This window comes from Capsicum annuum, chromosome 3 (assembly GCF_002878395.1).
Source record: "Capsicum annuum cultivar UCD-10X-F1 chromosome 3, UCD10Xv1.1, whole genome shotgun sequence".
Classification (NCBI taxonomy): domain Eukaryota; kingdom Viridiplantae; phylum Streptophyta; class Magnoliopsida; order Solanales; family Solanaceae; genus Capsicum; species Capsicum annuum.
In genome coordinates, this window is record NC_061113.1 from 202,894,684 (window position 1) to 202,966,772 (window position 72,089).

The following is a 72,089-nucleotide window of genomic DNA, read 5'->3' on the forward strand; positions in this document are numbered from 1 at the left end:
ATATTTTCTTAAAAAAGCAAGTGACGTCTTTATAATTTCTTAAGTTGTTTCAAACTTTTCTTTAAGGTTTCGAAATAGTTTAAAAAGTTCAAAATGAATGTTTTCAAATCCTACGAACCCAAAAGAGAGAAAACAACAAGTTATGCCCATGGACAAGAGTTAACACTTCCACATTGTGCCTAGATTTATGAGATATTTTATAACTCTTGCCGTATAGGCAAGACTCGGTTCAAAAACTTTTAAATAAACGGTTATGACCTATGGGAAAGATCTCTAAGACAAGACTTAGCCCAAAAACCTTCCAAAAAAATAAGTTACATCCCATGGACAAGAGTTAACACTACTTCATTAAGTATTAATTTATGAGATACTCTATAACTCTTCCCTTAGAGGCAAGACATAGCTCAAGAATTTGCAAACAATGAGTTATGCCCCACGAGCAAGACTTGACGCTACCACATTGTATCTTGATTTATTAGATGTGTTATAACTCTTGCCTTAGAGCAATTCTCACCCCGTAGGACTTCCAAACAACGACTCACACTCTTAAATTTACTTCAATGACAAAGAAAGAAGATCCTCTTTGTGGATTATCCAACTTTTTGTTTATTAGCAAAATATAATAAATGTTGAGAAAAAAGATAAAAGAGAAGAAGAAAAATAAAGATGAGACAAAAAAAATAAAAAAAATAAACGTTAAGAAAAAATTAAAAAATAAAGATTGAGAAACAAAAATGAGAAGAAAAAACAAAAGTAAAGTTATAAAAAATTGAAAAAAATGAAAAAGATAAAAAAAAGAAAAAAGAAAAATAAAGCTTGAGACCAATGAATTAAAAAAAAAAAGAAATAAAAAATAAAGAATGTTTGGGGAAAAAAATAAAAGAAAAAAAGGTTGCGAAAAATGAATTAAAATAAGAAAAAAATAAAATTCAAGGAAAATAAAAAAGAGGAAAAAAAGAAGAAGAAATAAAAATAGAACTTGGGAGACAAATGATCATGGAAAGTGTAAAAATATTTGAGGTATAGACTGACAAAAATGTACTTGTTTTATAAATAAAAAAGAATGAAGACTAATCTTTAAAGACTTTTCTTATGGGGGATAAAATGCAAAACCACCTATTATAAAGGCATTTCACGTAATTTCTCGTAATTTACCTAAATTAGTGAAATTACATAATGTATGTAACCAACTAATTACCCTATATATCAAACTGGTCATAAGAAAATCCACCAAATATAATTGACCGGCCCATAAATTTAAGAAAACTATTGCTAAATAAAGCATGAAATATGAGAACATATATTAAACTAGAAGGTTTTTGCTATAAATGTATTACCATATATAGTGAATGTCTATTTATGAAAAATTTAGAAACCCCAACTTTTGGAACAAAGTTAGTTTTCCCTATAAATAAAGAGGTTTTCTTTCATTGTAATTGATCCTTCAAGAATTCCTCATGAGAAATAAAGAAGTCTCCTCTCTTCTCTCTCCATTCTTGTTGCTCTTACTTTATATTTCATAACATGTTATCAGAGTCTCTACTACTCAACAAATAAATCTAAAGAATACTCTTGAGAGACAACATTACTCTCAATTGTAATAGTTTTGCTTGGTGGCTGTTTTTGTTCCGTAAGAATTTAATCTTTCAATATTCTATTTGCATCAATTTTTTATTAACTTGAAAGTGACAAGATCAAGCCTTCACCCGAGAGTTGCAACAACCTTTTCGAATTAAAGGAGAAACATTACGTTCTTTTATCCAAGCAAGTAAGTAACCATTACATGACTTCTAATGATCTTAGTATGAGTACTATTTTTAATATATATTTGAATGAGATGAGTTAAAGCTTCCTTTGCGTAGTTTCTACTAAATTCAAGTACAAATTTATATTCAATTTATACATTTTGTAATGATTAAATTTATAGATGATTGTATTCATCCAAAATAGTAAAAGAGTGAATTCAAATCTCATCGCACTAAAAGGATAAGACATCGGATTAGAGTTTGATGCACCATGATGAAGATGTTGGGTTTAAGTTCCATCGATTTATAGTCTAAGCCGTCTTTATATGAATGAGAATTTGAGTTTGAATGTCAATGTACCATATTGATGTATTATAATGGCTAAGCCAAAATAATGTGTATTTGATTAACAATCATGAAACCTCCTGTCCCATTTAATATGTTCCATTCCTTTAAATGAATGTGGTAGCAAGATATCATATGTATGCCTCAATTTGCTCTTTTAATAGCTATCATAATTTGATACGATTAAGGCACGATTATATTTCATTCCTAAAAATGAGAATTTTAATTATTATAAATACATATCAATGCCATGGGGATAAACGTGACTGTATATAAATTTGAACAAGTTTTAAATTGTGTGATGGTATCACAACTCACCTCCAGAAGAGGTACAATAGAAAATGCAAAATAATTGAGAAGATTTATTTTGAAATCTACTTCTAAAGTAGTAAATCTAAAATCTATTCATGTCGTAGTAAATCTGTAATTTACTAAAGCAAAAACACATATCATGGTAAACTTAAAGTTTACTATTATAAATAAGTTTCTAAGTTGACATGAACAATTATAACATCTCGAAGATGTGCATATTGAGGATATATTGAAAACTAGAAGATTCTTCAAGAATTCTCTATGTTGTTTGTTCTCATGAAAAGTTGGTTGGACCAACTAATGTTGCGATTGAATTCCTTAAATCTTGAAAGTGTAAAAAGACATGAATAAGGGCCTATTCACCTATCATATGATTTGTCGAAAAGATGCATCAATAAAATTATCACATGTACATTTATTGTCAATCTACAGTTGAGATTCATAAATTTGCTTGCTCAATAAAATTGATTTAAGAGCATAATTTTTAGATTGTATAACCAAGACAATTCATTTTGATAATGTCGGTTTGGCATTGAATGTCTTAGATAAATAGTTGAACCATTACTTATGAGAACAAAACTTCATGTGTTAGTCTAAAGTATGATATACTGCATACAATAGCATTTGTTTATACTAGATCAAAAATTATGATTAATTCCTCCCTCTCAATTGGTTCAAGGTCAGGAACTAATTATTTCATCTAGTAGTTTTGATGTGTAATATTTGATCAATGGATATACTATGATACATAAAGATGATGTAACGCTCCAAAAATCTATTCTGAGACGTCACACGGTGCTTAGGACCACTAGTGATCCCAAGCTAACCCATGAACTGGCATACTGTTAAGCAACTGATAAAATATGTATAAAATGACTGATCTTGCTGTGCGAAAACATAAAAATGATGGAATCTGAGAAAAACAATACTGATTCCATTTTATATTCTGACACAATCTAAAAGGGGGGACTAAAATTTACATATCTGACTCTAACTAACATCCGTGAAGCCTCTACTATGCTGACTATAGATAGTTATGATGCGACCCCAACTATCACTAATCAATACATAAGAGTAAGAAAGTAAAGTATATAAATAACATCAAACTAAAGTCCCCGAAGTAGGAGGACTCATCATCTGCTGACTGGAATCTGCAAGATGTCTGAATATGATATGCATTCTACAACTCGTACCTACATTACAATCTAATGTAGCACATAGACATATATGTCGATTAGTACTTTGAGGATGTACTGAGTATATGGGGTGAAATGCATAAGTAAAACATTATCTCATTATCATAATTTATAAAACAATGCATGCTAAATGTAAATAACTCACATAAGCTGGAATATCTGAAATACTGAAATATGCATCAATAAGAAGAAAAACATACTTTATAAATCTTGTGAGCCATAACATTTAGTTCTAAAAATTGTACTTGTATTCTCCCTTTAAATCATTCTAAGTGTAGAAGGACTCACTACTGAATCTGAAATCTGAAAGCTAAAATCTATAGCTATTATCTTTTCTGTAAGGTATGGTCTGAGTAAAACTTGTGAGCCTTTACACTTAATTTTCTAAAAGCTTTTCTGTTCTTTTTTAACTATTAAAAAGAATATTTTATCTCTTATCTGGAAGGAAATACTTTAAAATATTCTAAAAACTGTTACTTTTATTATTAGCAAGGAGGTTCTCTTAACCGACATAAACCAATGAGCTAACATGGAGTCTAACATCTCATCCTCCTAAGGAAGAAACCTCACATTGGGGAGAGGTGTCATACTCTTTCCAGGGAGTATAACCAACCCATGTGATCAATCACAAGCTAAATCTATCATTCATATAAAAATGGGAATAATCTGATAATCTGAACCTACGTTGGCTACATAGTTCTGTGGAAGTAGGATGCACTAAACCCACACTTCCCGCTCGGTGCTAAATACTACTCCCTTATTATTTGCTATGCTCATTTTATTGAAAATCCACTTTAAAACGAGCATAAGGGTTTATCAAAAATCAATTACACAATCTTCTCAGTAAATATGTAAAAAAAACTGTTCTGAGTTCTGTAATTTATAAAAATCTATAAAGTGGATTACATAGCTAATCTGATGATCGAAAGATCAATGCTTTACTGAAAATCTGTGAAATAATCTGATAATAGGATGCTTAAAGCATCATCTTTTCTCAAAATCTCAACATATAAACTTGGGGCTTAAAGCCCACATATCAAACTCATGTTGAAATATCACAGTAATCATGCTCGATAATAAAGTCAATGATAATTCATCTCAAATCTAGAAATTTCTGAATTAAGCATGAAGATATGAACATAAACGTATAATTCACTTGAAATCTCATAATCTTGTAAATGGCAACATTGGGTATACACCCTAATTTCAATTCCATAGAAAATCATATAAAATCAAATAACTTTGTAATTTAAAATAAATTTTGGGCACAAGGATGAAAGAAGATCCTTGTTCATAAATTCCACAGACCTTAGTAGATGATTAGATGAAGAATCTTGAGTTATTGATTCCTAATTGAGTTCTTGAAGATGAGGTCTTGACTATTTTGTCTTGGAAATCTTCAATCTAAAGCTTTCTAGGAGAATCTATGGTGGAATTTGATTTCTTGGAGAAGGGGCTTTTGGTTTCTAGGTTTTTTCTTTTGAAGAGAATGATGAATAATGAGCAAAATTGCTTGGAAATATGATTATTCTTATGTTTAAGAAGGATTAAGGCCTTGGGAATTGACCAAAATGCCCTTTTAAAAAGTCGGAACTGAAAAATACAACTTTTTTTTTTATTTAGTTAGCCACCGCAACGCGCCACAATCGCGGTGGCTCACTGAAAAAAGACGAACAGGAACTGGGCACTCACCGTGATGTGCCACAACAGTGGTGCCCCTTGGATTGTCATTTTGGCCCTTGGCGCGACACGCCAGAATGGCGGAGTCTCACTGGAAATCGACAATTGAGAATTTGGATCTCTCTGTGATGCGCCAACATCGCGAAGGTCCATTGAAATTGACAATTATGAAATTGTCCTTCATCGCGACACGGTGGTTGCTCAGGTGGGACACTGTCAACTAAAAAAATGACATAACTCCTTCATCGAGTGTTGTAATTGGGAAAATTTGATATCGATGGAAATCTTATTCAATTTCCCACAGAATAAAAAGTCAAAATCTTGAAAATACTACATGAAATAAATGGTATTCATCTTTGAAGCAAATTCTTGACATTCTAGGGACAAATTTAAGCTAGAAAAAGTACGGGGTATTACAATATCTCCCCTTTGGGAACATTCATTCTCGAATGTGGCTAATAAAACTGAAATTACTGAGGATTGTGAGGCTATAAGCTATCATGCACAACTGAAATAAACTGTATGACTGAATCCCAACGTAGTGGGCTACTGAATTGATCTGTAAGTGCATGAAATTTCTTGAGAATAGCTATATGGATGAGATCGAAACAAGAGAGTGAATTCAGGGGTAACAATTTCCTTAGGCTGGATCTGATTTTGTGAGGAAAAAGATAAGAGGTTTATGACATGAAAACTTGGGGTGTTACAATACCTCCCCCTTGGGATCGTTCTATCCCAAATAATACTGATTTGGTTGAAATACTAAAAAAAGACTGAGATGATACGCAGAATACTTATGAACTGAATCATGACTTAATATCTGAATTTGAAACTGATGCATGATGCATATATTTAAATGGTCATACTCACAAAATTCTAGTAGTAAGACTAGTCTAAATCGAAAGATGAAAAAACTATAGAGATTCGTCTGTCTGACTGTTAAACTGGATTTTTGGCTATACTGACTGAATCATCCTAAATGTTCATTCCCCGATAGAGTATTTCTCCAACGCTTTTCTAAGAAACTTTAACAATATTAGGGAGTAAAGAACTTTGGGCATGATCTGAACAAGACCTCAGAATAAGGAATCACAATATTGCTACATCTCCATAACATGGAACATAGCCCCATAAATCATAAGCTAGGATAGAATTTCTAGGCCTTAGGCAATGAAACTTCTAACTCTCAAACTTAGAAACACTTCCTAAACACTTTCTCTGGTATACTATTGCTCTCAAATACCATACACGCTTGATTCAACTTATAATTCTCACATGGCATTGATAAATCCGTCTACCAAAGGTTAAACTATACTAAATTCTCTCATTATGGTCAAGCCTAACTCAAAATTACAAGGTACTAAACATAACCTAATAATACTAGCCTGAACCATGAACTCAATACCCCAAGCATTGTCACACAACTACCTAATCTAGGATAAATCTTTTTATTACTTTAACAACTAAATTCAACCACTTACTAGAAGTCCATTAATGCACCACACACCTATCCTCTTATACACCAATATGACGTTCAAGAATATTTTCATATCCAAACATGCACTTCTAAATAAATACCCATAAGAGCATCTCTCCCTTATTCTCTAATACCTCTATCAATAACTGTAACACCCCGAAAATCTATACCGAGATGTCACTCGGTGCTTAGGACCACAAGTAATCCCAAGCTAACCTTTTTAATGGCATACTACTAAGCAATTGATTAAATATGAATGAGTGATGGAGTTTATTGTGCGGAAACATAGAGAAATGTTGAAATCTATAAAACACAATACTGATACAACTTTTACATTCTAATAAATCCTAAAGAGAGCGACTAAAATTATAATACTAACTCTAACTGACATCTGTGAAGCCTCTACTATACTGACTATAAATAGTTTGGAAGCTACTCTAACTATCGATAATCAATACATATGAGTAAGAAAATGCACAGCATAAAAAAATTCAACTGAAGTCCCCGAAGTAGGAGGACTCATCACTTTGCTGGCTGGAATCTGCAACTGTCTGAGTCTGAATGTGCCTACTAGATCTTGTACCTACATTATGAGAAAATATAGCATATAGACATAAATGTGGATCAGTACTTTGAGGATGTACTGAGTATATGGGGGCGTATGCATTAAGTCAACAATATTATTACTCTTTATAAAACCATGCATGCTGATATAAATGACTCTGATAGCTTGAATAAATCTGAATCTAAATCTCATAAATCATAAATAATGAAACATGTAGCATAAATCTCGTGAGTCATTATACTTAGTTCTAAAATCTATATTCTCCTCTTATTCTAAAAGCTTGTAAGTAAAAAGAAATCTTAAAATAATAACTTTCAAAACTTATGCTTTTATCTTGAGGAGGATAAGACTTTGGGAACTTTAGGAATATAAAACTTTGGAGACTTGGAGACTCTGGGAACTTGGGAAATCTTAAAACAATAGCTTTCAAAACATATACATTCATCTTAAGGAGAATAGGGGACTTCTTTTGAAACTTAGGGATTGTATAACTTTAGGAGTTACTTCTAACGGGCATAAACCATATGAGCTGACATGGAGTCCAACGTCTTGCCTACGTTGGGGAGAACTGCTCTACCCTTGCCATCGGAATAGAACCTTAACTTTAGTAATCACTATCCTAGCCCACTATGGGAAAATCAGAAACCTACGGTGGCACGTAGTTCTGGGTCATGAGACCTTGAAATTATACCCAACTCGGTGCTAAATACTACTCCCATACTTAGGCTCAGAACTTTTAGGAAATCCATCTTAAAACAGCACAAGGGTTTATAAAGAAAACCAATTATACTTATCTTTGCTTTAAATCATAAACTGTATGAATAATGTGGATTCCTATCTTAGCTTGGTTCAAAGGATCAACTTTCTTTATCAAAATCTGAAAATAACTAATCATGGAATGCTTAAATCATGATCATTCTTGAAGTTTCAACATACTAACTAGAGCTTAATAACCCATGCTTCAATTTTATATCAAACACCATAAGGCTCATGCTTTATAACACAATTATTCGTAATTCAACATAAAAGCTAGAAAAATATGATCATGTGCATAAATATTCAAAAGTAGACATGTAACTCAATATTCAAACCACTTAGAATCTCAAAATCATACAATTAGCAACATGGGGTATAAACTCTAACTTTAATTTCATGGAAATCATATCAAAATTCAGAAATTTGTAACTTAAAGTAAGCTTTTGGGCACAAGAACGAAAGAATTGCTCTTGTTCAAACCCCACATAAATTAGATTATGACTTGTAGATGAACAAGCTTGCTTGAGACTCTTTTTCGTACTCTTGAGAGAGGGTTCTTGAAGCTTTTGAATTAGGGACCTTGATTCTTAAATCAATTTACAAGAACTATGGTGAAATCTTAGAAAAGGAATTAGGTCTTGCTCTTGAGGGAGAACCTTAGTTTTTGATGCTATGAACGAATCTGAAGTTCTATGCTTCGTTTTGATATATCTAGGTGTTAAAAAGGATGGAAAAAGACCAAAAATCCCTTTTAAAATGGCTTTAAAATGCTGAATGGGATCAGCGACGGCTTGTGCGACGGTCCGTCGCTGGCTCAATAGTCCATCGGTCTGACCGTCGCACTTGGACCAGAATAAGGGCTCACTGCCTTAGTAGCAATGGCTTGGGAGATATTCCATCACTAGATCGACGGTCCATCAGCCCGACCGTCATACTTGGCAAGTGAATGGGTCTACTGCCCTGGTTGCGATGGTTTGGGCGATGGTCCGTCGGCCTTCCCGTCGCACTCACTGTAAAATGTCCATAACTTTTTACCCCGATAACGGATTTTGGTAAAATTGGTATCATTGGAAAGATAATTCAATTATCTATCTGTTGGTGTATCATGAGCTCAGAAATTCATAGTATAAAAAAATATATTCTCATTTGAATTTGATTGTACCAATATCCTTCTCAAGAATTCAATCGGTAAGAGATATTTGATTCGCCTAATAGCTAGGACATATTTGAGGCCTTAATACACATAAAACTTGATCATAAAACTACCAAATCACTAAAATTTATTTCTAATTAGTTTGAAGCATGGTTATACTATCGGTTGGAGTTCTCGGGGTATTATAATATCTCCCCCTTGGGAGCATTCGTCCTCAAATAAGGTTGGCTAGCTGAGAAAACTGAGGATGCACAACTGAAATAAATTGCTAAACTGATTCCACATCATTCTAATCCTTTGAGTACTTCTAAAAATGCATGAACTTATAATAAGAATAGCTATATAGCTGAATCTTTGATTAGAAAAGAATTGAATTAAGGAAAACTATCACCTTCGGCTAGATCTAGTTCGCAGAGAAGAGATGAGAGGTTTATGACATTAAAACTCGGGGTATTATAACACCCCCTCCTTGGGATCATTCATCCTCGAATGATACTAATTTTGTTGAAATACTAGAAAAGACTAAGATGATATACAAGATACTTACAGACTGAACCATGACTTAATATCTGAATCTAAAACTGATGCATGATGCATGTACTGAACTGAATTTTGCAATCTACTTGGATGCAAACAAACTATCTCTTGAAATGGTCATACTCACAAAATTTTATGTAGTGAGACTAGACTAAATCAAAAGATGTAAACTGGATTTTTGGCTGCACGGACAGAATCATGTTGAATGCTCTCCCCCAAATAGGGTATTTATTCAACACCTTTCTAAGAAATTTCTAAGGCCATTAGGGAGTAAGGGACTCTGGGCATGATCTGAACAAAACCTCAGAATAAGAAATTACAACACTGCTCCAAATATAGCATGGAACATAGACATGTGAATCATAAGTTGGGATAGAAGTACTAGGCCTCAAGTAATTCAAATTCTCACTTTAAAGATTAGCCACACTTCTAAAATACTCTCTCAACTAAAATTTCCCCTTAAACACCATTCTCATTGACTCAACTTATAATTCTCACATGGCCATTGAAAAATCCATCTACCAAAGTCTAACTGAACCCAACTCTCTCGTTATGGTCAAGCCTAACTCGAAATCACAAGGTATCACACATAACACCATAACATAACACCAATCAGAATCATGAATTCACATACATCTGCACTTTTCACAACTTTTTATCTCTAGAATAATCCTCATTACGACTCCAACAACTACAATCCACCTAGTACTAGACATTCACTAACACTCAATGCATCCCTCTATATGTATACAATTATGATATTCAAGCCTATCTGCATAACCCCATATGCACTTCTAAATAAATGCTTCAAAAATATCTTTTCCATATCCTACAAACCTCTATCAAGAACAACTTCCATGCACTATTATTAAGAAGACATACATAAAATTTCAACTACTCAAACATAGCATATAAAACTTTAACTAACCATGACGTGTATAAATGACTTGGCCTTAATCTTACTTCACACTTATAGCCTTAGCTAAAATAAGCATAAAACAATCTTTCATTAATAAGAAATGTTTACTCTCTCCTATTCATAAAATTGTTCATCATCACTATCTATAAAAGGTTAGAACATGAGGACCTAAAATATAAAGGGATACTGTGTATAAATTGACACTCAATTGAGGCTTGAGAAATAGAATATTTAACATCATGAACTCATCAAAGAGGTCTGATCTGAGGTCATGCATGATATAAATCCAAATTTTGCTGATTAATAAGAGTATTACTTGAGTACTTGAACTGAACATACAGTAAAGCTTGAGTACATGAGTCATGAGCTGCATGACCTAAATTTGGAGTTCATCACTTATGGAATGTGATTCCAACTGCTGAAAAAACTGGAGCTCCTCGTTTTGGGAACTAGGAGGGTACATGATTCTCTATCATATGCATGAACATGAACTATGATCATGGAACTGAAACATAAGGCATGAGTAGGTATTAGGATAACTGGAAATACTTAAATAAAAATAGGTCGGGCATCATCCTCTCTTACGGGTTTTCTACACTACACAGGCATTTTAACACGAATCTAGAAGTCTGACTTGGTTACTCCTTCTGTTATCTCCCCCTTAGACTTAAGCCATCACTCTCAGTCTGTGAAACACTATATAAACTTTAATCTAAACCGCAATCACTTTATTCTAGAGTCTGGGATAAAATCAATACACATAAAACTAAACTTACCCTAAAGGACTGTATCTTCACGTATAATACCCAATGCAAACACCTTCTTCTAAGATTCAACTCTTATATTTATATAGCCCCATAAGCCATCATATAACAACTTAAACACTCATCAACTAAGATTCTAACACTAAACATGGATATCTCTAAACCTTTGTTGAACTTCCCTCATACTGTACTAATACCACATCACCAACCAGTAACCCAAAAGTTAACTGACAAGAACACCATATACTACACAACCTCATTCATACTTACCAAGGGGTACTACTAACCACACAACACATAATAAGTTTTGAAAATAATGAAGCCCCATATCACCTTGGGCACTCCTCTACATCATACCTACAATATCATACTTCATTGCAAACAAATAAACTTAAGCTCTTGCATATACTGTTCAAACCTACTAGATCACTTCCATACAATTAGCCACACTAACCAAGAAATTATTACATCCATCTTGCTAATCATCTACTATTCAAACTTAGTGTCTGGTGCTAGGCATGATTAACCTCACATACTAATCTCACTTAGACTCTATAGAATAAAATATCAAGAAACACTAGTCCACTATAACTTCACAGCAACAATATTCGATCATAATCATATGGCCTATCTTATCATAATCCATTAATACATCTTCCTTATACATATCATTGCTATTTACCCTTCTATACATCTAAATTACTATCATAGCTCTATAAATTTCAGCTAAACTCCTTTTTGTAACCTCTAGGGAAGCCTAAATTAATGATACTAAACCACTAAATACTTCATTAATATCCTATACTTTCAATCACAATAAATACCATCAATAACTCCTTCTGTACTTCAAGCAAACAACAATTCACCTTAACTAATAACTCCTCCTCTATCCTCCACCAAACTAACTCACAGGAATATATCAGCATAATGCAAAATCTATAGTATGCATAAATTTATCTCTATACTTTTTATCAATCATCATGCTCACTCTTCTTTCCACTACTCTTCTATACCCATACTTCAAACTATAATAAGGTTCTACTATTCATAAATCATAACACTGAAGTTTATAATATCCCTCAAATGCACACTATACTTAATAGTCTAGGTTCATACTATCTCCTCTCATGAGCATTATCTGTGTTAAAAGGGTCAACGAGCAATCTGAATACATATCTAATTTTGTATCAACTGAATAACTCATAAGAATGAGACATAACTTTCAGCTTAAGGGACTTATGACACACTAAAGAGCTACTCTTAAACCCTTTGGGTGCATTTTGAAACTTCTTGCTAGCAAATCTAAGAGAATTATCAGGGAAAGAAATTGAAACTTACTAATTGTGTTATCTCAGGGACAATGTATAGATAAGGAATTATATATTAACATTACGAATTCTGAGAAGGGATCTAAAAGCACATCTGACTTGGGCTTAGCACACTATTTCCAAGGACATTAATGAAGTTCTTCAAAACTTGAAACTTAAAAGCATTAATGAGATACTTTTGAGACTGCGTACAATCCCATAACTATCTGTGAGGACTGTCTGAGAAAGCTCTATCTGTAAAGATTTAAGCTTGACTATTTTATTACCTTGAAAATAAGGCAGAGATAGTCTGAATAGAGCAAGATAAGAATCTGTATAAGTTTCTTAGAGAACCTTTCTATAGCATAATCTGAGACTTAAAAAAGGGAAATATTTCCTAAATGCCCTGTAGCCTTTCGAAGAAAAGTACAGATGTCTTCGTACCATTCCGCAAGACTATACAAGAGAAAGCTTTACAGAAACCCTAGGACACTTGAAAACTGGCTCTGATACCAAGTTTGTAATGCCTCGAGAATCTATCTCGAGATGTTGGACTGTGCTTAGGGCCACAAGTGATCCCAAGCTAACCCTTCTAATGGCATACTACTAAGCAACTAATTAAATATGAATGAGTGACGGAGTTTACTGTGCGGAAACATAGAGAAATGTTGAAATCTATAAAACACAATACTGATACCACTTTTACATTCTAATAAATCCTAAAGAGAGCGACTAAAATTACAATACTAACTCTAACTGACATCTGTGAAGCCTCTACTATACTGACTATAAATAGTTGGGAAGCTACTCCAACTATCGGTAATTAATACATATGAGTAAGAAAATGCATAGCATAAAAAAATTCAACTGAAGTCCCTGAAGTAGGAGGACTCATCACTCTGCTGGCTGGAATCTGCAACTGTCTGAGTCTAAATGTGCTTACTAGATCTTGTAACTACATTATGAGAAAATGTAGCACATAGACATAAATGTGGATCAGTACTTTGAGGATATACTGAGTATATGGGGGTGTATACATTAAGTCAACAATATCATTACACTTTATAAAACCATGTATGCTGATATAAATGACTCAGATAGCTTGAATAAATCTGAAATCTAAACCTCATCAATCATAAGTAATGAAACATGTAGCATAAATCTCGTGAGTCATTATACTTAATCTTAAAATTTGTATTCTCCTCTTATTCTCAAAGCTTGTAAGTAAAAAAGGAATCTAAAAACAATAACTTTCAAAACTTATACCTTTATCTTGAAGAGGATAGGACTTTAGGAACACAAGGACTTGGGAACTTTAGGACTATAAAACTTTGGAGACTCTGGGAACTTAGGAAATCTTAAAATAATAACTTACAAAACATATTCATTCATCTTAAGGAGAATAGGGGACTTCTTTTAAAACTTAGGGATTGTATAATTTTGGAGTTTCTTCTAACCGACATAAACCATGCGAGCTGACATGGAGTCCAACGTCTTGCCCAAGTTGGGGAGAGCTGTTCTACCCTTGCCATCAGAATAGAACCTTAACTTTAGTAATCACAATCTTAGCCCACTATGGGAAAATCAGAAATCTATGGTGGCACGTAGTTCTGGGGCATGAGACCTTGAAATCATACCCAACTCAGTACTAAATACTACTCCCATACTTAGGCTCAGAACTTTTAGGAAATCCACCTTAAAACAGCACAATGGTTTATAAAGAAAACCAATTATGTTTATCTTTGCTTTAAATCATAAACGGTATGAATAATGTGGATTTCTATCTTAGCTTGGTCGAAAGGATCAACTTTCTTTATCAAAATCTAAAAATAGCTAATCATGGGATGCTTAAATCTTGATCATTCTTGAAGTTTCAACATACTAACTAGAGCTTAATGACCCATGTTTCAATTTCATATCAAACACCATAAGGCTCATGCTTTATAACACAGTTATTCATAATTCAACTTAAAATTTGGAAAAATATGATCATGTGTATAAATATTTGAAAGTAGATATGTAACTCAATATTCAAACCACTTAAAATCTCAAAATCATGCAATTAGTAATATGGGGTATAAACCCTAACTTTAATTTCATGGAAATCACATCAAAATTCAGAAATTTGTAACTTAAAGTAAGCTTTTGGGCACAAGAATGAAAGAATTGTTCTTGTTCAAACCCCACATACCTTAGATTATGACTTGTAGATGAACAAGCTTGCTTGAGACTCTTTTTCGTACTTTTGAGTGAGAGTTCTTAAAGCTTTTAACTTGGGAACCTTGATTCTTAAATCAATTTGCAAGAACGATGGTGAAATCTTGGAGAAGGAATTAGGTCTTACTCTTAAGGGAGAAATCCTAGTTATTGATGCTATGAAAGACTCTCAAGTTCTATGCTTTGTTTTGATATATCTAAGTGTTAAAAGGGATGGAGAAAAACCAACAAACCCTTTTAAAAATGGCTTTAAAATTTTGAATGGGATCAGCGATGGCACGTGCCACAGTCCGTCACTGGCTCGATTGTCCGTCGGTCTGACCATCGCACTTGGACCAGAATAGGGGCTCACTGCCTTAGTAGTGATGGCTTGGGCAATAGTCTATCGCTAGCTCGACGGTCTGTCGGCTCGACCATCACACTTGGACAATGAATGGGTTTACTGCCTTGGTTGCGATAGTTTGGGCGACGGTCCGTCAGCCTTCCCATCGTACTTTGGTAGTTCGGATAGCTCACTATAAAATGGCCATAACTTTTTCCCCAGATAATGGATTTTGGGAAAATTGGTATCGTTGGAATGCTAATTCAATTATCTATCTGTTGGTGTGTTATACGCTAAGAAATTTGTTGTATAACGAAAGATATTCTCATTTGAAGTTGACTGTACCAATATCCTTTTCAAGAATTCAATCGGTAAGGGATGTTTTGATTCGCCTAATAGCTAGGACATATTTGAGGCCTTAATACACATCAAACTTGATCATAAAACTACCAAATCACTAAAATTTATTTCTCATGAGTTTGAAGCATGGTTCTACTATCGGTTGGAGTTCTCGGGATATTACAATAACAACCTCCATGCACCATTCAATTCTTAGGATGAGACATATAAAATATTCTCAACTCACCAAGTCATACACAAAAAGGTTTACCTCAATATTTTCCACCTATAGAATTACTTAAAACAAGCATACAACCATTTTCTTCTCCAACATAACACATTCACTCTGTCCCATCTACATAATTATTCATCATCACTTTCTTGACCTGGGGGTGGTCACTGAAAGGCTGGAATGCCAGGGTCTGAAACATGAAGGGATACTAAGCACAACTTGACACCTTACTGAGGCCTGAGGTATAGAGTATTCATAACATAGATTTATTAAGGAGATCTAATCTGAGGACGTACATGATATAAATCTGAATTTCAATAATCGTTAAGAGTATTACAGGAGTACTGGAACTGAACATACTGTAAATCATGATAACATGAGTCATGAATTTGGAGTTCATAACTCATGGAATGTGACTCCTACTGTTGGGTGAACTGGAACTCCTTTTACTAGGAACTGGGAGAGTATATGACTCTCTATTATATACATAAACGTGAGCTATGATCATGGAACTAATGCGTAAGGCATGAGTAGATATTGGGATAACTGAAAAACAAATACTAAAATAAGAATGGGTTGAGCCACATCTTCACTTCCTGATGTTCTACATTATACTGGTATCACTACTACTACCTGTGAACCACTAAATAAACTTCAATATAAACCGCAATCACTTTACTCTTGACTCTGGGTATATTCAATACACATAAAACTAAACTTACCCTGAAGGATTGTATCTTAGCGTGAACACCCAATGCTAATACCTCTGTCAGAGATACTACTCTATATTTCTATAGATCAATAGTCATCATATAAAATCTTAAGCACTCACTAACTTAGAATCTTCATGAGTATCACCATATCCTGAGTTCGCACCATCTAGAGCTTTCAACTCTTATTTCTATTTTCTCAATAATTAAGGATTCAAGGTTAAATCCTAACACTTAACACGGATATAATCAACCTTTAATAAACCAAACTACTCTTGTCATAGCTTACTAATATCACATCTCTAAACTTGTATTTCTAAACCATGAGAATCAAGATCATACCAAAAAGGATCAACATTATCTATCCATAACTCAGCTCCTTAATCTAGCTATTTAGAACATCATATACCATCTAACTCGTCTTCTTCCACTTAGAAACTCAACGGTACTAACAACCCCATAAAATATGTAATAACCTTAGAAAATAATGCAACCCTATATCACCTTGGGCATACTTCTTCATCATACATACTGCATCATACTTAATTACAGATAACTGAACACAAACTCTTGTATACACTATTCAAACCTACTAGATTACTTCCATACTACTAGCACCACTAACTAAGCAATCATTATTTCCACCATTATGATCATCCGCTGTTCAAACTTACTGTCTAGTGCTAACGTAATTCAAAAACCTAACCTTGCATACAATTCTCTCTTGAAAACTATGAAATAAATCATCAAGAAACACTAGTCTATTAGGACTTCATAATAATAGTAATTGGTCAAAATCATATGACCTATCTCCTTATAATCCATTAGCACATACCACTTCTACACAAATTAATTACTATCATACCTCTATAAGTTTCAGCTAAACTCTTTTTTCTGACCTCAAGGGAAGCCCTAAGTTGATGATACTAAACCACCAAATAGTTCATTAATATCCTATACTTTTCAAACACAATAGATACTATCAATAATTTCTTCCGTACTTTAAGAAACCAACAATTCATCTTAACTAATAACTCCTTCTCTTCCCTCTGCTAAACCAACACTCAAAAATATGTCACCTTAACCCAACTCACTAATATGCACAAGTTTATCTCTATACTTTCTATCAATCGTCATTCCCACTTTTCTTTTCACTACTCTTCTATACCTATACTTCCAACTATAATAGGGTTCTACTACTCATAAATCATGACATTAAATTTCATACTATTCCTCGAATGCATACTACATTTAACAGTCTAGTTTTACCCTATCTTCACTCACGCGCACTATCTGTACCAAAAGAATAATGAGGAACCTGAATGCATATCTAATTCGGTCTCAACTGAACAACTCATAAGGATGAGAATATAAACTTTCAACTCAAGGAACTTAACACACTAAGGAGCTCCTCTCAAGCCCTTTGTGTGACTTCTGAAACTTCTGCTAGCAAATCTGAGAGCATTATCTGGGTAGGAACTGGAACTTGCTGATCATGTTATCTTAAGAATAATACATAGATAAGGAATTTTAGGGTAACAAAGGAATAAATAGAAGATTCTGAGAAAATAACTTTACTGCATGATCTAGAGTAGGAAAGAAAGGAAACTTTTCTTAAATGCCTTGTAGCCTCTCGAAGAAAAGTATAGATGTCTCCGTACCTAGAAGACTATACTAGACATAGCTTCACCGACACCCTAGGACACTTGAACCTTGTTCTTTGATACCAAGTTTGTAATGCCCCAAAAATCTATCTCGAGACGTTACACGGTGCTTAAGACCACAAGTGATCCCAAGCTTACCCATGAACTGGCATACTCTTAAGCAACTGATAAAATATGTATAAAATGACTAATCTTGCTGTGCGGAAACATAAAACTGATAGAATCTGAGAAAATACAATACTGATACCATTTTACATTCTAATACAATCTGAAATTTACATAACTGACTTTAACTGACATTTGTGAAATTTACTATACTGTCTATAGATAGCTAGGACGCGACCCCAACTATCACTAATCAATACATAAGTGTAAGAAAGTAAAGTGCATAAATAACATCTAACTAAAGTCCCCAAAGTAGGAGAACTTATCATCTACTAGCTCGAATTTGCAAGCTGTCTAAATATGGTATGCGTGCTACAACTCGTATCTACATTATGAGACAATGTAGCACATATACATATATATCGATCAGTACTTTGAGGATGTACTGAGTATATGGGTGTGAAATGCATACGTAAAATATTATCTCATCATCACAATTTATAAAACAATGCATGCTAAATATAAATGACTCACGTAAGATGGAATATCTGAATACTGAAATATGCATCAGTAAGAAGCAAAACATAATTTATAAATCTTGTGAGCCATAACATTTAGTTCTAAAAATTATACATGTATTCTCCCTTTAAATCATTCTAAATGTAGAAGGACTCACTACTGAATCTTAAAGCTGAAAGCTGAAATCAGTAGCTATTATCTTTTCTGTAAGGTATGGTCTGAGTAAAACTTGTGAGCCTTTACACTTAGTTTTCTAAAAGTTTTTCTATTCTTCTTTTACTATTAAAGAGAATACTTTATCTCTTATCTGAAAGAAAATACTTTAAAACTGTTCTGAAAACTATTACTTTTATTATTAGCATAGAGGTTATCTTAACCGACATAAACCATGTAAGCTAACATGGAGTCCAACATTCTGTCCTCCTAAGAAAAAAACCTCACATTGGGGAGAGGTGTCATACTTTTTCCAGGGAGTATAACCTACCCATGTGATCGATCACAAGCTAAATCTATCATTCATATAGAAATGGGAATAATCTGATAATCTGAACCTACGTTGGCTATGTAGTTCTGTGGAAGTAGGATGCGCTAAACCCACATTTCCCACTGGTGATAAATACTACTCTCTTATTATTCTCTACGTTCATTCTGTTAGAAATCCACTTTAAAACTAGCATAAGGTTTTATCTAAAACCAATTATGCAATCTTCTAAGTAAATTTGTAAAGAAAGTTGTTCTAAGTTTTGTAATCTGTAAAAATCTGTAAAATGGATTTCATAGCTAATCTAATAATTGAAGATCAAAGATTTACTGAAAATCTGTGTAATAATCTGATAATAGGATGCTTAAAGTATCATCTTTTCTCAAAATCTCAACATATAAACTTGGGGCTTAAAGCCCACATTTCAAACTCTTGTCAAAATATCATAGTAATCATGCTTGATAATAAAGTCAATGATAATTATCGCAAATCTGAAAATTTCTGAATTAAGCATGAAAATATGAACATAAACATGTAGTTCAACTTATAATTCACTTGAAATCTCATAATCTTGTAAATGACAACATTAGGTATGAACCTTAATTTCAATTCCATAGAATTTCATCTAAAATCAAATAAATTTGTAATTTAAAATAAGTTTTGGGCACAAGGATGAAAGAAGATCCTTGTTCATAAACCCTGCATACCTTGGTAGATGATTAGATGAAGAATCTTGAGTTATTGATTCCTAATTGAGTTCTTGAAGATGAGTTTGTGGCTATCTTGTCTTGGGAATTTTCAATCTAAAGCTTTCTTAGAGAATCTATGGTGGAATTTGATTTCTTGGAGAAGGGGATTTTGGTTTCTAGGGTTTTGCTTTTGAAGAAAATGATGAATAATGAGCAAAATTGCTTGAAAATATGATTAATCTTATGTGTAAGATGGATTGGGGCCTTGATAATTGACCTAAATGCCCTTTTAAAACTTCAAGTCAAAACTGAAAAATATAATATTTTCTCCGATTTTGTTGGCCACCGTGATGCGCCACAACCACGGTGGCTCACTGGAAAAGGACAAATGGGAACTGGGTTCTCACTGCGATGCACCACAATCGTGGTGCCCCTTGGATTGCCATTTTGGCCCATTGTGCGACATGCCAGAATCGCGAAGCCTCGCTGAAAATTGACAATTGGGAATTTGGACCTCTCCGCGATGTGTCAACATTGCGGAGGTCCACTGTAATTCACAATTATGAAATTGGCCTTCATCGTGACACGGTGGTTGGTCAGGTGGGACACTGTCAACTAAAAAAATGACACAATTCCTTCACCGAGTGTCTAAATTAGGCGAATTTGATATCGATGAAAAGCTTATTCAATTTTCCACATAATAAAAAGTCAAAATCTTAAAAATACCACATGAAATAAATGGTTTTCATCTTTGAAGAAAATTTTTGACATTCTAGGGACAAATTTAAGCTAGGAAAAGTACGGGGTATTACAGATGAATTCTCTAAAGTAAATTAAGGTGTATAGTAGTTTTCCTAACATGAGGTGGAGATAATAAGCTGCTAAGAAATATGTTGTCAATTCTCATCAATATGATCCTTATTCAAACGTTAATTCAAGTTAAATGCTGGAAGTATTTACTTACCCCAAATTGAGTTCATACTTAGTTGTGGATGCTCCTATTGTGCGATCCTAAATGATAAATTTTATACATGCATGAAGCATGGTATATCAATCGATTCTAAAAGCAATAATTCTTGAAAAAGAAAAGGAGTAAATGATCATAATAAAAAGGTAATATGCTCTTGAAGATCCTACGATATTACACTTCATGAAACCTTATGGAAGTTTTAAGTACCTAAAAATAATAAAGTGATATCAAATTTTATGTCATATTGTGGAATGATACAAAATGATATATCATCGATAATATCTTTGATATAATATTGATGCAATATTATAAAAAATTATGGGGATCTGAATTCTACGTTTATTTAAGTATGCTGACGTAGAAATATTTATCAAGTGACATGAAAAGATGCATCTTGGTAAACATAAAATTTATTTGATATGCAGTCCAGACACTTAAAGATGTCACACATAAAATATTGAATATTGTCACTTGACAAAATTTATATGAAATTTTTTTGAGGATTCAAAATGTTTGAAGCATATAAAAGTTTCTGGAAAAATTATTTATAAATCCCATATTTCATAAATTTATAACTTAAAAATTATTGGAACTCTTGGAGAGTTTTCAAAAGCAATAGATTATTTGCTGAAATGAGAAATATATCGAATTGGATTGGTTTTATATATAATAGTGCAATTGGTGCAGTAATGTATGTTGCAAATACTACAAGGCTTGGTATAGAATTTTAGGTTAATTTGTTAGTAAGGTATAGTCTGCTCCTACTAAGAGATATTAAAATAGGATCAAACACATATTGTGGTACATAAAAAGGACTACCGATATGGGCTTATTTTATTCTCAAGATTGTTGTAGCGATCTTATTGGTTTTGTTGATGCTGGGTATTTATCTGACCCACATAAAGCATGATATCAAACATGCTATGTGTTTATATATGGGGGTACTGTTATATCTTGGAGATCTACAAAGCAGTCTGGCATAGACACCTCATCGAACCATGCTAAGATTATAGCTATTCATAAAGCAAGTCAATAGTGTGTGTGGTTAAGGTCCATGATTGTAACACCCTGAAAAACGGGTCTCGGAGCGTCACACGGTGCTTGAGGCTACGAGTAGCCCCAAGCTAACCCTTTGAGCCATTTTCATTCAGTTCAACACAAATCAATGGGGTTTCCATAAATAAACCTCAAATATCAACATAGTAATCATTATCCAAGAATAAAATAATTTCAGAAAGATAACAAAATATGACTTATTAGTCAACTCCCGACATCTATACTAGTCTGACAAGCCTCTAAGAAAATTAATAAAACCAACGAGCCATTGAGACATGCCCCAACTAAATCATACTCAGTTATCAAATGTAAATAATTCCGTGAAACCAACATCAGACATCACATCCTCGAAACATGAGGACTCACCACAACAGAAGATGTAGAACAGCGTGCCCGAAGAATCATTGTCGAACCTGAAACTGAGCACCTGAACCTACATTCTGAGAAAATACAGCCCACATCCGAAGATGTGGGTCTGTACCATGGAAAGGAACCGAGTATATGGGGGTGTATGCAGTTGTATAAACATCATCATCATAAATATTTATAAGAAATATGCAGGATGTATGAAAGACTCACATAGCCCGAAGAAAATCATCATAATCATGAGAGGATGAAATAAGTACAATAACACATGTGAGTCATCATATAATTTGTCAATCACTTTCAGTTCATCAAGAATATCAATTCTCATAATGTAAATATCATTTAAATTTTTTGAAAGAATAACTTTCACAATCCCACTTTCAAATTCCTTCACCATTCACCATAGACACAAGGAAACACACACACACTGGGAGATCCTATAACCGACATAAACCATGTGAGCTATATGGAGTCCAACGTACAACCCACATTGGGGAGAGCCATCCTATCCTTTCCATCGGAGTAGGACTAACGATATCAAATCCACACAAACTAGTGATCACTATACAAATCAGCCTCAGGCTCACTCCTACGGGGGCACATAGTTCTAGGAAAGTAAGGTCGTTTTATACCTCCCACTCGGAGCTAAAGATTTCTTCCGGACTTAGCTCAGATCATTTCAAAGACTATCCACAACAAAACAATTTCAGTAATATATATAAATACACATCGGGAGCCATCATGCTTCCCATCTATCAAAATCAACCACGTTGTGGATTTCTTTTACACTCGAGTTCAAAACAACTCCATTAAGACCAAAAGGTCAAATCATTCAAAATATCTCAAATATTCAACATCAACGTGCTTATAACACACATTTTCTCAAAAAAAACACAATTTTCAATGGGGATTCATGACCCAAATATCAAAATCATGATAAATATCATTCAAGATTCATGCTTTATATCTCCACACATGTAAATTCATCTTTCAAAATCATAAACATCAAGATTTCATAATAATCATCATAAGATATGGGTTCATGCTTCAAATTCATAAAAATCATGCCTTTGTAAAGAAAATTACTTTTGGCACAAGAATGAAAGAGAGTTCTTGTTGAAAAATCCCACATACCTTGAATGATGAATTTTAGATCGATACTCATTTTTGAGATGTTAATCGTGCCTTTGAGTGATGGTTTGTGGAGTTCTTGAACTAGGAACTTGGAATCTTGAATAAATTTACAGAATTAATGGTGAACTTTGGAGGTTCTTGAAGTTGGATGTAGGAGCTTAGGGTTTTCTTTTTGAGGGAATTTGGTGAAATATAACATATAATGCTTCTAATAGGCTTTAATATATAATTTGGATGGATTTTGGGTGAGGGGGAATGACCAAAATGCCCCTAAAAATTAAATAATTCTCGAATTTGTCCTTAGGTGGACTGTTTTGATAGTCTGAAGTAGATCAACCATAACGTTTTACTCCAATATCCAAATTGGATGAAACCAATTTCATTAGAAAGAGGACTCTCATATATTTTCATTGATATATAGTATCTCATCCAGATCATTGTGTACAAGGATTTATGATCGTTTGCAGTTGACCAAAAAATTTACTTTTGATAGGCTGAAGTAGATCGACCATAACTTTTTGCTCTAATAGATAAATTGGATGAAACCAATTTTATTGGAAAGAGGACTCGCAGATCTTTCCGTTGATATATAGTAGATCACCCAGATCATTATGTACAAGAATTTATGATCATTTAAACTTGGACAAAAAATACGTCAGGCCTCAGTACTTTTTCCTGCACGTTTTACTGTTCACTACTATTCACGGTTCGATCGGAATGTTCATAACTCATCGCTTGGGTGTCTGTTTTGGATGATCCACATATCGTTGGAAATCTTATTTGATACTCTACGCAATGGTGGGTCATAATCTAATACATTCTGCACGAAAAATTTATAATTCATTCTAGAAGATAGAATCCAACACGTTTACTCACAGGATTTCAATGAAAAATTTCCCGGGGTATTACATAATCCCCCCTTGGAAACATTCGTCCTCGAATGATGCTAGACATGCCAAGATTAGATAGGGAATAGAGAATACAGCTGAAACCATTCCTTAGACTTATCACCACATTATTTCTCACTCCGAATGCAACATAGAATGCATAAATTCAAGAAACTACAGCTGAACACATAATAAATGACAGCTGAACTGCAGCAACTTTTATCAAAAAAGCATGATTTAGAAAAGAACGGTACCTTCGGCTTGATCGGAATTTGCGGAAAATAGGTGAACTCGGAAGGCAACTCGACTTCATAAGCTACCTTACCAACACGGCTAAGAATTTTGTAAGGACCAACATAACGGGGACTAAGCTTCCCCTTCTTTCCGAATCTCTTCACCCCCCTCATGGGTGAAATTTTCAGATACGCTAGGTCACCAACTTCAAACTCAAGGTCTCTCCTCCTAACATCCGCATATGACTTCTGATGACTCTGTGCAGTTTTCAACCTTTCCCTAATCAACTTAAATTTTTCCATAGCCTCAAATACCAAATCAGGACCACTTACAGCCACTTCACCTACCTCGAACCAACCTGTGGGTGATCTACACTTCCTCCCATATAAGGATTCAAATAGAGCCATGCCAATACTAGAGTGAAAATTGTTATTGTAAGCAAACTCTATCAATGGTAAGTGATCATCCCAACTTCCCTTAAAGTCAAGTGCACAAGCTCTCAACATATCCTCTAAGGTCTGGATGGTCCGCTCAGCCTGACCATCAGTCTGCAGATGAAAAGTAGAACTCAACAACACTTGGGTACCAAGACCTTTCTGAAAAGCTTTTCAAAATTGCGAAGTAAACTGAGTACCCCTATCCAAAATGATAGACAAGGGAACTCCATACAGTCTGACTAGCTCTCGAATATATAATCTAGCGTAATCCTCAGCAGTATATAAAGTATGAACAGGCAAGAAATGAGCAGACTTAGTCAACCTATCAACCACAACCCAAATGGAATCATGATGGTGTCGGGAAGGAGGTAAACCAATCACGAAGTCCATATTTATCTCTTCCCACTTCTAGGTGGGAATACTAAACTCTTGCATCATACCACCAGATATTTGGTGTTCAACCTTAACCTGTTGGCATGTTGCACACTTAGCTACAAACGCTGCTATATGTTTCTTCATGCCACTCCACCAATAGATTTTCCACAAGTCTCGGTACATCTTGGTGGCACCAGGATGAATAGAATATCGCGCCCTGTGCACTTCATCCATAATTCTCTATTTCAGATCATCAATATTCGGGACATATAATCTACCCTGCAATCTCAACACACCATCTCCCCCTTGGGAGAAAATCTCTACTTTTTGGTCCTTGACTGACTCCTTCAGTCTGACTAAACCAGCATCTAAGTATTGCTTTTCCTTCACTTCCAAAATCAAGAAGGATTCGGAACTACTCTGAACCCCTATACTACCTTCAGCAGAGTCAAACAACCTAACCCCCAATCTAGCCAAACGATGTACATCACGAGCTAACTCTTTCTTACCTTCTACCACATGCAAAACACTACCCATGGACACTCTACTTAGGGCATCCGCCACAATATTGGCCTTGCTCGGATGGTACAGCACACTCATATCATAGTCCTATAACAATTTTAACCATCGTCTCTACCTAAGATTCAATTCTCTCTGGGTAAACACATACTACAGACTCTTATGATTAGTGAAAACATCAACATGGACACCATACAAATAATGTCTCCAGATTTTCAAAGAAAACACAACAGCAGCCAACTCAAGGTCATGGGTGGGGTAATTTTTTTCATGGGGTTTAAACTGTCTAGAAGCATAAGCTATCAGCTGAGTAATCTTCCGCACCTCCTCTAAAACCAACCGTGGATCTTTATCAGACTTGGACCCATAGAATTTCGGTGAATTCATCCGTATGAAGTCACAGATCCTGGCAGCAGCTAAATCACCTCCCTGTTGCTGTGGAGCCAGGGCCGGGTTGGCCTGAATATTTGCAGTAATAGCTTGGGCCAGTACTTGAAAGGCTTCCCGAAATTCAGCATGAGACATGTTTTCATTCAATGGGTCAGCGGGTTGAGGTTGCTGACCATTATTATTTCTTCTCGCTCGACGTGGAGGCATATTTTTGAAATAGAAGAGCACGAATCAATAGTAGAGAGACACACTTTAGGCACGATAGACTTCTGAAAGAAAGAACCACACTTTTTCCTAAAACTTCTTGTAGCCTCTTGCTCATAGATGTGGCGCGCTACACACCGATGATCAAGACTCCACTTAACGCTGCTTGTCAGACTCTCTAGGACACCTTAAAACCTTAGGCTCTGATACAAAGTTTGTAACGCCCCAAAAAATGAGTCTCAGAGCGTCACACCGTGCTTGAGGCTACGATTAGCCCCAAGCTAACCCTTTAAGCCATTTTCATTTAGTTCAACACAAATCAACGGGGTTTCCATAAATAACTCTCAAATATCAACATAGTAATCATTATCCAAGAATAAAAGAATTTCAGAAAGATAACAAAATACGACTTATTAGTCAACTCCCAACATCTATACTAGTCTGACAAGCCTCTAAGAAAATCAATAAAACTAGAGAACCATTGAGACATGCCCCAACTGACTCATACTCAGTTATCAAATGTAAACCATTCCATGAAACCAACATCAGTCCTCAAAACATGAGGACTCACAACAATAGAGGATGTAGAATAGCGTGCCGAAGAATCAGTGTCGAACTAGAACTGAGCACCTGAACCTACATTCTGAGAAAATGCAGCCCACATCCGAAGATGTGGGTCAATACCATAGAAAGGGACCGAGTATATAGGGGTGTATGCAGTTGTATAAACATCATCATCATAAATATTTATAAGAAATATGCAGGATGTATGAAAGACTTACATAGCCCGAAGAAAATCATCATAATCATGAGAGGATGAAATAAGTACAATAACACATGTGAGTCATCATATAATTTGTCAATCACTTTCAGTTCATCAAGAATATCAATTTTCATAATGTAAATATCATTTAAATCTTTCAAAAGAATAACTTTCACAATTCCACTTTCAAATCACTTCACCATTCACCATAGACACAAGGAAACACACACACACTGGGAGATCCTATAACCAACATAAACCATGTGAGCTACATGGTGTCCAACGTACAACCCACGTTGGGGAGAGCCATCCTATCCTTGCCATCAGAGTAGGACTATTGATATCAAATCCACACAAACTAGTGATCACTATATAAATCAGCCTCAGGCTCACTCCTATGAAGGCACATAGTTCTAGGGAAGTAAGGTCACTTTATACCTCCCACTCGGTGCTAAAGACTTCTTCCGGACTTAGCTCAGATCATTTCAAAGATAATCCACAACAAAACAATTTCAGTAATATGTATAAATATACATCGGGAGCCATCAGGCTTCCCATCTATCAAAATCAACCACGTTGTGGATTTCTTTCACACTCGAGTTCAAAACAACTCCATTAAGACCAAAAGGTCAAATCATTCAAAATATCTCAAATATTCAACATCAACGTGCTTATAACACATACTTTCTCAAAAAAACACAATTTCTAATGGGGATTCACGACCCAAATATCAAAATTATGATAAATATCATTCAAGATTCATGCTTTATATCTCCACACATGTAAATTCATCTTTCAAAATCATAAACATCAAGATTTCATAATAATCATCATAAGATATGGGTTCATGCTTCAAATTCATAAAAATCAAATAAAAATCATGCCTTTGTAAAGAAAATTACTTTTATGCACAAGAATGAAAGACAGCTCTTATTGAAAAACCCCACATACCTTGAATAATGAATTTTAGATCAATACTAATTTTTGAGATGTTAATCGTGCCTTTGAGTGATGGTTCTTGGAGTTCTTTAACTAGGAACTTGGAATCTTGAATAAATTTACAGAATTAATGGTGAACTTTGGAGGTTCTTGAAGTTGGATGTAGGAGCTTGGGGTTTTCTTTTTGAGGGAATTTGATGAAATATAACATATAATACTTCTAATAGGCTTTAATATAGGGTTTGGATGGATTTTGGGTGAGGGAGAATGACCAAAACGTCCCTAAAAATTAAATAATTCTCGAATCTGTCCTTTGGTGGACTGTTTTGATAGTCTAAAGTAGATCAACCATAATGTTTTATTCTAATATCCAAATTGGATAAAACCAATTTTATTAGAAAGAGGACTCTCATATCTTTCCGCTGATATATATTATCTCACCCAGATTATTGTGTACAAGGAGTTATGATCGTTTGAAGTTGACCCAAAAATTTGCTTTTGATAGGCTGAAGTAGATCGACCATAACTTTTTTCTCCGATAGAAAAATTGGATGAAACCAATTTCATTGGAAAGAGAACTTGCAGAGCTTTCCGTTGATATATAGTAGATCACCCAGATCATTATGTACAAGGATTTATGATCGTTTAAAGTTGGAGAAAAAATACGTTAGGCCTCAGTACTTTTTCCTGCACGTTTTACTGTTCACTACTATTCACGGTTCGATCGGAATGTTCATAACTCATTGCTCGGGTGTCCGTTTTGGATGATCCACATATCATTGGAAATCTTATTCGATACTCTACGCAATGGTGGGTCATAATCTAAGATATTCTGAATGAAAAATTTATAATTCATTCTAGAAGATAGAACCCAACACGTTTATGCACAAGATTTCAACGAAAAATTTCCCGAGGTATTACAATGATACATCTCATTTGAGAAAAATGTGATTTGAAATGTGACAAAGTGTCCATATTTTTATATGAAGATAATGCAGTATGCATAGCACAACTTAAGGAGGGATTCATAAAAGAAGATAGAAGAAAGTATATCTTGCCAAAGCATTTCCATATGCACGAGCTACAAAAGAATGGTGATATTAACGTACAACAGATTCATTCAAGTGACAATGTGACTGATTTATTCACCAAGTCTCTTACAACTATAACTTTCAAGAAGATGGTGCATAAGATCGGGATGCAAAGGTTCAAGGATATTCTCACTAGGAGTTAATAAACTCTGTATTATTTTTCCCTTATAAGGCTTTGTCCCACTAGGTTTTTCTTGTTAGGTTTTTAATGAGGAAACCTACATGCATATTATTAAAGATGTATATTCTTTTTCCTTCATTAAATTTTTTCACTAAATTTTCTCTAGTAAGGTTTTTAATGAGATACATTATATATCAATTAGACATTTAAGGGGGAGTATTATAGATATATTACCATATATAGTGAAGGTATATTTATGAAAAAACTAGAAACCTCAACTTATGGAACAAAATTAATTTTTTCCTATAAATAAAGAGGTTTTCCTTCATTGTAATTGACCCCTCAATAACTCTTCAAGAAAAATAAAGAAGTGTCCTCTCTTCTCTCTCCATTATTATTGTTCTTATTTTATATTCCATAACAGTTTTTTACTTTTTCCAATTGGTATCTTCTTCCTTGAAAAAATGTCTTTCAACAAGAAAGAAATATTAGGTATTTTCTAGTTAGAATTTTTCTTTTATATTAGGTATTTTCCAGTTAGAATTTTTCTTTTAATTTGATATAAAAATGGTCAAGTTCATATACAATTTGACTCTCAAAAGTAAAATATGACAACTAAGGATGTGTTTGGTATAGAGGAAAATATTTTTTCAAAAAATGTGTTACAATTTTTTCATGTTTGGTAGGTCAAAATATTAGAAAAATATTTTCTTTAGAAAAAGAAGTTCTTTAAAAATGAGGAAAATGACTTCCTCATGGAAGTGGAAAAACAAGTTGCATAAGCAATATTTCAAGTTTATTGTCTCCTTCCCACCCACCCAAACCCCCCAATCATTAACGATGAAGCTTTTATGTCTTCTAATCATTAATCGAATGATCTTTAACCTGTGATAAAGTTTTTATATCTTCAAATCACTTGTTAGGTTCAAACAGTGTAGAAAGCATCAAGCATTAATCTCCAGAAACTAAACAATACAGATCAGATTTAATTTTTTAAGATTATTGCTTCAGGTACCCAATCTGTATGTTTACACTATACACTTCAATCTAAGTTCAAGACTATTTCAAGAACAACAATGAAGTTAGACACCTTCGACCAAAGTTCAAAATGACTAATCAAAATGAACTATCAAACAAGTATGTTTATCTAAAAGAAATAAGATAAAGTAGAATTAGAAATAAATCCTTCGATTTAACCGAGTGTCCTTAAGGAATTAATTCCTCTCAAGTACCCGAGGTTGCAAAATTTTTCCTCCCATGATAAAATGACTTGCAATCTGAAAGTAGCAGTACCTCAAACTTTCAGATTCCTCAAACACACGTAATAGTTGATGATCACAAAGAGCTTTTTGAATAAAAAGAATGTTTTTTTGCACTTAAAAAATATATCTATACGTGAGGAAAAGTTGAGGTATTTATAGCCATCAAGTGTCCCTTCGGAAAGAAAGCAATGGTTTATGGAAAGGTGAATCATTTTGAAACAGTCGTGTTTGTGCCTTCCAAAATAATGTGTCTTTTTTGAACATTTATTTTCGACCGACTAATCACCCCTTACCCGAAATAGTGTGTTATTTCCTTGAAGGAATGCATCCCTTTTGAGATGTGTTTCTGCATGCAATTGCATGGTGTACATGGAGAAAATATTTTCATTGGATTTTTAGATTAAAAACTTCACTTATTTTTTTAAGTTTCAAATAAACTTTGTAGTCATCTTTCCTGTCACAACAAAGACAATCAACTTTAGTATATCAAAATAATATTTTCACCTGTATATCAAAAATTCTCCTCAAGTATTCGAGGTTGTAAAATTTTTCCTCCGAGGATAAAATGACTCACAATCTGGAGGTAGCGGTACCTCAACCTTTTAGATTCCTCGAACACACTCAACAACTGATGATCACAAAGATTTTTTTGAAGAAGAAGAATGTTTTTCAGTACTTAAAGTTTTTATCTATACCTAAGGAAAAGTTCAGGTATTTATAGACATCAAGTGTCCCTTCGGAAAGAAAGCAATGGTTCATGGAAAGGTGTATTATTTCGAAAGAGTCATGTCTGTGTCTTCCGAAGTAGAGTGCCTTTTCTGAAAAGTCATTTTTGACTGAACAATCACCCCTTTTTTCGAAACAGTGTGTCATTTCCTCGAAGGGTTGCATCTCTTTCGAGGTGCGTTTCTGCATGCATTTACATGGTGTACATGGAGAAAATATTTTCTTTGGATTTTTGGATTAAAAATTTCACTTGTTTTTCCAAGTTTCAAATAAACTTTGTAGCCATTTTTTTGTCACAAAAAGACAGTCAACTTTAGTATTTCAAAATACTAAGTATAAGGTTGTAGGAACTTTAAATACTACGTGTTTCTAGTTTAACGATGAAGTTTTTATGTCTTCTAATCATTAACTGAATGACCTTTAACTTGTGATGAAGTTTTTATGTCTTCAAATCACTTATTAAGTTCAAACAGAGTAGAAAGCATCAAGCATTAATCTCCAGAAACCAAACAATACAGATTACGTTTAATTTCTTAAGATTGTTGTTTCGAGTACGCAATCTGTATGTTTGCAAAATACACTTCAATCCATGTTCAAGACTGTTTCAAGAATAACAATGAAGTTTAACACCTTCAACACAAGTTCAAAATGAACTATCAAAGAAGTATGTTTATCTAAACGAAATAAGATGAAGTAGAAGTAGAACCAAGTCCTCCGATTTCACGGAGTGTCCTTAAGAATTAATTTCGCTCAAGCACCCGATGTTGCAGAATTTTTCATTCCAGGATAAAATGGCTCACAATCTGAAGGTAGCGGTACCTCAAACTTTTAGATTCCTCGAACACACTCAATAACTGATGATCACAATGAGTTTTTTAAAGAAGAAGAATGTTTTTCACACTACTAAAAAAATATAAAAATCGACTACAGCTTGTGGTCGGAAAAAGCCGACCACATGTGGTTGGATTTTAATTTTAAAAAAAAATGAAAAAGCGACCACATGTGGTTGCTTTTATATTTTAAAATTTCAAAATAATTATTTGAATAATTTTTATATTAATTATTATTTTTTAAAAAAATTAAAAATAAAAAAATGACCACTTGTGGTTGGTTTTTAATTTTTTTAAAAAAAGAAAATATTTTTAAAAAACTGACCAATTTTGGGTGGTTTTATTTATAAAATATAATTAAATTTTAAAAAAAAACGACCACATGTGGTCAGTTTTGGAATTAAAAGAAATAAAAAAATAAATAATTTAATAAAATTTGTAATTAAAAAAATAAAAATAAATTATTGAGGAAACCAATTGTGGTCGGTTTTTATTAAAAAGTAATTATATATTTAATCTAATTTATCATTTTTTGAACTTATATTAATCACACGTAGTCGATAACCAATATAATAATAATAATAAAAATCAATCAATCTTAGATTTTGTAAAAATATTATACTAAAAAATATATCAAATAAAATAAATAAATTACGTTAAACATAATCTTTATCTTTTATTTATGTTTCAATATATAAAATAAATATCTTCCTTTGTATATACATTAAATGACGTTAAACATGCATAATCTTAATTTGTATAATGAGTATGTGTATATATCTATCAACCGTTTGTGATAACAATATTATGCTACTATTGCAGTTATAATAATGTAATGTACATATATAACTGATAATTCATCAGAACATTATGATTGTGTTCTATTATGAGGTAATATACTTGTGGATGTGATGTATATATAGTACGCATTCAAGAATTCATAAATATAAATATCTTTATATATATATATATGATGTAGTGATCGATCGATGAACGATTTAGTCAAAAACTAGTACAATATATCCAAACATATTGAATACGTTGATTTGAAATGATTGAAGTAATACTATACTATACGTTGAATTTATATTGATGTAAGCTAATCAAATTAATCGATAACTTATCAAAGTTGTATATGAAATACGTTGCATTATATTATTGGATAATATACTAGTGTATGTATGTGATGTATATAGTACGTATTTAGAACTTGATATAGTCGATAGTGTGTATATGTGTGTTTATGTATAGGTATATATATAGTATATACATATTATATAGTGAAGGTATATTAATGACATAAGATAAACTAATCGATAATTCATCTGAGTATATGTGAAATATATTGTACATTATTATGGGGTAGTAAAATCGTGTATGTGATGTATATAATACATATTTGAAAGATGATAGTCAATTGAATATATTTATATATACATGTATATCTCATGTAGTGACGTATGCATTAATCGAAAGCTCGATAACAGAATCTATATATCAAAATATTTTGAATAATATGTTGATATCATACTATTGAGGAAATAGATATTCTATTTTGTGTCAATATAGACATGCGTATATTGTTGAAGTTGTAATAACGTAAGACAAGTAATCAATAGTTTATCTGATTAACACGTATTACGAGAGGTGTGTGTGTGTGTGTGTGTGTGTGTGTGTATACAATATCATATTTAAAAGCTAATTAACCAAAAATTTTTCATAATTTGAAAAATTCATTGATATTATTATACGATTGAGGAAATATACTACTCGTGTTAATGTGATAATAAAATAACTACTTATCTGATTTATATATATACGAATTGCATTAAATTATTTGGATGTTGTTATAAATATTATAGAATTTATTAAAATTTTAATTTGCTAAAAATTAATTTTAATTTATTAATTTATTTTGTAATTTATTTTAATTTATTAATTCATTAATTGTAATTTATTAATCTTTAATTTCAAAAATAATTTTGTAAAAATTGACCACATGTGGCCGGTCGGTTTCGTAATAATAAAAAAATTATTAAATTGATTAACCCACCAAACACATAATTTTATGGATAAACACACACAACACACATATCGCGATCCAGCGACAGCAGCTCGGCCAGCTTCTCCGGCGACTCCAACTTGTGAGTTGTTCTCTTCTTCTCTAACTTTTCCTTTTCCTCTCATTTACTAAATAACACACAAAAAACCCTAGTTGCGATTTTAAGTCTTAGAAATGTGAGTTGTATTACTCGGGATTTATTTGATTCAGCTGCAGGAGCAAGACCTTAGCTCAATTTTTGATAATTCATAATCGTTTTTACTATTCCTTTTTTATTTTATTTTTTTTGGGGGGGGATCATATTCCTATTCCTTAGCTCAAGTTTTTGCTTGTGGTAATTTGAGTTTTGTTATGAGTTTTGCGGCATTTTTGACAAAATAAGAAAAAATGTTAATTTTATCTATTACTTTCAAATTACCAACAATCAGTTTTAAAGTCGGAATGGTAGCAATGCACTGTCTGATCCTTCGAGTTTTGTTATTGTTGTTGTTAGTCGGAATGAAAGTCATAAATGTGATATCTTTTACTAAATTGTTGCAATTATTTTAGCAAAAAATTATTCTTTCTAATAATTTTACTATTTGACAGAATCCGAATTCGGGAAAAGGATTTCTTTGCAATTTTTTCGATAACCGCTTATCTCTTTCTCTTTAATTTAGGCCAAATAAAGGTAAGTTGATTTCTCTCTAATTTCCTATAATGAAGTCTTTAAATGTCGTTTAGTTTGGGATTGTTCGTTGTAGAAGGCTTTAAAAGCCATAGGAATTTTGTGATGATTATATGGTGTGAGAGGGACATACGATGCCTCTACTTATTTGTTTTGTTACACTTGTTCAATTATTTGACTTATTATACTATAAATGAATATGTTACTTGAAAGTGAATAAGTGTAGTTACTTAGCTTGAAGGTGAACTTTTATTTTGAATTTTGTTAAAGCGTAGGTACTTGAAATGTGAACTTTTTATTGTGAATTTTGCTATGCTTAGTAATTTGGGAGGTGATTTAGTGACTTGAAAATGTTGAAATTTAGATATTTAAAATGGAAATTTTTGTTTTGATTGTAGTTTAGTTTGGTAACTTGTGAGGTGACTTAAGCACTTAAAATTGATTAAGTATAGTTACTTGAAATGTGAATTTTTGTTTTGAATGTGGTTTACTTTGGTAACATGTGAGGTGACTTAGTCACTTGAAATTGATTAAGATTAGGTACTTGAAAGGTGAATTTTTGTTTTGAATGTGGTTTACTTTGGTAACATGTGAGGTGACTTAGTCACTTGAAATTGATTAAGATTAGGTACTTGAAAGGTGAATTTTTCTTATGAATGTGGTTTAGTTTGGTGACTTGGGTGGTGACTTAGTGACTTAAAATTAATGAAATATAGGTAGTTAAAAGGTGAATTTTTGTTTTGAATGTGGTTTAGTTTGGTGACTTAGTGAGTTGAAATTGATTAAGTGTAGGTATTTCAAATATGAATTTATCATTTTGAAGGTAGTTTAGTTTGTTATTTTAGGAGTGGACTTAGTGACTTGAAAAATATTGAAGTTTAGATACTTAAAATGGAAATTATTTTTTTTAATATGGTTTAGTTTGGTAACTTGAGAGGTGACTTAGTCACTTGAAATTGATCAAGTGTAGGTACTTGAAAGGTGAATTTTTATTTTGAATGTGGTTTATTCTACTAACATGAGAGATGATTTACTCACTCGAAATTGATTAAGTGTAAGCAGTTGAAATGTGAATTTTTTATTTTGAATGTGGTTTAGTTTAGTGACTTGGGTGGTGACTTAGTGAGTTGAAATTGATTAAGTGTAAGTACTTCGTGAATTTATCATTTTGAAGATAGTTTGTTTGTTGTTTTAGGATGTGACTTAGTGACTTGAAAATGTTGAAGTTTAGATACTTGAAATAAAAAATTTTGTTTTGAATATGGTTTAGTTTGTTTGGTAACTTGGGAGGTGACTTATTCACTTGAAATTGATTAAGTGTAAGTAGTTGAAATGTGAATTTTTGTTTTAAATGTGGTTTAGTTTGGTAACTTGGGAGGTGACTTAATCACTTGAAATTAATTAAGTGTAGGTACTTGAAAGGTGAATTTTTGTTTTGATGGTGGTTTATTCTACTAACATGTGATATGATTTAATCACTTGAAATTGATTTAAGTATAAGTAGTTGAAATGTAAATTTTTTGATTTGAATGTGATTTAGTTTGGTGACTTGGGTGGTGACTTAGTGAGTTGAAATTGATTAAGTGTAGGTACTTCAAATGTGAATTTATCATTTTGAAGGTAGTTTAATTTGTTGTTTTAGGATGTGACTTAGTGACTTGAAAATATTGAAGTTTAGATACTTGAAATGGAAATTTTTATTTTGAATGTGGTTTATTTTGGTAACTCTGGACGTGACTTATTCACTTGAAATTGATTAAGTGTAAGTAGTTGAAATGTGAATTTTTATTTTGAATGTGGTTTAGTTTGGTAACTTGAGAGGTGACTTAGTCACTTGAAATTGGTTAAGTGTAAGTAGTTGAAATGTGAATTTTTATTTTGAATGAGGTTTAGTTTGGTAACTTGGGAGGTGACTTATTCACTTGAAATTGATTAAGTGTAGGTACTTGAAAAGTGAATTTATCATTTTGAAGGTAGTTTAGTTTGTTTTTTTTTTTTGGAGGCGACTTAGTGACTTGAACTAATTAGTTGAATCTGATTTTAATTTAGGTACTTTTTCATTTTGAACTTAGGTACTTGAAATGTGATTTTTTGTGACTTGAACTAATTAGTTGAATCTGATTGATTGTGTAGATGAAACCTGATTATAGATGGATATATCAATAGAATAATGATAATAGAATGGGTCTTAGGGTGAAATTTGTTGAAGGTGCCCGATGATTTGTTGAACAAGCTAAGACACTTGATGTTTGGTCATATTTCGGGCTATTCGGTGTCCTTGTGTTAGATGTGATGGTACAAATCTTTTAAAAAAAGTTGTGAAGGAACATCTTTATAGAAGGGGGTTTCACGAGGACTTTTTAAGACTGCGTACTATTGATGATGATGTTGAGTAAAATAACTTTGTTGTTGGTGAAAGTAGTAGGTCTGCAGGGCATAATGAATATCAAGATACTAGGATAACAGAAATGGTGCACGATGATTTTGAGATGCAACACGGTGGCAACTTTAGAGAAAATGTCGAAGATGTTCCCAATAAAGAAGCGGGCTATTTTTATAAACAACTGCATGTTGCTAGTCATCCTTTGTTTGACGGGTGTTCGCATTCTCATTTGTCTGTTCCTATTAGATTATTAAGTATCAAATCTGATTGGAATATTGCTGGAGAGGAATGGACTCAATGATCGACCTTATTAAAGAGTTAGTTGACCCCACCGTAGAGGTTCCTGATTCTTTCTATAAGGCAAAAAGATTGGTGTCAAAGTTAGGTCTCTCCTCGGTTAGAATTGATTATTGTTAAAATGGTTGCATGTTATACTTTAAGGAAGATGCTAACCTAGAGTTCAATAAGATTTGTCAGCACCTTCGATATAAGTGTGGTTGTAGTGGAAATAAAATTACTATTAAGGCGATGTATTATTTACCTCTAATACCAAGCTTGAAGAGGTGGTATGTTTCAAACAGCCCAGCTCCTCATATAAGATGGCAAAGTAAAAATAGAAGACCCACTAGTGTTATTTGTTATCCATCTGATGGAGAGGCTTGGAAGTATTTTGATGCAACTTATTCAGATTTTGCAGCTGAGCCACGAAATATTTGTTTGGGATTATGTGCGGATGATTTCTTTTCTTTTTCAGTTGGTGCTACGCCATATTCATATTGACCTATATTTATCACCCTGTATAATCTTTCTCCTGAATTGTTAATGACTAGTCCCTATATATTTTTGAATTATGTTGTTCCTGGCCCGCGTAATCCAAAAAATGGAATAGATGTCCATTTTCAACCTTTGATTGATGAACTTCAAATTTTTTGGCATGAGGGGGTTAAAACTTGGGACATCTCACTTAAATAGAATTTCAATCTGCGTGCATATCTAATGTGGACTGTTAATGATTTTTCTGCTTATGGAATTTTGTCTGGATAGATGACAGCTGGAAAGTTGGCTTGTCCATACTGCATGAAAAAAATAAAATCTTTCACATTTAGACATGGCAGGAAAAATTCATGGTTTGATTGTCATAGTTGTTTCTTGCCACCTGATCAAGAATTTAGGAGACCCAGGAATGCATTCATAAAGAATAGAACGGAATATGATGGTCCACCTCCAAGTTTATCTGGTTATGACATCTGGGAGATAGTTCAAGATTTCCCTAAAGTTAGCAAGGAACCATTGTATAGGCTGGAAGGATATGACATTTTGCATAACTGGACTAAGCAAAGTATATTTTGGGAGTTAAAATATTGGCCAAATAATTTACTTAGACATAATATTGATATCATGCATACTGAGAAGAATTATTTTGACACCTTGTTCAACACAGTTATGGATGTCAGCGGCAAGACAAATGATAGTCCTAAGGCCAGACTTGACTTACCAAAATATTACAAACGTAGAGAATTACACTTACAGGAGGGGCCTAATGGCAATGTTTTTAAGCGCAAGCCTAGTTTTACATTCAATTTGGACCAAAAGCGACAAATATGTGAGTGAGTCCAAAGTTTAAAGATGCCTGCTGGACATGCCTCAAATTTGGGAAAGAGGGTTGATATGGAATCTTGCATGGAATGAAAAGTCATGATTGTCATGTTTTCATGGAACAATTACTTCCAATTGCTTTTATTGGTTTACTTGAAAACATATGAAAACCAATAGCAGAGATTAGTTAGTTCTTCAGAGACTTATGTGCCCCTACATTAAAAGAAGAAAATCTGGTGCGAATGAAAAGTAATATTGTTGTTATCACCAACAAGTTAGAGAAGATTTTTCCGCCAGGGTTCTTTGATGTGATGGAACATCTTCCTATTCACCATGTGCACGAAGCTCGGCTAGGTGGTCTAGTTCAAACTAGGTGGATGTATCCATTCGAATGGTAAGCAATTACAACATATTTAAATTCATACATATCTTTTTTTAATATAGTAAACATCTAATCTTAAGATTGTGCAGGACAATTGAAAAATTGAAAAGGGGTCCCAAAAATAAACATAGGGTAGAAGGCTCTATAGTTGAGACATATCTTGCAAGAGAAACGTCTCAATTTTGTTCATACTACTTTCGTGATGAAGTTGTTTGTTCAAGAAACAGACCGAATCGTCATCAGGACAATGAGAATGGGTCTTATTTGCAACCGATATCAATTTTCAATCAATCTGTTTGTAGGCCAAAAAGACCATATTTTGTCGGCTCACTACCATAGAGCACAAATCAGCAACTTTGTATGTCTTGCTGAATTGCCTGGAAGTTGAGCCTTTCTGAAGTAAGGAGATTAAAAATTAACATATTTTATTTATTTACGCATTTCCTTAAGGAAACTAATTGTGTTTCGCATGTTGTATCTTCAGTTCATTTAAGACTCAATTCCACAAAAATCAAGTGTATGCATCCTTTACAACATGGTTTACATATGAGGTTCGTAAGTGTACTAATATTTCTACAAATTTTAAACATTTACACATTCTTCAACTAAATATATATATATATGTGTGTGTGTGTGTGTGTATAATATTTTTAGGCACACCAGTCACCAAATGCAGCCTCATACGATCAGTTCTTGAGAGATATTTCTTTGGGATCAGTTGAAGCTCATACAATGTCCCGTTAATTACACGGTAACTGGGTTTAAATTTTCCACCAAAGAACACTATCCTCTTTCGATGTAAGTGGTTTGATCCAAGCACAAGAGGTACAAGAGTACATAAGGAACATAACATCATTGAAGTGAAGCACAATAGGTTGTATCCTGTTTACGATCCCTTTGTCCTAGCCCAAAATGCTAAATAAGTGTAGTATGCTCCTTATCATTTACGCAGTGATCAGTCTAATTGGTGGGCTATAATTAAAACAAAGCCTATAGAACGGGTGAAATCTGAGAATATGTTGGAGATTGCGTATCAAAATGAAATGCAGATTCATCACCAGCTAGTGGACATTGACTTAGTGGATAGTTTGAATCACTCAGAAAATATATTTGAAGAAGTTAATATTACAGAAGAAGAGGCTGAGTGGGAAGGAGATGAGAAAACTTTCGAAGAGGGTGAATGGTTTAGTGGAGAATCTTCAGGAGAGGTGGATTAGTTTGTGTAAGTTGTATTTATTATGTATTGATGTCTTTATGCTTTGTATTATTTACCTTTATGTTTATTGTTTAAGATTGATATGTAATATACTATGTAAGATTGTTGTTTTCACTTTTCCATAATTTATATAGTAATAGAAATATTCTTGTCTATCTCGTGTTGTTGAAGTGATTTGAAATGTGAATTAATAACTTGAAATTAGTCACTTAGAATGTTTTCTTATATATTCATTTTGTAGGAACTAACTACTTGTTAACTTTGCATAATTTAGATGGTAGGTAGAGGTGACAAAGGTAATAAAAAAGTTGATCCTACAAAAACAAAAAAGAAAAACAACCTCCGCCTTATAGACGACCAACAGGTATTCATATATCTGAGGGTCGGTTTGCTGACGCGCCTGCACGAACCTAATATTCTAGGTCGTCACAGCATTCAGTTCCTGCTCCTACGCATGTGGGTCCACTTCATGGATCTACAACAACTCATTCTTCTCCCATCCCCATGCCACCTCTATCACAGGATTATCAGACTATCGCTGGCACATCCAGTCATCGACCATCGTCTGCAGTACCCTCTAGTAGCAGTCACCCACGTTCTCATAGTGATTTTACTGGATCTATTGGGTTGATGGATCTTCATCTTGGAGGCACTCCATCCGGTGCTTCAAATCCGCCCATGCCAATACATCTACCATCATTTATTCCGCAGCCCAGAGATAGAGATGATTATCAGAGGCATTATATTATTACATATGGAATAGGGCAAGATTTCTAAATATAATAACATTATTCATTTTTCATTTACTATATTATTATGCTCTATGAAATTACTGTTTGATCTTGTGTTGTAGGTTTAGGCCGGATGCTGGAGTTGGAAAAATTGCAACTAATTGTATTTGTCGGCACTTCAATAGCTATTGGACCAGTTGGCAAAAGGTTCCAGAAAAGGACAAAGACCAAATATTTAAAGAATTTTATGTAAGAATTTAACTTATCGACTACTTAACACATTGTTAGAACAAAAGATTGAATATTATATTTTTATTTTTATTGTAGAAATATTACTGGTGGGATGACGCGAATAATATGCTATAAAGAGGAATTTTTATAGAAGAGCTAGATCTAGATTTAACGGTCTATTGGATTATGCCAGAACCAACAGGGTACGACTAGGGTTTATACTCAAACCTATATGGCAAGAGTATCTTTGCTATTGGAATAGCGAAGAATACCAATTATTGAGTGACAAAGGAAAGAAAGTCAGGGCATCATCCAAGGGTGGCTCTCTATATACTGCGGGTGTAGTTAGTATGATTGTTGTGGAGGAAAAAATGGTATGTAACTTTTATAGTTTTAATTATTTGTTTCTATTTAAAATTTTAATTATTCGAAGATTAATAATTTTTTCATATGCAGGATAAAAAATGGGTGGGAAGATAAGACATGATGAGCTATTCGAGGAGACGTATGTGAAGAAGAAAAAGAACCCAACTGATGAAGATGTCTGGGTTGAGCCTCGTGCAAAAGTTGCCAATCTAAGAATCAAATTTTGAATTTATGAATCTTTTTCTCAAAGTTGATATTATTCAAGTACAAGTACTTTAATATTTTTTTACTATTAATTTTAACGTTACTTTGAATATAGGACAAATATATGCAGCTCGTTAATGAGTATCGTAGTACTCAGCCTCCTGAAAGCCGGGGTGACACAATTCCTGAACATGTAGAGGAAGAGTTATGGCAAGAAATTATGGGTCCTACAGTTAGAAGTCAGTTCTACGGATACCACAGAAACTATTTTGCTGAGAATATTAGGTTTTCGTCCGGCCTTACATCCTATGCATCATCAGTTAATAGAGAAACCATTGAATCACTAAAAACTACGATTTTTAAACTTACTGAAGAGCTTGTTGCACAGAGAGAGAACGAAGGATAAGGAGGAGGAAACATCATCACAAATCAGGATGCTGCAGGAGTAGTTCAGCTCTTTTATTCGATCTGCAGGGATTCTTCCTCCATGTATTGGTAATGCAGTTCGGGCTACAAAAGGTCTAGGCCCCCTGGATGATATCGAATCAGATGAGGAATCAGATCCTGTGTGTGCGGTTGAGGATGCAGAAGACGAAGACGATGATGATGAGTGATAGTTTTTTTACTTTTGTATGTGTTGTAGTTTGGATTTGGACATAAGTTGTAGTTTTTACGCTTTTGTATGTTTTGTATGTTTTTAGACTTGTAATGTATGCTGCTTGTTTGAATGGAATGTAGCATATATATTGTATGCTTGTTTGGTTGGTTGGTTGATGGAATGTAGCATGTATAAGCTTTTCTTTTTAAAAAAAAAAAGTTACCAGAAAAATCGACCACTTCTGGTCAGTTTATTATAATTAATTAATTAATTAATTTTTAAAATTAGTTATTTTTTAAAATTAAATAAATAAAAATACTAAGCACTTGTGGTCGATTTTATTAAAATTAATTAATTAATTTAAAAATAAAACCGACCACTTGTAGTCGGTTTATTTTGAATTTTTTTATTTTTAAATTTTTTTCTTTTTTAAAAAAATAATAATGAATTTTAAAATATATATATATATATATATATATATATACACGTGGTCGGTTTTTAAAAAGCTACCACACTTACGGATCACGCATTGTAGTCGATTTTGTGGTCGGAAATGCAGAAAAAATGACCACATGTGGTCAGTTTGTGTGGCCGGTTTTCCTATTTTTTTTAGTAGTGTCAGCATTAGGTATTTATAGTCATCAAGTGTCCCTTCGGAAAGGAAGCAATGGTTAATGAAAAGGCGTATCATTTCAGAACAGTCAAGTCTGTGCCTTCCGAAAAAGTGTGTCTTTTCTGAACAGTTATTTCTGACCGAACAGTCATTCTTTTTTCGAAACAGTGTGTCATTTTCTCGAAAGGTTGCGTCCCTTTCATTGTGCGTTTCTGCATGCATTTGCATGGTGTACATGGAGAAAATATTTTCGTTGAATTTTTGGATAAAAAATTTCACTTGCTTTTTCAAGTTTCAAATAAACTTTGTCTAAAAAATTAATCTCTCAATCAATTCGAAGTCAAAGCCGAGCGAGCAACGACAGCAACAACACAAGGCATCTCTTGGTTCTTGCCTCACTATCCACTTAAAGGTGTGTTTCTTAATAAAAACACAAGAAAGTTGTTTTCTTCCATCAATTTGAGAGTAGACTTTCCTTTAAGTGAGTACACTTTCCATTTAAGTGAGAGTTCAGTTTCCCTCCAATAATTCCCTCCATTTTTCATTCACACATCAAACTTGAACCCAATAATCGCTACATCAGGTAATTTTCTCAGTAATTAATTAATTATGATAAAAAATCAAATTAGTATCACTTTTTCCATCACAATCAAAACAAATTTCTGTTTTGACTTACCGTGGGATAGTTGTTACAATATAAATTGAAAAAACAGAACATTGTTCAAGCAAAATAACAAATTTACATTCTAACCGTTCATTTTTATGTTAAATAATGAACTGAGAACAACTAATGCAGATTATTAAAGAACTTCATTTTCAAGTTAAGATTAGGTTTGATCAACGAGGAAAAACCTTTTTTTGGGAAGGCAGGTAGTTTTTACATATATGAAGCACACAAATGACTATCTTTCCGTGTGAATGGGACAGAAATAGCTCTAGAAAACAGAAAACAAAAGTAAATAAAAGAAGAGTATTATTGTGCCCCCATAATGAAATTTAATTAACTAAGAGAGTTATTTCCTTTAAAAGAAAATTACTGAGTATTGATCAAATTGGATGATGAATACTCATCACAAGGTAAGCTTAATTGTTTGAGACAATATTATGGTAATTTAATTTGAGGGAGTCGTTTTCCATTAAAACAATTTAATGATCGTTCAGCATCATAGAATAAAATTAACAGCATCTACTAAAAAAATGTGGACAGGCACAGAAATATGAAAACGTAATACCAAAAGGTCCACAAATTCGAGTGATGTATATATATATATATATGTAACGTCATGTTCAAATAATTTAAAATCTAGTCCTTGACTTCCAAGGATACCTTTTTGTCTCTCCTGTACGTATGACTCATTCCATAATTTTCATTGACATATTCAACATTTATTTACCATTTTTTAGCTGGTTCCGTCGGTTTCCTCTTCTATTAATTCCTTCGTGCCCCTTTCTCTCCTAAAAATAATGATGTTGAAGAGATGCTTTAATTGCTTTGGTGGTGAACAAAGACTAGATATCAGGTATCTACGCAACGTTGATATTATGTTTATTGGTTTCTCCCTTATGTATGCGTGCTTAACTAATTTACTTTTTCTTTATTGTGATCTAATCGAATTCAGTGCTCAGAGGAACAGGGATTATCCATGGGATATTTACACATTAAAAGAGCTTGTTAGTGCAACAAACAATTTCCATAATGATAACAAGATTGGTGAAGGAGGGTTTGGAAGTGTTTATTGGGGTCGAACAAGTAAAGGCATCGAGGCAATCAACTCTTTATCTTTTCTACTTTCTCCTTTTCCCTTATTTATTTGGACCTTTTATTTTATGCTAGTACTATATTTGTTTGTTAAACATAAATCGGAAGTAGTTCTTTTCTACACAAAAAAAGTAGTTCCATTTCACTTCTAAAAGATAGAAATTAGCAACGGACTAATTTTGAAGCTACTCAACATAATTTGTCGCTAATTTATCTAGCAGCTTTTCATTGAAAAATTAAATTCTCTGAGCAATTTAGCGATAAAATAGTGACGAAGTTCGTACCTAACTCCAATTTATTTTTTCCCGTATTTTTTCTCTTGGATTGAGAATCTTTTTTTTTGTTGTTGTTGTTTAATTATTTAGATTGCAGTTAAAAGGCTAAAGGCAATGAGTGCAAAAGCAGAAATGGAGTTTGCAACAGAAGTGGAGATACTTGGAAGAGTGAGACATAAAAATTTGTTAGGTCTTAGAGGTTTTTATGCGGGTGAAGACGAAAGGCTTATAGTTTATGATTATATGCCTAATCATAGCTTGATCACTCATCTGCATGGCACACTTTCTGCCGATTGTCTTCTTGATTGGCCACGAAGAATGAGGATTGCTATTGGATCTGCCGAGGGATTATGGTAACCACTCCATTGAAATTTTATACTCTCTGTGTTCAATTTGGTTGACTAGTTTTAAGAGAACTTGACATGAAAATTAGGAAAATATTTTTAAATTTTTTTTTTGTGATCTTCAAATAAAGATACGTAGAATTCTACGTAGGAAAATGTAATTTAATCTTACACTCTTAAACATTAATTTAATGAAAAAAAGTTGAAATTAAATAGTAGTCAAAAAGAGAAAAGTGATATTTTTAAGAAATGAATTAAAAAAAGAAAAGCAAGATGAGTAAATTGAAATGGAGGAAGTATTATAATGTTATATGATACAAGTGTTAGTTCTTAATTTCCATAATGTATAATCTATTTGCCTCACGAGTTATATATGCTGAATTTGAATTAATTATTTCTGAATACTTTTATGCCGGCCTCTTTTTCTAACTTAGGCTAAATTACACATTTGCACTACAAGAAATCCAATTCTTTTGAGGCGATTAAATTCATCTAGGAAACGACAAACTTTTCGGAATTCTTGTTTATCATGGCAAGATGGTGGAGCCACATTTGCCAAAAGGGCGTTAATTGATACCCGTTATATTATGCAATAGGTAAATTTATTTTTTTATATGTATATTATATGTCAAATTAATTATTCTTTGCATGTTTAATTTTATATTAGTTTAGGTGTACGCACCTTGAGCGTGTACCTTACTTAAATGAATTCAAATATTACACTAAATAGGATATTTGTTTAAATAATAAAGATGAATATAATAATTAAATTTAATATCTTCTGAGTATGTAAGGACGGAGAATTTATTTATTAAACATAATCTTTACCAAAAATATTTTTAAAAGTCGATCGACATTATCTACCATATGTAAATTGTAACAAAACAATACAATGACAGCAACATCAAAATAATACAATTAAATCTAATCTTTACACACGAAATTTTTTTCAAAATCGTCCATCACTCATCTATCGCCTGTAAACAATAACAAAATAATACGATAATAGAGATATCAAAATAATACAACTAAACCTAACTTTTACATAAAACAAATTCCTCAAGGCCGACCAACATTTATCTATCACCTGTAAACTGCAAAAAAATAATACGATAAAAGTGATATCAAAATAATACAATTAAACTTAAATTTTACACACAAAAGTATCTCAAAGTCGATCGAGATTCATCTACGAATTGTAAATTACCACAAAATAACAAACTAATAGAGACAATGGCGAAGTCAGAATTTTCAACAAGGGGGTTCACAAGTGAACATACTATCTAACCGAAGGAGGTTCGATATCTACTATATATACATAAAAAAAAAATCAAGCATTCACCAATTTAGACATGCAATCGAATCATGTTAGATGAGTATCAATCATATTCTCCCGATAGGTAAACTGATTTGTTCTCTAGTTTAACGTACATCTCAATATTTATAGAAGTATTTCCTTAATAGAGTTCTATTTTAGGAGTATTTTTCTAATTGAATAGTAGAAAGAAAAATATTAATTAATTCTCCTACCATATATTTTAGGAGTTTCATATATTTTAGAAAGTGTAGCAGAAAGAAAAATATTAATTAATTCTTCTATCATATATTTTAGGAGTCCCATATATTTTAGGAAATCTAGTTAATATAATAAAAAATAATTAAATAATAAATTAAAAAAATAGTGAAAAGAAATTCAAATCACTTTTATATCACACTTTTAATTTATTATAAATTATAATATATTATAAATTATAGATATAAATATAAATTATAGATATTTTATTATTATTATTATTTTTTAGTGAAAATCTTAACTCTTCATTCACAATCCATAAAGTCATCACATAAATGTCATTACTGAGGGTCATACTTTTTGCAGTGCCGCTTATTCTTCAATGAATATTTCCTACATATACGCCTATTTGCATTCAAATATAGTGGAGCACCCTTTAATTCCAATTGTTCTCCTGTCTCATGCTACTTATCTAATTTTTATTTATTTTATTTTCTTTTTGTAGTTACTTGCACCATGAAGCAAACCCTCATATCATACATAGAGATATAAAGGCAAGCAATGTCCTTTTAGATTCAAATTTCCAAGCAAAAGTGGCAGATTTTGGATTTGCTAAGTTGATACCTGATGGTGTTACTCATCTAACAACAAGGGTTAAGGGAACCCTAGGATACTTAGCACCCGAATACGCCATGTGGGGAAAAGTCTCTGAGAGTTGCGATGTTTATAGTTTTGGAATATTACTTCTTGAAATAATTAGTGCTCGAAAACCCTTAGAAAAATTCCCTAATGGTGTCAAGCGTGACATTGTGCAATGGGCTCTTCCATATATACAAAAAGGTGACTTTAATCACATTGCTGACCCTAGGCTCAAGGGAAAGTTCAATCGTGAACAATTGAAGAACACAATCTTGATTGCTATGAAGTGCACTGATGGAAATCCTGAAAATAGGCCAAGTATGTTGGAAGTTGTGGATTGGCTTAAGAGTAGTGTGGTGGAGAAGAGGAAGAAAGAGATCAAATTAGTGAAGAGTACTACTAATGTTGATGAAAACGAGAACAATGACTATGTTGATGATGAGGCAAACAACGAAGGTTATACTAAGAGAAAAAACAAGCCAAGATTACCAATTTCAGAATCGAAGATTAGGAAATAAATTTCCAATTACAATCTTGCAACTATATTCCGGAATATTGAACTGTATATTTTAGTGTGTGATGTATTTATGCTTATTTTTATCATAGTTGGGTGAAAATCATTGACACCCGAATTTTATTTTAAACATTAAACTCCTACTCAACTTTGAATAAATTCTTTCTCTTTTATCCTAATTGACTTTTTTGAATGTCTATTTTACCTTTATATTATCAACATTTGAATTTCTTATATTTTACTTCTTTAAGAACATGATGTTCTTTCTAAAGCTATGTAACAATTTTTTTTGTAGAAAAAATAAATATTATTCCCGAGACAAAAAAGACAGTGAAAAGCACTAGTATGTAATTAAGTTAATACGTTCTATAATGAAGCAAATGGGCATAATAAAAAATAATTTTATTATTGATAATCAAAACTCTAATATCTTTTCATATAAGTGGAAATAATAGGTAATAATAACTGTATAAACACATTTCGTTGCAAATAATATAAAATAATCTGTTTCAATAGAGGTAAATTTTATAACAAGTTCCTATAAAATGTAAAGGAGCTTTAAGTTTATTTTTAAGATCAGATATTTTTATTTTCGCCAAATTAAAGCACTTCAATTTAAAACAGAAAAAATTTGGAGTTATTACAAAATAACGATGGATCTTGAACATTCAATTCCTGGTAAGTCTTCTCGAAAAAAGTAAGGTAGTATATAAAGGGTTCATTCTAGTTCTAGAAAACATTTATACCAATAGCTAATTCATATGAGCCCTAAGTACTGTTGGGGTTTTTGCCCTGATTTTCTTACTATATTTAAGTTTTATTTTTTTTCTTAGAAGGAAAATAAAAGTTACCATAATTACTTTTATTTTTCCTGAAAGAAAAAAATCTCTTTCTTGGAAGAAAGGTTTTGGACATCTATAAATAGAAATCTATAAATAGAAGACCCCCTTCTCATACCATAACATAATAACATCCACAATGTAGTCGTTTAAAGAGTCTTTGTTTAGGCGGAGATTTTCTCTCTCATTAATTTTTTATGTTTTTTATATTAGATTTTATATGTAGGTCAATTGATCAAATAATATAATAATATTAAGCCTTTTAGTGTTGTTTTATGTGTCTTCTGAATTGTCACCATAATGGTTTGCAACTAACAGCTTCCGCATGACGCCATCTCTATTTCGAACCTAACAAGTGGTATCAAAGCCTATGGTTCAATGATCCGATGGTTCGGATTGAGGACATGTTGAGAAAAAAGTTGCAATAAATTTGATGATAATGAAGATATATGTCCAAAAACTACATGTGGAGACAATTATCAATCATATTTTCAATAATCCTGCTATTACATGTTTGAAAAGAAAGCTTACTTTTAACCCTATAAAAGGCTCCAATGTTTTTAACCCGAAAGGGCTTATATATTTTTAACCCAAAAAGCTTCAATTTTTAAAGCATGTCAAACAGCAGTGATATATGAAGAATATTTATGAAGAACGAAAATCATGCAAAAGAAGAAGGTGGATCAAGTGAAGAAAATCAAGCAAAAAAGGAAGATTCATTAGAGTTTTGCCCTGATTTTCTTACTATATTTAAGTTTTATTTTTTCTTAGAAGGAAAAATAAAAGTTACCATAATTACTTTTACTTTTCCTGAAAGAAAAAAATATAATTATTTTTCATATTTGGCTAACCTCTTTCTTGGAGGAAAGGTTTTGGACATCTATAAATAAAAGACCCCCTTCTCATACCATAACAAAATAACATCCATAATGTAGTCGTTTAAAGAGTCTTTGTTTAGGCGGAGATTTTCTCTCTTATTAATTTTTTATGTTTTTTATATTAGGTTTTATATGTAGGCCAATTGATCAAATAATATAATAATATTAAGTCTTTTAGTATTGTTTTATGTGTCTTCTGAATTGTCATCATAATGGTTTGCAACTAACAGCTTCTGCATGACGCCCTCTCGATTTTGAACCTAACAAGTGGTATCAAAGTCTATGGTTCAATGATCCGATGGTTCAGATTGAGGACATGTTGAGAACAAAGTTGCAATAAATTTGATGATAATGAAGATATATGTCCAAAAACTACGTGTGGAGACAATTGCCAATCATATTTTCAATAATCCTGCTATTACGTATTTGAAAAGAAAGCTTACTTTTAACCCTATAAAGGGCTCCAATGTTTTTAACCTGAAAGAGTTTATATATTTTTAACCCAAAAAGCTTCAATTTTTAAAGCATGTCAAACATCAGTGATATATGAAGAATATATATGAAGAACAAAGATCATGCACAAGAAGAAGGTGGATCAAGTGAAGAAAATCAAGCGAAAAAGGGAGATTTGTTAGGATTTTTACCCTGATTTTCTTACTATATTTTAGTTTTATTTTTTCTTAGAAGAAAAATAAAAGTTACCATAATTACTTTTACTTTTCCTGAAAAAAAAAAATATAATTATTTTCCATATTTGGCTAACCTCTTTCTTGGAGGAAAGGTTTTGGACATCTATAAATAAAAGACCCCCTTCTCATACCATAACAAAATAACATCCACAATGTAGTCGTTTAAAGAGTCTTTGTTTAGGGGGAGATTTTCTCTCTCATTAATTTTTTATGTTTTTTATATTAGATTTTATATATAGGTCAATTGGCCAAATAGTATAATAATATTAAGCCTTTTAGTATTATTTTATGTGTCTTCTGAATTATAATCATAATGGTTTGCAACTAACAGTTTCCACATGACGCCCTCTCAATTTCTAACCTAACAAGTACTTCCACATAAATTATTACCTACAAGCTTATGTCTGATAGCCGTATGTTTTTAAATATTATTATTATTACTAGTGAACTTATCCGCGCTTTGCGTGATTATAAAAAATGATAAATAGTAATAATTTATTTAAAATAATAAAGCCATAAGTCAGAGTTTTGAACCAAATGAAATTATGAACTAACTAAAATATGAAAATTATATAAAATACATAATAAAAATTGAAATATGAAAAAAATAAATGCAACATCATTCTTTCGATCTTAATCATTGAAATAGAATAAAAAAGTATGAAATAATTTATAATCTTTCGACTTTTTGTTAATATTCACTCCCACAATTCAATCACCATTCAGTAATTTTCATCTAATTCTTCAAACCAAAAAAAGTATGAATGTAAGAATCACCTGAAATATAACTACTTAAAAGGCTAATATAATTATTTCTATAAAATCTTATAATATCTTTATTTATAGGACTATAATATGAAATACCAAATAATATTATGACTATGTCTATGACATATTTTATAGGACTATAATATGAAATACCAAATAATATTATGACTATGTCTATGACATATTTTATAGGTTATAACAATAAAAAAATTATGAGTGTAATTAAGTTAAAGAACATTAAGTTGTATAGTAAAAAATTTAAAGAATTGATTTGTTAGTTTTTTAATATTATAAATAAGAGAGTTAAAGGAATATATTTTTTTAATGTAGCTCATAAATGGGAAAAATAGCGAAAATCCCAAGAAGAGGGGGGTGGCGTGGCGTGGGTGGAGAATTATAATTCTTGATCATAAAAGATATGCTAATCACTTTTTCTATTACTGGTTTTGTTACTCCTAGTTATTATATATAGATTCATACAATTTTCTTTTTACCGCAAGTCAGTAAATATACTAAATACATTAAAAGTAACATGTACTGTTTGTAAATCCTTCTAGAAATCAAACTTTCATTGCCAAATAAATACTATAGCAAGAGGAGATATGACATATTAATTAAGTAAAATATTAAATGCATCAAGACTGTCTGTCAATTAAAAATAATTTAAGAATTTTATAATATTTAATATAAAGCTCCTTATATTTGGATAAATTCAAACTTATTGATAGTAATTTAAATTAAGATTACTTGTTAATTAGTTGATAAATCATGTTCAAACTATTCCATTAAAACAGTAATAGACTAAGCTTTTCCATGCTGAAAACTATTTGAATATATAGCTAACATTTATGCATTGGGGAATAAACTTTGGCCCATAAGTAAACATAATGCTTTGATTTTAACCAACTAATATTTATAGATCAATATGATGAAAAATTTTAATATTATTTTTTCAAAAATTAAAACCAAACCTTTCAATATTCAGACATAATAAAACCTATAAATCAATTAATTTCAATACAATGAGCTAATTTTTTTTCATTTAAACCTTATTCTTTTAATATTTTAGCACATGTATAATTATAACCAAACTCCTAAAACATATAATCTTTTTCATAAAAAGAAAAAAGAACGATTTAAAGGTAAAAAATATCAAAGTGGGAGAACAAATGATGAACATTAAATAAAATTAAGTTGGTTTAAATACATAAAATACCTCAATTATGAAAAAAAATTGATTTCTTGCATGTAATAGAATTCAAGAACAAAAAGTTATAATTTTTAGTGATCGTTGAAAATATTGATACTTGTACAAGGACCTCTTTCATATCTACTTCTCCATACATACCTTGACAATAAGACCACCTATATATTACATCATAATAACTCACAAAAGTACCTATAACTTCTCATCGAAAATTAAATGCAATATATTTTATGAACAATACATTTATATTTAATTTAATATTCGTATTATGAATTCTATTACATATTCCCAAAAATAGAACCAACCAATATCACAATTTGTTGTGACATATACATAGAGATTTATATAGTGATATACAAGATCAATTTTTGTTGATTATATCATTTAAATGAAAATGAAATGAGAGAATACATCTCCACAATAGTGCAAACAAAGAAAGTTAAGATTACCTAGCTTTCTCCGAACTTGATTGTCGTTATTTTTCAAATAGCAACTTTGAAGAGTTTTAAAAAAAATTTAGAGAGATGATTGTGAAGTACTATATGATTACAGAATTATAAAAATTATGGTAACATTTGAATTGGGGCTCATTTGTTACCGTATTTGAACTAATATACTAATGACATTTATGAAGAATATTAATATTAATAGATAATCATTAATGAAGAATATGAATGGATGATGAGAGGGATTAAGGAAATTAATGAGAGATTTAAGGCAATGAAATAAATGATAATAATGGAGAATGTTACTACTTCCTCCATCCATTTGGGAAATATAATTAATTTTTATAAAAAAGGGAAAAGACCAAAAAATAGGAAAAAAATAAATAAAAATCCTGATTTTTTAGAGTGCCACGTAGGCAGACTTATTATTCTCCTTTAACATTATATATTGATTGTTATTATAGTTGACCTTTGATTGTTTTTAGTTGTTAATTTCTTCCTCTCTTATGCATAAACTATATATATATATATATATATATCAAAGGCCGTGCTCAGCACGATCCAATATATACTATTTTTTATCTTAATTTATATGACACAAATATAATTTAGATAATTAATCATTAAAAAAATTTAAATTTTTAATTATTATTACTTATAATATTTTTTCTTCTATTCCAATTTAAGTGACATTGATATAAATTTGAGAGTCAATCAAATATTTTATATCTTTTATATTTCTAAGTGTTAAATATGTAATTTAATGCTTTTAGAATAATTTTTCAATAAGATATTAAAACTCTTTCAGTCCCAATTTACGTGTTTTCTCATTTTTAAATAATATATGTTACTTTATGTCTTTCTCTGTCCCATCGTGATTTTTGTGGCACTAATATAAATTTTGATAGTCAAATTAATTTTTATGTTAGACATATCATTTTGTGTGAATTTTATCTTTTTTATGAAATATTATTAATTTTTTAATGCTTAGATGACCATAAAAATTAAGTAGGGTGATATAATAAAACCACAATTGAGACAATGAAGCAGACATGTCTTAAATAACTTATAACAACTAATTAGAAGTGATAAAATAAAATTACTATAAATATTATTTTATTTATTATTTTATTTTTTATTAAATATTATTAATTTTTTAAATACTTAAATGACTTATATTAATTAATTAGAAATAATATAGTAAAATTACGATTGAAGCAACTGAAGGAGGCACATCTTCCCACTTATTATATATATATATATATATATATATATATATATATATATATATATATATATAGAGAGAGAGAGAGAGAGAGAGAGAGAGAGAGAGAGAGAGGTTTCAACTTGTCAGCTATTTGACATTAAATTAAAAAATAAGGATATTAAGGCCTTTAAAGAAAATTATAAGCTCAGATGGAAAATCTTTTGTGCTTCTTTTTATGGACCTATAAAAAGTTCTAGAACAAAGTCCACTCTTTTCTTATTAATTACAGACAATGACATGTGAGAAATTTATCATAAATGTCATCACATGTGGCTCTTTAGCCTTGAATTCATTTCCACAGGTGGACCCTCTATCTGTCATCTATTTTTATTTTTATTTTTTTTCCTGAAAAGATATAATTATTCTATATTTCTTATTGTATTTAGGATTGAGTACCTACGTGCTACTTTTGTTTATGTTATATGATATAAAATACATTTTATTCTTTGTTACATTTCATATAAAACATGTAATTTGCTTTCTTCCTTATTTGTTACATGAAATGCAAGTTTGCCTAATTTAAATTTTTAATGTATAATTAATAATGCAAATTTAGTAAAATAAATTTTTAATAAATGTTTTTTTAAGATTTGTGCCAACTCAATATATACCAACAAAAAGAAACTAAAGAAAAATACCTAACAAGATTTTACTTATAAAAGGTTAAACATAATTCGTTACTAACGAATAATAATTAGTTATTTTTATCTATGCAAATCACATTATCCATATTGGGTTAAGCATACTATTCCTACGAGTTGATGGATTTGTTTTAATTAAAACTTTGAGCATTAATTACTTTTGGATTGTAGTTATTTTAATCACCTCAAACTCAAAGCAAAAGTTTTAATATTTTATTTTTTAAAAACTTCATATATAAAATGTATTTTAATCATATAACTTATTTGATTAATTCGATATTTTCTCGATTTATCTAAAACCTACCGAATTATGATTTTAACTAAATAAACCTAATAATTTGTGTTTCTTTGATTTTTAAAAATTCACCAAAATTCCTATATCACCCTTGATTGATTATTATTATAAATTATTTATATATTAAATAATAATAGTTAATAAAAAATAAAAAATAAACATTTATGACATGTCTGCTTCAATCGCAATTTTACTATATCACCTCTAATTAACTATTATAAATCATTTATATATTAAAAATTTAATAATATTCAATCTGTGATTTTATTATATTATTCCTAATTAATTTTATAAGTAATTCATACATTAAAAAATTAGTAATATTTAATTAAAAATATAAAAAACAAAGTAATGACATGTCTGTTTCAGTTGCTTCAATCATGATTTTATTATATCACCCCTAAGTAATTATTATAAGTCATTTATGTATTAAAAAATTAATAATATTTAACTAAAAAAAGTAAAATAGATATTTATGACATGTCTGCTTCAGTTGCTTTAACCATAGTTTTACTAAATATCACTCCTAATTAATTATTATAAGTCATTTAAGTAATAAAAAATTAATAATATTTAATAAAAAAGGTAAAATATATATAAAAATGATAAATTAACTCTTGATGTTTTAAATTAACTTGACATCTTATATGAGATCCACTTAAAAAAATTTCACAAGTATTTCTATAGTAATTTTTGTTATATCACTACTAATTAGTCGTTGTAAGTCATTTAAGACACTTATGTTTCGTTGCTCAATCGTGATTTTACTATATAATCCCTAATTAATTATTATGGTCATATAAGCATTGTGCCACTTAAATTTAAATAGAAGAAATATTATAAAGCACAATAATTAAAAATTTAAATTATTTAAAAAATATAATTGGCTATCAACGACACAAAACTCTGGACAAGGAGAGTAACATATATTATTCATAAAAAGTATTATAAATTATAATAGTTAACAATTTAAAATATTTAAAAATAATTTAATATGTTATATATTTCAAAAAAAATATGTAAAAAATACTATAAATCACAATAATTAACAACTTAAAAAATTTTAAAAATATAAAATATTTGGCCGATTCTCAAAATTATATTAGTGTAACTTAAAATTGGAATAATAGAAAAGTATTATAAATCAAAATAATTAAAAACTTAAATTATTTTTAAAATATAATTGACTATCAATGCCATAAAAGTTTGGACAAGAAAAGTAATGTATATTATTTGAAAATTAAATAAAAAAATTATAAATTACAAAAGTTAACAGCTTAAATTATCGAAATGTATATTAAAAATATGATTGATTATCTAAATTCTATTTGTGTCACATAAATTGAGACAAAAATAACATATATTGAACCCGTGCTAGATCCCAGATGAATCTTAGAATGTATATTCAATCCTTTTTTAAAAATACTTTTGTTTAAATATATCAAGATTGAAAAGACAAATCTAATACAACACATCAAATATTGTAAAAGAAATAATGTTAGCATAAATAATACCAGCATTACTAATACAAGCATTATTAATGCAAACATTACTAGTACATTCTATTCAAAATTATTTTTATACACTCTAACAAATGACTCCTACGTTTCAATAGAAGGAACATATACAAAAGCAAAGTTCGATAAAATATTTACAGATTTATGTTCTATTGTGTTCTCAAAGTCAAATAACTTAAATTAATATGACAGATGGTAACTTATAGTTTTTTTTTTTTATCATTTTCAAAACACTTAAGATTTAAATTTAAAATATTAATTTAATTTAACTTCAAAGAACAAGTTGACAAATAAAAGAGAAGGAGAAATGAAAGCAAAGGATATTTATGTCAGCTTAGTAGGGGAATACATTGTAATATTGGGCTATTAATTGCAACCCCATGTGATGTAATATGCAATAACTAGATAACCCTTTATCTTTTTCAATAATTATTCTCTATTTTATACAACAGGTGTCAAGTCTTATGAATCAATTTTACTATCATATTTTATACTTAATGTATCAGATTTCAGTCATATGATTAGAGATTTGAACTTCAAAATGCATCGAATTTTATTATTTATATGAGTAAGTTATACATAATTATCTTTTGAAATAATTTGACTCCTTGAAAAATACTATCAAGTAGTTAATATGTTTTGTGTATTCATGTTTTATAATTCATATTGCCATCAATCTAACTTATCGTACATAATCAAAATATTTTAATATTGGGCCAGTGCTGACACGGGCCATGCTCTGGTATATGTATATATATTCTAGTTCCACGGCCGGCTGATGCCTTACCATTTGTAAGGAGACGATTGGGAAATGACAATTAATCTCTATAACAAAACAGGTGGAATAATAATAAAGGCATCGGGGGAGGTTATGATGATATTAATAAAGGCCAGATTGCTATCTCATTCCTACTCTTTGAAACCTATGTTTTGAAGATAGTACATTGCTTCTTTTATTTTACAAGGGACGGCAAGAATAATTTCTAGTAGGGAAAATACTCAAATATGTCACTGAACTATCAGAAATAGTTTATTTATACTATTCGTTAATAGTTGGGATCATTCATGCCATCATCGTTACAAAACCGGCTCATCCATGCCATTACTTTTTAACAGATGGTTTTTAAAAACAGTTTTGCCACGTGGCAGCTTATTAGAGGGTCACGTCATTTTTTTTTAAAAAAAATTTTAATTTTTTTTTTAAATCTAAAAAAAATAAAAATTTTTTGACCCATTAAAAAGAATCCATATAATTTTTTGATCCATTGAAAATTAGTTTGATCTATACTTTTAAAATTTGATTAATTTTTCATGAATATATTCTTAAAACATTCTCGTTCGATTCATTTTTTTATCATTTTTAACATATTAAGATTGTTTTCATATTTTACCTTTAATATTAATTATTTTTTTCTTCAAATTAATTTCAAATACAATAGTAAACATCATTTAATAAATATATTATAATAAAATAGCTATTTTAATTGATGGGTGAGTAACTAAAAGGGAACGGAAAGAGTATACACTCCACATTTTTTATCACTTTTTTTTTTAAAAGATTCACGTTAACTAAATCTTTTGTCATTTTTCAGTTGAAACTGAAGGGATATATAAACATCAAATATTATTATTATATTATTAATAGTTAGCTTCTCATTTTGCCAACTCTACGTATACTATATATGTCGGCATGTTGTCGCCTTCCTGTTTTTGCAATGATAAATGATGATGCATAAAGTGTTATGTACAAATGTTGAATGCTGATCAGGGACAGCTCAACCCTTTAGGAGAAAAGGCGGCCGCCTAAGACCCCAAAATTTGAGGGGCCTATTTTTGTTTAGTAATAATAAATTACAAATTTTAAGAAATATATTAAATACTATTTATAGAAAAAAGAAAAATTTTATATAAAAAAATAAAACGCAAGGCCTCCATTTGATTTTTGCCTTAAACCATAAATTTGCTTGAGCCGCCCCTAATGCTGATGATGTCATTCTATGCTTAATAAAAAATTAAAAAGTTACTTACATTCGGCTGACAAAAATATTTCATGTATGCTAAGACATACTATATGCTTAATTAGAATAGCGTTTGGTAATAAATTTTAGTAGTAGATTTTAAGAAAAACAATTCTTTAAATATTTGTTTGATAATGAAAAATTAATCAAATTTTAAAAGCATAGATCAAATTAATTTTTAATGAATCAAAAAATTGGGTGGATTCTTTTTAATGGATCAAAAAAAATTTTAAAAGAATTTTTTTAAAAAAATAAAAAATAAAATAAAAAATGACGTGGCCCTCTAATAAGCTGCCACGTGGTAAGACTGTTTTTAAAAATCGGCTATTAAACAATAATGGTATGGTTGAGCCAGTTTTGTAACGGCGATGGCATAAATGAGCCCAACTTTTAACGAATGACATAAATGAGTCATTTCTGATAGTTCAGTATCATATTTGAGCCTTTTCCCTTTCTAGTATGTTGTGATGCACTTTTGTGCTTCGGTCCAACAAATCATCCTTGGTTTGGTTAAAATTGTGTTTCCCGTAGTGTTGGAAATGAACTATTCTTTCATAACAGAGTATCAAATCTTGAATATTAGAAAAAAAAGTACTTCCCACATTTGTTCGCCATATCTAATAATATTTATCCAGTTTAAAAAATCAATGTATAATTTATCTATTTGTATCTATTTTATCCTTAATATAAAATGCTATTCATAATGAAATTTATTTCCCGAACATTAAATTTTATTATATTCAAAGCGTAATATAATAAAATTACTCCTATTATTCATTATTTTTTAAATTATGTGTCAAGTTAATAGTGGACACATAATGGACAACTATTACCAAATGGAGACGGTAACAAGAATAATAGTTGTGTACCTATTAACAACAACGGAAGTTCAGTAGAATTTTTGTTGAAGAATTGTTCCAGCCAAATTTTGAATCACTGGACAACAAAGTTAGAAATCTCTAACTAAATGTCTTGTTTTTTGTGTGTACTCTTTTGAAAGATAAAATCAAATTCTTCTCTTTTTTATGAAGCTGAGATAATGCGTCTGTTTTCTCTTAATATAGAGGAAGCCTGACAGTTAAAAAAAAAAATCACCAAAAAAAAAAATCACCACATCCTTTATTTTGAATTGTTAGTGTTGGAGTTGGTTATAACCACTAGTAACATCCTTCACTCTCATCTCCACAAACAGGGTCGGATCAGCCTACACAGAGCAATGACTCAATTTTTCAATAGTTTCATTTCGTTCATGATGGGTTAGATCCAAGCTAGCATCGTGCAAGTAATACATAATTCATATTGGCAAATAGTTCGTGCAATCTGCAAGCATCAAAAATTATAATATTTTATAACCTATATAGGTTATATAAAAGCTCAACATAGGAATTCAATCACATGCAAAAAGAATTCGCTATAAATGTAAGGACTATATTAGTTGCAATACCTCAGACATCATTAGCTACACATGTATCCAGTTCCCCCGACCCTTCATCCTCTAAAGAGGTAAACTCAAGTTCATGTTTAACTTTATATGCACAATCACACTTGAAACCTATAATAAGTGTATTAGTCGATCTGTGTATATAAGTTAAATTATTAATTTTAGTTATCTTTTTTATCTATTCGAATCTATATATTATAAATCAACTGCTTTTCTAGGCATGTCTTGCATTGTTGCCTGACTATTAGTAACATGTTAAAGTAGCAACATCGATCGAAACTTCAAAAAGCAGACAAATGTCAAAGGATATATAACATTTAAGGTCTCGCACAATGAAGAATTAGAGATCCATTCTTCCACTAACCCTTTAATCGCTTAGCATACGTGATAATGAAGCACGTGCTATGATGTTCTCACCTTATATTGATGCTTGTGTCTTATTCTTTTACTTGTTAAATACGGTGCAGATCTTGATCTAGACATCTTTAGATGCATGTCTTATCCGTGCTAATCTCTTCAACGATTCTCAAACTCATTGCCTTAGAGAAACACACTTCTGACATTACAAAACAAGTCTATCATTGTGGTGGAACTCATCTTTTCATGTCCCTTGATTTAAGAGTTGATTGCTTACGTGAGATAACCCACTTAACAACTTATTCAACACATTTTATGAGAAAATGCATAAAGTACCCAAAGTTATCACGAATTTATCAAAAGACACTTAAAGTTTGCGGGGTTCTATTACCCCACAAAATAATTTTAAAATGATATTATTACTTCATTTTTTGTCACTTGGCATAAGAGGGAATACACTCTCTTAAAGAGAGTGACTAGCCCCAAAAAATAGTACTCTCTCCGCTTAAAAAAAAAGACCTAGTTTAACATGACGTGAAGTTTAGATTTTTTTTTTTTAAATACTATGGTTCTAAATTAAAGTTATATCAAATATATCAAAATGTTCTTTAATCTTGTGGTTTTAAACATGCCATGTGAAAAGTTGAAATTAAAATATTACGAAAAAAGGAGGTCATTCTAGGCCATACTTTTTTAAATGGAGGGGAGTATAATTTTAGTTTTGCAATTCTTTTTATGAAATATATTTTCTATTTTTTATTATTTTAATTTTTTTCTGTACGTTCTTTTCCATAAATCAGTGACCTCCATCATTTTCAATTTCATTTACCTTTTTTTTACTAATTTTAGTTTAACTCGTTTCTTCAACTTCAAAATATTTTCTTGAAATTTGTATAATTTTGCAATTTGATCTTCGGCCCATCTCTTTCGAATCACGAGAAATTTATTAATTTTTTATTTTTTTTGAGAAATTCATCATTGATGGTTTTTTTTTTTTTTTTTTTTTTTTTTGAAAATGATGAAAAGGTAATAAAAAGTGAAAAGAAATGGTGGAGAGGAAGATGATTTATCAACTATCATTTTTTCCGATAATTTTTCCATGAAAAATTTATTTTTTAATTATTGATATCTCGCTCCTTAAAAATGAAGATTGAAAGTGGTAAAGTTAAGAGATGAGGAAAGAATGATAAAATTGGAGATAAGAAGTTCAAGACTGTGGTGATTTAAATTTTAGATTTTGCTTAGATGCTAATTAAAATTATTTGGTGATTTTATTTTTCAAATATTAATTATTGTTAATCTGAAAACTATTTGAAAGCGCTGTGAAGGAAATTCGTGGTGATTGCAACTATATATGGTGATGGTAATGGTTACTTTTGAAGGATTTAAAGAAAGTTGAAGTGTAGAAGAAAGGAAAAAGTGGCAATTGGTGAGTGATTTACACATATTCTTTATTAACTTGAATTGGTTAAAAAAGAATGTATTTATTTGGGGCATAATTAGTTTTGTGAGGTAATAAAATTTCTATAAATTTAAAATATATTTTATAAATTCGAAACAATTTTAATGGATACTTTATGCATTTTCTCCACACTTTATGAACAAAACACATTATCATGCACATGCATTCAAAATATAAACATAAATTAAAAAAATTAATATTGATGAGAAAATTATAATAACCAATTCATTTGACAATATATAAATATTTCAAATCCTAAGTGAACAGTCGTAAAATATTTTCCAAATAAATCTCTATTTATTGTCTTTGTAAAAGGATTAACTATCATTTCTCACATTGAAATGTATTGTAAATTTATTTCTCCATTTATTATTATGTCTCTCACAAAATTATATTCGATATCAATGTGTTTGATCTTGTTGTGATACTTAGAATTCTTCATGTATGAGATAGCCGCTTGACTGTCATAATATCAAATCATGGGATCGTGAGAATTCTTTGAAATATTAGAATGCTCAAAGAATTTCTTCAAGCCAACAACTTCTTGTCCTGCAAAGCAGATGCACCGCCACGAATTCAAATTTTCTGGTTGAAAAGATTGTTCAAAGTTTATTTTTTTAATTTTTCACGAAATAACACCACCATTAAGTACGTACGCGTAACCGAAGGTTGATTTTCTATCATATCGGTTGTCAACCCAATTAATATATGTATAACCTCTCATGAGTATATCAAATCCACCATAGCATAGTGAATAATCTGTAGTTTCTTTCAGGCACCGAAAAATTCTTTTCACTACTTTTCAATAATCTCTTTCAAGATTGGATTGATACCTGCTAACTAGAGTACTAGACCTATGACATAATAAATATCTGGGCGAGTATACGTTATAGTGTACATCAAGATTTTGATAGCATTAGAATATAAAACTCAAGACATGTTTTTTTTTTTTTTCTGTCTTTGAACATATTTCAAGACTTAAAGTTTCACTTTTTGCCATAGAAGTATTCATGCAAGTATTCAATCGAAATGGTTTCAAAATTTTCTTTAGCTATGTTTCTTGAGATAGACTCAAATTTTTTTTAAAACTATTTTTTTGGATCTTAATGCCTAATGTATACTCTGCTTCACCCATATCTTTCATAACAAATGACTTTGAAAGTCATGACTTGATAATTTTACACAATTTAAAATTATTTTCAGCTAATAAAATATCATTCACGTAGAGGGTCATTGGACTTCTTTATATAGATACAAATTTATAATATTCTTCATCGGTCATTGTAAAATCAAATGAAATCACCTCCTTTTGAAATCTCAAGTACAACTACCTTCAAAATTGTTTCATGCATAAATTGATCTTTTCAATTTATAATTTTTTTTTTGATCTTTAACAACGAAATCTATAGATTATTTCATATAGACTTTTTCTTTTATTTATCCATTTATAAAAATAGTCTTCGCATTCGTTTGGTGTAATTCTAGATCTAAATATGCAATAATAGACAAAAGTAGTAGTATGGAGCTAAACTTCATAATTGAAGAAAAAGTTTCCTCATAATCTATTCCAATTTATAGGATAAAATCTTTTGCTATAAATCGTGTCTTGTTTTTTTATTGACTCATCTAATTTGCGTTAATTTTGAGAATTCATTTTCTCCAAATAACTCTAAGTCCAGAAGAACGATCAATCCCAGATTTCGTTGATTTTGATGGACTCTAATTCTTCTCTTATCGCTTTTATTCACTCATATTTTCTGGGACTCATTAAAGTCTCAGTCACAAAAATTATGTTCATCCAACTCTGAGGGAGATATCAAGAAAACATATTCCTCAATATCAAAAGATTGATTAGGTACACCTTGTCTGATATTCTTACGTTATTGAAGTTCAGATTTCTCCATAAAATTTTGGGATTCAAAACTCCCTCTTGAATCGGGAATCAATTCCTTATTTATTGAATTATCAAGCATTATTTTCATAAAAAGAAATACTACTCCTTTTGTTTTAAAATAAGTGATATTTTATGTACGGACATACTCCTTAAGAAAATTACTCATTCATAGAATGTGAAATGTATTTTACTAACTTACCTTTAACAAATACCCTGAAAAGGTATAGGTCTTTAGTTATTCTTTTGTTATAGAAAACTCTCTTTGTTTAACCTAAAGGTAAAATTGAAAGAACATCATTAATACGTTCTTAATAATGTGAAATACCTTTTGTTTTAAAATAAAATGAAAAGGTGAAAACGCCACTTACTAATAAAAGAAAGAAAACAAACATCTCATATCAAAAGACTTGTTCTCTTTAAATTGGTATGTCACATTATTGAAGCCTTATTTCTTAATAATAGAACTATTTATCTTATGAGTAGTACTAAACAACTCGGGGGTCGATTGACTTGATTTACTCGAAATGGGTAAAATGACAGTTTTGCCCTTTGACTCCGAAACCGCCTATCCTTCCCTCCAAAATTGCAAAACCATTTTTTATTTTTTTATTTTTTTATTAGACCATACTTCTCCTCTAGTCTTTTAACTCTCCTCTTTTATATTTTGTCTTCATTAATCATTTTACTTTACTCAATTAAATTTTCCTAACCATTTCATTACACTTGGTCATTAATTATTCTATCCTCTTTCATTTAATTCAGGAATAATGGAACATAATGAATGTAATAACCAATTAAGAGTAACATTACATGACGTTTTTGGCTTGAAGGATAGTGATAGTTTGCATGGTAATGAAGATTCATATGGTGGATGTGCTGATGGTCCAGATCAATATTTGGACACCAACGATGAAGACCTTCAGAACCTGGCTGATGAGGAGATGAATAGGTCTCATCAATCGGTCAACTTGAAGATTTAAGTATTTTCGACGGCAAAGAAGATCATTATGGGTAGGATGATGTTGAAGAAGAGGAAGGCCCAATGCATGATGATAGCTATACCGAAGAGCAATACACGACAGGTCTTGTTGAAGGTATGTCTTTTCGTTGTGTATAAATCGCCTTTATATTTTATAAAGAACACAGTCGTTTGACTGATTTTGGAGTTGTTAAGAAAAATGCAAAAAAATTGGCTAGTCAATTAAAGTATGTGACAGTTGGGTATGATAAGTGCCGAAAAACAACGGTTAGGAATCAAAGCAAGAGGGTTGATTGCAAAGCTAGGGTGAACTGTAAAGTGATAAATGATTATTCGTGCATAGTGACAAAGGTTATCTTAGAGCACAATCATGAGTTGGATCCTGCACTGTCGTATTTTTTGCCCTCCCACAGGGAATTGAGCAGGGTTATGAAGAAGAGTCTAGTAGCGCACGACATTGCAGGTCTAAGGCCTTCAAAGAGCATAAGACTCTTGGAGGTTGAAGATGGAGGCTCCGAAAGAATGAGTTGCACTCCCAAGGAATGTCGTAACTACATTCTTCAGCAACGGAGGCTCCGAACACTTTCCAGTAATGTTACCGCGTTGCACAGATTTTTTGTGGATATGCATTCCAAGGACAAAATTTTTTTTATTCAATAGACTCCAACAATACTAGCAGACTTCATAATGCTGTGTGGGTGCACACATACTGTGAGGATGCCTACCGCGACTTCAGCGACGTCATATGCTTCGATACAACCTACCTCGTGAATTAGTGGCGCATGCTATTTGCTTTCTTTATCGGTGTTAATCACCACAACCGGTCCATATTTTTGGGATGTGCTTTGCTCACGAGCGAGGACATCAAAACATATGCTTTTGTATTCAAAACTTGGCTTATGTCCATGGGCAAAATCCCTCCAACGGCTATCCTCATAGACCAATGTGAGAGTATTAAAACAGCCATTCATGAGGTGCTGCCAAATACCGTCCACAGGTATTGCATTTGGCACATCTTTACCAAGATACCCGTAAATCTTAGGGGGGTGACCAATTATAAGCCTGCCAAGGCTCGCTTCAAAGCGATCATCTTTGACAACATTACAATTGTTGAATTTGAGGATTAATGGCAGGCCTTCATTGAAGAATACGACCTGGGTTGACAGATTTGGTTCTAAAGTCTCTACTCAGAGCGGTCCAAATGGGTTCCCGTATATCTCAAGCATTTCTTTTGGGATGGTATGATGTCCATGTAAAGGTGTGAGTCAATGCATGCCTTTTTTTATGGCTACATCATTGGTCGGATCTCTCTAAGTTAGTTTGTTGAGCAATATGAGGTTGCCCTCAGGTTTAAATATAAGAAGGAATTGAAGAGCCAAGCTAGTGAAAGAAAGCAGTTTGTACGACCTACCATCGCATTCGACTGGGATATGCAGATATATGACCACTACACCCGCACTATTTATGATTTCTTTAGGGTGCATGTTGTTAGGCTACCACACTGTGAAATTGAAAGGCATGTCGATTTCGATGCGATAGAAGGAGTTGAGGTATATAACGTGACAGACTATTCGATACGAATTGATTATCATGGGGATAATTTTGTCTTCACCGTGGAGTACCGTCCCTCAAATCAATATATTGAATGCAATTGCAAAACCTTCGAAAATGAAGGGATTGCGTGTTGCTATATTATGAGGACGATGACTTTCAATAGGGTTCATTTATTTCATGATAGATATATACTTCGCCACTGGAGAAGAGACATAGTCCGCCCACATATGAGTAAATTCTTTCTAAGAGGGTACCTAACAATGATGGACGAGTACCGAGTGTACAATGGGATCAAGAAATGGTTGGATAGAAACTGCGACCTCGTATTGGACTATCCTGTTAGACATAGGGACTTGAAGAATGTTTTGAAAGCTTGTTTCAAAACATACATAGCCTGGAAATATGACATGGTTGTCCCTAACATTCCTGACTCGGACTCCACTATTGATTCAACAGTCGTAAGAAATTCGAGGGAGGTTCGTTCACGTGGAAGGCCCTAGATCAACAGAAACAGATCTTCGCATCAATATGCATTCCGCGGAGATGCTAGGAGATGGGATTTGGATACTATGATGTATATAAGGAGGGATAAACAGTCAAGGTAGGAGTGGCAGTGAGAGACGGGGTCATAAAGGTAGTAGAGGAGGTAGGGTGTGTGGTAGTAGAGGAGGTAGAGGCAATGATACAAACGTAAGTAATCATCCCACAGTACATGAGTTTTTGTAGTACAATATGCCTTTTTTTTCCTTTAATTTATATTGTATTTGATTCTACCACGTTGTATGATACTCATAAATACTTCTCTATTTATGTATAGGTGTTGAAGTTGTTTAATATTATGACTATGTTATCTTGGATAGGAGTGTTTCATTTAACCAAATCGTAGTCCACTTTATAGCACGACATTAAGAATTTTCAGCCTCATCATGCATCATACAGGAAAGAAATATGTTGCTGTTGTTGTAAATTTTTTAAAACACTGTAATAGATGAGAAAAGTATGTTCAATTTTCTTGCTTAATTATTTTGTAACAAGTCGAATGACAAGGTGATTCTTGTCATTCCCCATCAATTTTGAAAGGGTTAGAAGATCCCAAATCAACAGAAATAATGATATGCAAACTAGTAGATAAATCGATCGTTAAATAATTCAAAGCAATCAACTTTAAAATAATCGAGAACCACTACGTCGAAACTAGAAAGGCAAAAATTAGACAAACAAAGATTGGTAAAAATATTTGTAGTGACATATATAAAATGTTATTAAATGCTACAGTAGTATATCTAGAATCGTTCTTATGTCTCTAATTTATAGGCATCACGTCGTGTTTCTACATCCCATTGATCCTTGGTCACTTCTATTAACGAACAGGTTGTTTTTCTTCAGTCGCCATGTAAACCTCAGTCCTTCAAATCGATCCCTCACTGGAGCTACTTCTTCTTCGAAAACCAACTCTGTTTATGTTTTTCGGCCTTCAAAAACACCGTACATCTCACTACCATTTTTTTGGTCGAACAACGTAAATAGGGGTGGTTTTAGAAGAGAAAGCAGTTACAGTGAGGGTCCAATTTGTAGGAGTTTGCCTGGCGACTGGTGAAAGATGATCTGTTCGTTAAGAAAAGTGGCCAAGGATCAATGGGATGAAGAAACACGATGTGATTCTAATAAATTAGAGACATAAGAACGATTCTAGTTATACTACTGTAGCGTTCGATAACATTCCTTATATGTCGCTACAAATATTTTTACCAATCTTTGTTTGTCTAATTTTTGCCATTCTAGTTCCGACGTAATGGTTCTCGATTATTTTAAGTTGATTGATTTGAATTATTTAACGATTAATTTGTCTACTAGCTTGTATATCATTATTTCTGTTAATTTGGGGTCTTCTAATGATAAAAGGCACAACATGTCTTGACCAATATTATGTTACGATGATCTACAGGCGTTAATTAAAAATCATGCATTGTTGCTAATTTGCTTTGATGAGACTTCAGTAGAATGACTCTTCTAATATTTCCCTAGCAATGAATGTAGACATTTATTGGTATCACAATGCACCCAACATAGTCTGATTGAAATTGAAAATAGTATCTAAACATGAATTTACCTACTTCAATGTTTTTCAGCACTAAACCACATATGTTTAAGCATGTCTATTTTATTTTACTTTTATATATAGTATTCATCAAAGCCTGGTCAATTTGAAGTTTTATTTTCTAATCTCTTGCTGGTAGTATTAAAAATCCTTCGATCTTCCAATTATTAGCATCATTAAGAAGATTTCAATTATCACTTACATCTCAGTAAAAATTAAACTAATAATCTTGTGCAATGTTGAATGGAAAGGTTGCCTGTAAAGAGTAATATTGGAACATAAACAAAGTAAAAACATATGAACAAAGAAAGTTGACAATTATCTATTTGATGTCATTTGTGGGACGGAGGTTGGTTGCGGTGGCTTCGTCATTTTATCCACCACTGTTTTCATATAACTTATAAGCAGCTCCTGCTTGCGGCCAAAACTCTCCATACCTTTACTCATAGCATCAATCTGTTTTCTAATCTCGGTTATCTGAGAACACAGTGACAAGAGTTGATTATGGGGAGCCAAAAAGTGTTTAGTGGTGAAAGGGGCTTCGGGATTGGAAGTTGCGGGATTATTTTCTTGGGAGCTCATTTTAAGTATCAATTCTTGTTTTGTTATTCTGTAGATGATCTCATATTCACAAATTTAAATAGAAAGGCATTGAAGGCTTTGAAAACAAGTGAAAGTTAAGGTAATAAATATGGTAGATGTTCCAATAGTCATAGCATTTAAGAAATTATTATATTTCCAAAGAATGTAGTTGGAAGGTCAAAAATATCTCAACTTTGAACAATTTCCAACATTCAACATCCAATAAATCGAAATAAAAAACTCAAAATTTTCAGTTAATAATAGTTATTATTTTGTGTAGTTACTCTTTGTAATTATTTTAAAGGATAACTAATAGAGAAAAAGCTTTTGGAATAAAATACGTTAGAAAATTTAAGCAATTTGCTCTAGCTAATTTGTTGATAATTCAAAAATTTATTCTCAACGAGATGGACATATCTTTGAGGTTATTCATCAGACATTTGTAGTTGAATGACTTTTCATTTTGTTTTCTTTTTAGTAATCACTGTAGACGACTGTTTTTTTAACAATTTTTTTTCGTAATATCATTGGGTAGGCGTGCTTGGTCAAACCAAAAATATTAATTCATTTATTTTTTAAATCGTGTGTTGCATTTTGAAATCATGCCTTTTAGAAACATTTGGTTTTTCATTTTCATTTTCAATTTTTTTAAGAATTCATGCCTTTTAGACACATTTTGGTTTATATTTGTCAATATTTATATTTGAATTTACATGATCTTCCTCTATGGATGAGATAAATGACTTATCGTGTATTTATAGTAATGAGTCAATAAAGCTGAAACATAAGCATACATTTCATTAAGACTAGAAAGTAAAAATAATATTAAAATATTAATATTTTTTTTACAATATTTCTATTTTCTCTCTATGGTGATGGGTGCATCAGAGGAAGTTAGAGGTGGATGGGAGGATCTTGGAGGCGGCATTATAATTCTGTCCAATATTTTTCCAATGATCTTGATCATGGCATTTTGCTTACACTCAAAACTCTCCATGCATCGAGTTAAGGCATCAAGCTCTATTTTGAAGTAATGAAGCTGAGAGTACAATACAAGAAGTAGGCAAAGTTTCTCATAACTTTTGTTGAGGATTGGAAGAGACTCGGGTGTTGAAAGAGGCGGATTGGTAGGAAGACATTTTTGGCGAGCTTTGGATGTCGAAAATTGTAGGAATATGTGACATGTTATACAGTTCATTTACCGTTACTTGTATAATGAATGGTTGCTTCAATGGTTGTCCATATTTATACAAGTGATTTGATTATTTCATGTCAATTAATTAATATTTATTTTTTAATTTGGAAGAACGGAATGAAATTAATGCTAACGTTTGAGCTATTTTAAGATGAGTGTAAGATTGAAATTTTGAAAATGACTTTGAACAATTTCCAATCCTAAATCAGATTATTTTCCCACACTCTTTGAAAAATCTCACTCATCTAACCTCAACGGACCCTAAACTACCCGTAGATCTTGTTCAAGTTGTCATAAAATGATATAATTTTTATATTTTATTTTTTAACAGCGGAATGAAATTATTCCTCTTTATTCTAATGCGAAAGTTCCGTGGATGATTGAATCTTTATGAAAGAGTACCTAACGAGTGAAAAGTTAGAACATTAAACATAATTTAGGTAACTTAAATCATATCTAGTATGTAACCATTTACTTTTCAGTAAAAATTAAAGTTAATTGTAACTTGTAAAGTAATGTTTGACTTGTCAAGACAATCTACCAATTGGTTAGGCGTGCACATTAATTCCAACATTGATAGTTTACATCTTTCCCCTTTATTTAAACTGTGTGACCACATAGGAATTATGTAGTTAACCATATCAATTCGAAGAAGAAATTTATTGTAATTGCAGTTGTTGAAGATATGAAGGTATGAGTTGAGACTACCATCCATTGTTGTATTCCTACCATTTCTTGCATGTATGTTTAACCCTAACAATTATTTTATGTATTTATGTTCAGCCTACTGAAGAAAGTTCCGATGGCATTCAACATGATACCGAACAATTATTCAACGCAATGGTTGAGCTAGATGAAAAAATTAGAAGGTCACAGGACCGTCTAGAGTTCATGATGATTCGGGTAAATACTATGGAAGAGAGGATTGAGGTGATACGAAAGGAAATTTTTGATCGATATCGCAAGGATCAAGATAACTTCCTTCGTCCTTCAACTTAAGAAGCATTGACATATTCTGTGTAGTTGAAACCTCCTCCTTGCATGCTAATCGTTACTTTTATAAAAATTAGTGTTGAAGCATGTTCTTTTCTTTTTTGGTGTTACTATTTTGTTTTGAGTTTTGATTGAATGTCGTTATGCAGTATTTGATTTTAATTATAAATCTTTCTTAATTTGAAATAGTAAACATTGAAACTAAAAAAATTGTTGGGGGATTAGGTGTAACAGTAGCAACTAATTGGGAAGCTAACCAACCTAACATTGTTTTAAGTATGTCTATCTTATTTTATTATGTATTGTAATTACCAAAGCCTAGGCATTTGGACGATGTATTTTGTAATCTCTTGCGGGCATTAGTAATTAAAAATCATTTATCTTTTGCACTATTAGCATCAGTAAGGAGATTGCACATTGCATTAATACTTCAATTTAAAAAAGCTTAGATTCGTAATACTTCAAAAAATACAAAATGATGCGGCTAAACTACCTACAGAAGTAGAACCCTAGAACACGACCTCTTTGTTGGTCTAGT

The 72,089-nt window shown here is 31.6% G+C and overlaps 1 protein-coding gene across 1 annotated transcript; it reads left to right on the plus strand.

The window, feature by feature from the left end:
* Positions 1-44,766: 44,766 nt before the first annotated feature.
* LOC107866197 (PTI1-like tyrosine-protein kinase At3g15890) lies at positions 44,767-48,610 on the plus strand. Its single transcript, XM_016712356.2, has 4 exons — positions 44,767-44,907; positions 45,007-45,151; positions 45,512-45,774; positions 47,784-48,610. Exons 1-4 carry the CDS (start codon positions 44,852-44,854, stop codon positions 48,433-48,435), a joined length of 1,116 nt encoding a protein of 371 aa, XP_016567842.1. The 5' UTR covers positions 44,767-44,851; the 3' UTR covers positions 48,436-48,610.
* The last annotated feature ends 23,479 nt before the right edge of the window (positions 48,611-72,089 follow it).

Excerpts from the sequence above, each read along its gene's own strand:
- LOC107866197 (XM_016712356.2), top strand. The coding sequence starts at position 44,852 with ATGATGTTGAAGAGATGCTTTAATTGCTTTGGTGGTGAACAAAGACTA. Across the intron at positions 44,908-45,006 it reads GAACAAAGACTAGATATCAG|TGCTCAGAGGAACAGGGATT; the intron begins GTATCTACGCAA and ends AATCGAATTCAG. Across the intron at positions 45,775-47,783 it reads GGATCTGCCGAGGGATTATG|TTACTTGCACCATGAAGCAA; the intron begins GTAACCACTCCA and ends TTCTTTTTGTAG.